Source organism: Pelodiscus sinensis, chromosome 3 (assembly GCF_049634645.1).
Source record: "Pelodiscus sinensis isolate JC-2024 chromosome 3, ASM4963464v1, whole genome shotgun sequence".
Lineage (NCBI taxonomy): Eukaryota > Metazoa > Chordata > Testudines > Trionychidae > Pelodiscus > Pelodiscus sinensis.
Window position 1 is genome coordinate 28,861,824 of NC_134713.1, and position 72,089 is coordinate 28,933,912.

General features: G+C 43.9%; 1 long non-coding RNA gene across 1 annotated transcript; it reads left to right on the forward strand.

The window, feature by feature from the left end:
- The first annotated feature begins 271 nt into the window (after nucleotides 1-271).
- Nucleotides 272-41,700, forward strand: LOC112545883 (uncharacterized). The gene is made up of 4 exons (XR_003089457.2): nucleotides 272-402; nucleotides 811-975; nucleotides 30,549-30,699; nucleotides 41,588-41,700. It is a non-coding gene; the product is annotated as an uncharacterized LOC112545883 (long non-coding RNA).
- The last annotated feature ends 30,389 nt before the right edge of the window (nucleotides 41,701-72,089 follow it).

The following is a 72,089-nucleotide window of genomic DNA, read 5'->3' on the forward strand; positions in this document are numbered from 1 at the left end:
TAGGGAGACACAAGCACAGGGCTGTACCTAGGGCAGTGCAGGGTCTGGGGCAAGCCCCTTTTACTCCAAGCCCTGCCCCCATCCTGTGTCTGCCTGTGGCAGCAGGAAGCAGAGCAACTTGGTAGGGTGAGGGCAGTGGAGCAGAGCAGGTTGCTGAGTCATTAGTCTTCCTGCAGCTGCTGTTGCCATGGTGAGTGCAGGGAGGCCTGACTCCTGCTGCTTCTAGGTGCCATGCCCCTGAGATAATCCCAGAGGTTGCCCTGGGCTGCATGGACTAACCTTGATATGGGGGGACTGTCTCATCCATAGGGTGATCAGGTGGCTGCCACAAGGCTCCCTAAAGCACGGGGCCTAAGGTTGTTGCCCCAAACCATCCTGTGGACGGGATAGCTCTGCACAAGCGTGAGTACAGACTGTTATATTGGTGTTAACGTTTGTTTCTCCTTAAATTATTTGGTTCTAAATAAACAATACTTTGCTTTAAGAAGGCTGTTTGGTCAGTATATTAACCACTGGTCATTGCTATGGGAAGGGACCTGAATTAGTGTCTAACCCTAAATCAGGCCTGCTGAGGCAATCTTGGTCTATACCAGGGGACAGCAGTCCTGCTCTGGGAATATGAGAACCACAGGATTCCCTCCTGAGACAGGTGACAGCAAGGGTTGCCAACTTTCCATTCACAAAACCAAACACCTTAGCCCTGCTCTTTTCCTGAGGCCCCGCCCTCCACTCACTACATTTTCCCCCTCTCTCAGTGGCTCACTTTCGCTCACCGGACATTTATATTTTCTCAATTTGTTTCCCGAACAGAAAGCTCAAATACTGGACTGTCCAGTTCAAAACTGGACACCTGGCAACCCTAGCCCCCACCCTGCTTCTTCCAGCAGCAGGAAAAGAAGTGACCTGGCTGGGTGAGAGCAGTGGAGAAGAGCAGGTTGCTGAGTCACTCTGCTTCCCGCAGCTCCTGCTGCCATGGTGAGTTCGGGGAGCGGGAGAGGGGAGTTGACTCCTGTTGCTGCCCCATGCCAGGCCCTCCAAATAATCCTAGAGGTGTCCCTAGGCCACAAGAGAGAGCTTCAGGCTGGGGCTGATGGTCTTGCAGTGAGGGAGGGGGTTGAGCTGTGGGAGGAGGAATGGTCTCTGATTTGGGAGTACATGCTCTGGGGAAGTGTCAGGGCTGGGACAGAGGGTTGAGACGCAGATTTATCTTGGGTGGCTCCCGGTTAGTGGTGCAGCTAAGGCAGACTCCCTGCCTGTCCTGGGTCTGTGCTGCACCCTGGAAGCAGTCAGTAGATCTGACTCCTAGATGGGGACTGGGGAAGAAGGCACTGTGCAATGCTGTCACCCACAGGCACCACCCCTGCAGTACCCAGGAAAACGAAGTGTGAAGCCAGAACTGGCCAGGGGCAGTGCGTGGAGTCCTCTGGTTCCCCGTCCCAGTCTAGGAGCCAGTCCTGTTGGCTGATGCCAAGGCGCAGCATGGAACCAGGATAGGTAGGGACTAGCTCCACCATCAACAAGACTTAACAGCTCAGTTGATGGTGCTGACCGGAGTCATGAGCATCCCTTTCTGACAGGACATTCCAGTCAAAATCTGGATGCCTGGCAACCCTAGTGACAGCTCAAGGCCTGAAGGGGGGATGCAGTTTGTGACACCAGAAAGAGTCTGAAGTCCAGTTAGTTCAGTAACTGTGGTAGGCTGCACCAGGATTTCCATTTTAACAGAAGTGAAAAACATGGGTGGTGGATGAGCGCACAGCTGGGGAAAGAAAGGCCTAGCTTTGCCCCTTCCACAACCTCCCCTCCCATGGAGCCAAGCCTAGCCCCTACCCCAAGTTACTACCCCCAGATCCTAAACATCCCCATACACCTTAATCTCACCCATCCCAGTGAGTAGCAAGGCCCCAACCATCCCAGCTGGCAAGAATCCCTGGAGGTTGGAGACCTAGGCAGCCACACTGTGACTCCAGCCCTCCCAGGCAGACAGAGCATGAGCATTTTTGGGAAGGCAATGTCTTCCCTTGCCTACATTACTCACCACTCATGGGTGAAAAAGTCTCTTTTCCTACTTAGAGCATTGTTGTAAAATGCCCAGTGTAACTGAGGCATGCTTGACTTTTCTATAGCAGTTTGTGGTGAAAACAATATTGTCTGAAACTTGCTGTGACTGTTTACAAAGATATTATGTAATAATTATATATTCTAATAGTACCCAAATGCCCACTTAAGATTAGAAACTCATTATGCTAGGCATTGGACACATGTGTACAAAGATGAGGTATTTGTCCCAAGGAGTTCATAATCTAAGTGATATTAAATATATATAACATTTGGGAAATGTATAGAGATTTTTGTTGTTGTTCCAGCATACTCAAGTAAGAATGAAAGCTCAGATACAATATGGTCATCCTGGTGGTGAGTCACATCTCACTCCTTTGCTATGAAGGAGATCTGGGGTTTGAAATAAACCCAGAACTCCTGCTGATTAGATAGGAGGAGACACATTGTACTGTAAAGGGAACACGTTTAATTTCTTGAGGATAGTAATAGTTGCACTGCCATTCGTATTCACTGCTGATAGATTCTTGAGGGGGCAGGAAGAAAAATCTTGGAGGAAGCCATATATTCCATTGAAAGGTTAACACTGCTGGGTATTAGTGATCTGTATCACATAGACTCCTAATAATAAGGACTTGAAACCTGAACAAATTTGTATGGTTTCTGATGAAACACTTAATATTGCTGGTTTTGCTATAGCAGTTGCTATATTAGGGCCCAGTTCTGCTTCCATTGAGGTCAATGGCAAAATTTCTTTTGAAGACCACATTGGGACTACAATTAGGCCCGTACACAGTATAGCTCTGTCTTTGCAGAATGTATCCTTCATTAATAATTGAAATTGTTCTTCTCTTTTTCATGTTACCAGGCTTCAGAAACTTTAAAGCTAGGACAGGGTCAAGTTCCCCAGATCAATATTGTGTGACTCAGCAGTTGTAATTTTAATGAGCAGGTAAAACAATTACACCATGGGCCATGCTCAGTTTTGAGTAATCTAATCAAGCTACATCTGTCAACTGCACATTGATTTTTTTCATATAAACAAGAAACATTATCTTCAAACTCATCCTGATTTTTATAAAAATGAAAACATTAAAACTATGCTGGTTAACCCTACTTTGTGACCAGTACACAACCAGTCACATATGTAACCATCTGTAAATTATTGTTGTTTCTCTAAATCATGTGATATTTGCACAACTAGAATATCTTTGAGAATGAATTTTAATTTTGAAATAAAAACCTGCCACATATGATCATACTAAAACAGTGTGAGTTTATAAAAATAAACTCACCCATATCTATACTTTTCATATTAAACCAGTTCACATTAAATATAGTCCAAAGCTATATATCAGTAGCTAGCAAAATAGTAGAAAATTCATAAGGGAAGCTATGGCCTACAAGAACTCCATAGCCAGTAGAGCTAAGGACAATGAAGAGTTATTAAAATATGTTAAGAACAAAAGGAATCCCAACAATGGAACTGGTAAATGGAAAAGGTAAAATTATCAATAATAACGCAGAAAAGGTAAAAGTTTACCCGTAAGAAATTTAAGTATGGTGGTGGAGGAGGGCTCAGGGCGGGGAGTTGGAAGGTGGGAAGGGTGTAGGAGACAGGGCAGGGCCTTGAGGTTTGGATGCTCAGGGCAGGGGGCTGTGTGTGTGGGGATGCAGGAATTAGGGATGAAGGTGTGAGGAGGGACTCAGGACAGAGGGTTTGGGTGCAGGAGTCAGGGTTGGGGGTTGGTATAAGGATTGGTTTAGGGCATGGGGCTATGTGTGTGTGCTCAGGCGTTAGTGTAGGGGACGTGAGGAGGTGCTCAGGGCAGGTGGCTGGAGTATGTGTGTGCGGGCAATGCAAGGGGGCAAAGGTAATATTTAGGGAAGACAGGGGGTCCAAAGCCTCTTGAGATTCATACCAGAACATTGCTTGCTGTTCCCCTTTGTCTGTCTCAGGGAGCAAGAGGAAAGCGCACAGCGTAGAATACATGCACACTATGTGCTTTGCTCTCACTCCCTGAGAGTAACAGGAAAGGGAAGAGCAAGTAACGTCCCGGTATGAATAGTAGGGATGTTAGATACCATGTAATTGAATAGTGGTGTGTGTCACTGCATCAAATTTACATGACTATTCAATATTCCCCAGCGGTGGGGCCAGCAGCCAGTGCGCTCCCAGCCCCACTCCTGGGAAAATCCCTGCCACTCTGCGCTGCTGCCTCTGTATCAGAGGTAGTAGTCGAGGGTGGGGGCCGGAGGGAGGTGGGAGCTGGTCCACCAGGAGAGCCAGTTTAAAAACCAGCTTCCTTTGCAGACCACAGCTCCCACCTGACACGGAGGCAGCAGAAGCCCTTGTCCACAGGCAGCTCGAGTTCCCTGCAAACAGAGGCTGTACGCCAGCATCCTACAGAGACTGCTCTGTGGCAGCCTCCCCTGTTCCCACCTTCGGCCGCCCTGCGCTGCTGCTTCTAACAGAGGCAGCAGTGCGGGGATGGGGGAAGGCAGAACCAGTGCTTGAAGGGAACCGGCTTTTAAGCCAGCTCTCCGCAAGCACTGGCTCTGCTTGCCCCTCCCCACTGCCTCTGTGGGAGACAGCAAAGGGGGAGAGAGGCAGGCAGCTCTGTGGAGCTAGCATGCATGGAGAGCTGGCTTGAAAGCCAAATCCCCAGGAGTATCAGCTCCTGCCTGACCCCCTGCTGCTGTCTGTTATAGAGAGGCAGCAGTGGGGTGAGGGAGAGAGGGAGGCAGCTCTGCAGAAGCTGATACATGTGCAGGAGCTCTGCAGGAGCTGATACATGTGCCGACTTCCTATGTGTACTGGCTCCCACCTGCCTCCCTCACCCTCTCTGCAGTGCTGCCTCTCTATTAGAAGCAGTAGCGTGGGCGGGAGGCAGGGACAGACAGCTCCACAGAGTCCAGTGCTCGTGGGGAGCTGGCATAAAAGCTGGCAGACATTGGCTCCCACCTTTCCCCCCTTGCTGCCTCTGATACAGAGGCAATAAGGAGTGGGGAGTGTGTGTAGTCAACAGGATTAACAGATAAACCCAGGCTTTTGGGTTAATCAAGTAGTTGACTACATATTGATATCCCTAATGAATAGTTGTGGAGGGAGGCATTAGCACCCTGCCTAAATGGTGCCTAGGGGGTTTTGGGCCAGGGTAATCCTGGAGTGGTGTGAGTCATATCCCTAGCCAGCCCCTTTAACCTGCCTGCTGCTTAGCACAGCAGTTTGCTGGAGAGCCCCAGAAGCCTAGCCAAGAGAGCACTGCCTCCTGCAGCAGCTTGCCCCAGTGAGCCAATGCTTTCCTACCAGAGCAGTGTGCCAAGTCATACCTGCTTCCTTTCACCTCTGCATTTTACATTGTTATTAACAATCTGGAAGAAAACAAAATAATCCCTGACAGATTTTGCAGAAGACACACAAATTAGGGGAGTGGTAAATACTGAAAGGGACAGGTCACTGAGGAACTGAGCTGGATCTATTAGTAATCTGGACTCAATCAATGTGCATTTTAGTGTGGCTAAATGTAAATGTGTACATTTAGCTCCAAAGAATCAAGGCCACATTTACAAGATGGGGGACACTGTCCAGGGAGGCAGTGACTTAAAAAAAGTTTTGGGGTATCATGGATCATATTCAACTGAACATAAACTACCAGTGTGGTTTGTGGCCAAAAGACCTAATGCCATCCTAGCAGCTATAAGCAGGGCAATTGTAAGTTGGAATAAAGAGTTATTTTACCTCTGTATTTGGCACTGGTATGACAGCTGCTGAAACACTATTTCCGGTTCTGATGTCAGCAGTTCGAGAGTGATGTTGATAAATTGCAGAGGGTTCAGAGCAGACCCACATCAATAATCAGAGGATTAGAGAAACATGCCTTTTGGTGATAAACTGAAAGAGCTCAACATGTTTAGCTGACTAAAGAGAAAGTTAAGGGGTGCCTTGATTACAGTGTGTTAGTATCTATATGGCAAACACCTACTTAAGAATTTGTGCTTCCGTTTAGCAGAGAAAGGCATAACGTGATCTAGTCGCTGCAAATTGAAGTTAGACAAATGGAAACTGGTGTAAAATTTTTGGCAACAAAGGTGATTAACTATTGGAAAACATACCAAGGGTCATGGTGAATTCTTCATCACTGACAATTTTTAATTCCGGACTGGATATTTTCCTAAAAGATCTACTCTAGGAATTATTTGGGGCATTCTGTGGCCTGCGTGAGGAGGTCAGAGTAGATGGTCAAAATGGTATCTGTTGGCCTTGGAATCTGAGACTGATGAACACTTGGCAGGTGTTAGAACATAGTTGCCATTAGCAAAATCTATTTTGGGGGGGAAGGGAGAAGGGACAAACAAGTTGTTCAGTGGCCTGTGATTTTTGTTGGTAAACACTTTAACATAATTACATCATTTTATAGCATTGTCAGTAAATAGCAGAACTGAAATACATTGTGTTGTGCATCTAGAAGACATCACGATTTGGAGGTACGTAAGTAAAATAATTGCATCTTTTTCTAAAATGCAACAGAAAAACAACAGTGTATTCTAGATCGGGAAGCCTGCAAGTTTATTTTGTCTTCCTGGTTCTGCAAAGATCCTATTAACTAGTAGACATGGTCAAGTAATAAAACATGCCAGACACAAAAAGGCAAAATCCTAGTTCACAGATGTTGTAAGGTTATGAGATAATTTTAGGGAGTGAATGGGGTGAAAAGGCTAGATTTATTAGAGAGGGGGATACCTATGGAGGCCTTTTCTGTGAGCAATACCATGACTTCATTACCATGTCAATTCTGGGAAAGGGCTCTGATTTAACACAGCAGTTGGCTGGATCCATATGGAGCTGATGAACCTCTGAATGAATAGTGAATGGAAAAACTGCTGGAATCTGCCTTTAGCTTTGTTCCCAGGATGACCAATGTAAAAGGCCTAAAAGCAATACTGCACAGATGGTGTAAAGAGGTAAAAATCTGCAGGGTTTACTTTTTTTTAATCAGATCCTGCACATTTATGTGTGTGTGTTAAATCCATATTTCAATTTCCCCAATTCCATTTCTTTCAATGTCTTTATTCACAACATTTTTTTACAAAATCAGCTTCTGGGAAGTAGAAATTAAATAAAAAAACATATGTAGCAGTAAACATTTACATAAAAATACAATTTTAAATACCCAGTTTTGTATGGTATAGAAATAATTGAAAACATAATTATGAAATCATGAAAGAGAATAGTAAAAAGTCTGAAGTTTGTAATTACTTCCTCAATTTACCCTATGTTGTGAGAATATGCAGATGTTCACATTTACACAGTCATGTATGTCCACTATGGTTACATGCTTTTATAGTCTGAAGCATCATCACAAGTGCCAATACAGTAAATCAAAAGACTCTTTGGCATTATCTAGTTTTCTTTCTGGCCTTAAAAGTTAGAACAGATGTCACAAGAGAGGACAAAATGGATTTTACTCACCAAGAAGAGCTTTTCTTGCCATCATTAATAGGAAGCTCCTTGAAATGCTAATGTACACAGTTTGTGTTGCCGGGTTTGCATAGAGATGGTGGGAAACAGCTCTGATCCCAACAAAACCTTTTGTTATTAATCAAGAAAAATCTGCTCTTCTGAAACAGCAAAGCGCTTGAAATGGTGTGGCCACTTGCAATGAAGAGATCTCTATAGCAATGTCAATGAACAAAAATTTAATAACTGTTGAACAGTTCTACAGGATATGGCAGAAACAGCAATTTATTTGCAGTGATTTTGCATACACCTCTTATTTTCCTTTGTGAATACAGCCTAGCTATTTACAGTGAAAAGAACACCGGATTCGCTATTCAGTTTAGTTCTTCAGAACTGTCATTCATCAGAATCTTGTTTCATTTTTGGCAAATCTCAAGAAATAAGATTGGAAACTCGCTTTGAAAGGGAAAGCATTTTAATTGAAGAAATGAAGCAGGGAGCAGAAGTTTGTCTGATTTAATGATAATACTCATTTAAGATATTTTGCTTGGTTAGTATATAGGATTATGGGATTTTATGGGGATTATTGTGATTTAATTTCTATTGTACTTTTTAACGATGGTGCTAAAAAGAAAGACATAGTATCTGTTTCTTTTTTATTATTATTACTATACTACATGCAAGATGTTTGATTTATTCTGTTGTGTACAGAAGGTACAATATTTGCAGACCATTCACATTTTTAGAAACTGTCTGGTGATTGGATGAAAGAAGATCCAGGGGAAGGGTGTATGGAAAGAGGATTGTGGGGAATTATGTGGAGTAAAACAGAGAGAAGGATTGGAGTAGGGAGACTTAAAGGGAAGAAATCAATGGAAAAGGAGAAAGAATAGTGTTGGGAGGAGAAGAGATGAAAAAGGAGGCGTTTGGAAGTGCAAGGTAGGAAAACCTTTTCCCTCTCATTTCACTTAAAAGAAGCAAAATATATTCTATTATAAATAAAATAAACAGGATTTCTAACTTTTTAATTGCACAAAACTCACCACTCTTCCTCACCTCTTTTCCGAGCTCTGTCCCTGCTCATTCCATCTTCCCTTCCCTCTGCTGCTTGCTCCTCCCCACCCTCCTTCACTTGCTCATTTTCACCAGGCTGAGCAGGCTGTTGGGGTGTAGGAAGGGGTGAGGGCTCTGCCTGGAGTGTGGGCTTTGGGTTGGGGCTAAAAGTGAGGGGTTCAAGGTGTAGAAGGGGGCTTCAGGCTCTGGGTTGGGACCAGGGGTGAGGGGTTTGGGATGCAGGAGGCAGTTTCAGGTTTGGGGAGTGGAGCTGAGGGGTTTGGAATATATGAAGGAGATCTGGGCTTAGGCAGAAGGTTGGGATGTAAGGGGGGGATGGGCTCTGGTCTGGTGTGGGACTAGAAACAAGGGGCTTAGAGAGCAGGAGGGGACGGGGTTGGAGGGTGGTGGGGTGCAGAGTGTGGGCTCTAGGTGGGAGTTTGGGTATAGGAGGGGACTTGGGTCTGGGATGGGGATTGGGGTATGGGAGGGGGTGTGGACTCTGGGAAGGAGCTTGGTTGCAGGAGGGGGCTCAGAACTGAGGCAGGGTGGGGGGTGGGGGGGGGGGGATGGAGAGGGATCTGGCTGGTGCTTACCTGGGGAGTGACTCCCCAGGAGTGACAACATGTAGATAGCCCCTCTTGGCTCCTTGGTGGAGGTGCAGCCAGGCAGCTTATATTGGTTTCAACTAGGGATGTGAACAACTAGTCGACTAATCGCTTCCTCCACACCGCCTTGCTACCTCTATCAGAAAGAGGCAGCAAGAGGATAGGTTTGTATTGGGTGGGGGAGAGGCAGAGGTGCTTCAAAGCGGCAGTGCTGCATGGAGCCTGGGGCTAGACCCTGGGCTCCTCCTGGAAAGGTATTATGTTCTTTATATCCCTCTGCTGGAAAGGTATTAAGTTTGCAGATGATACCAAACTGGGTGGGGTTGCAACTTCTTTGGAGGATAGGGACATAATTCAAAATGACCTTAGAAAGATAGAGAAATGGTCAGAGATAAACAGGATGAGGTTTAATAAAGAGAAATGCAAAGTGCTCCACTTAGGAAGGAACAATCAGTTCCATACATACAAGATGGGAAGCGACTGTCTAGGAAGGAGCATGGCGGAAAGGGATCTAGGGGTCATAGTGGACCACAAGTTGAATATGAGTCAACAGTGTGATGCTGTTGCAAAAAAAGCAAATATGATTCTAGGTTGTATCAACAGGTGTATTGTAAGCAAAACTCGTGAAGTCATTCTGCCGCTCTACTCTGCACTAGTTAGGCCTCAGCTGGAGTACTGTGTCCAGTTCTGGGCGCCACATTTCAAGAAAGATGTGGAGAAATTGGAAAGGGTACAGAGAAGAGCGACAAGAATGATTAAAGGTTTAGAGAACATGACCTATGAAGCCAGGCTTCATGAACTGGGCTTGTTTAGTTTGGAAAAAAGAAGATTAAGGGGGGACATGATAGCGGTTTTCAAATATCTAAAAGGGTGTCACAAGGAGGAAGGAGAAAATTTGTTCCTCTTGGTTTCTGAGGACAGGACAAGGAGTAATGGGCTTAAAGTGCAGCAGGGGAGGTTTAGATTGGACATTAGGAAAAAATTCCTAACTGTCAGGGTGGTCAAATATTGGAATAAATTGCCAAGGGAGGTGGTGGAATCTCCCTCTCTGGAGATATTTAAGAACAGGTTAGATAGACATCTGTCAGGGATGGTGTAGACCGAGCTTGGTCCTGCCTTGAGGGCGGGGGGCTGGACTCGATGACCTCTTGAGGTCCCTTCCAGTCCTATGATTCTATGATTCTTTCTCTCTGTGTATGGATAGGTTTGTATTAGGGCTCTGAAAAGTAAACATTTACTACCATGCATAGTGCTTCCACAGTCCCACTGTGTTCAAGGGGTCTGATTCTCTGCTACCTGGCTCCCTGTATTGTTTTTTATACATGTGGAAAAGGAATCTAAATTTATACTAAACCAGAATTCTCCATTTCCCTGCTGTACTGGTACAATACACGAGGTACAAGAAATCAGGCCCACTTAACTAGCACTCACTGCTTTCAGCACTTTTCTCCTGATGGGAGGTCTATATAAGATCAAGTCCCTGATTTGTGCATTAAAATAATAGTTTTAAAAAAAGAAAGAACATGTGTAAATTATGTAGGGCCCAATCCTTACTTCACTGGGACTTCTCATTGGAGTATACTTAATCAAGTGTTCACAAGGGTCTGTTGAAAATTGTATATATGCAAAAAGTGGAAAAAGGGCAATCTTTTAATACATTTAGGTCAAACTTGAACAAACTTTGAGTCTTGTTATCACTTCTCCACTCCTTGTTTTTTGTTCTTCAAACTTCCACAGTCAGGTAGCACCCTGCAAGCTGCTATGACTCCAACACCTAAGATGGCCTCATAAACCCTGCGGACATTAAACTACTGGAAAACAGATTGAGTTGGTAAAAATAAGTGTGCATGTTCTCACAGAACCTGAGAAAATCACACCTTCACTTTGTTAAAAAAATCTGTTTGTGCCACTCCAGCAATCACTTCATAACTGGTGGGATAGCAGAACATATGTCTCAGAAGTGACAGAATATAAAAGACTCTACCTCTTCTCCTATTTTTTAGGAGAAAAAAAATACCTTTTCAGTGTGTCATCTCGAAAATCATTGCCAAGGATTTTCTGCTTAAAAATTACAAATTAAATGTAAATTGCCCATGAAAGCTAAATGAAACTTTTTAGGAAGTGTATAATGTAGCAAAGTCAAGTACTAAAATACTTACTGGAACAAAGATTATAAACAGTGGGCCCAATCCTCTACTTCTTATTCAGGCAAAACTTGCGTTGGGAAGTGAGTCTGCTCTTGCAAATTACTGAGGTGCTGTTGTAATATACTCATTTCTCATAGCAGGCAATGGGACTTTAGGGCACGCAGCACCTCTTAGTCCCAAAGTTTGTAAATTTAAAAAATCCAACTCATTTTTTTCAAATAGGCTTCTTTGTTTGGGTGTATAGATGTATTCTGGCCTAGATGATACAGTTATTCCTAACTTGTTTTGCTAGAAATAGTTTTGAAAAATTAACAAGGTCAGCATAGACGAGCTTTATTTTGTAAGGATCTTTATACTTTATAAAGTGAAACATAGCTCTGTCTGGTCAAAAACAACGCATTGAAAACAACACATTGAAAAGTTTAAAATAATTTCTAAATATTTCTGCAAATTTAGAAAATTCATAGATTTTGCTCAGCCAGTTTTAATAATTACCAGTGTTGGAAATTAGCCAGGACACTGGGCTTAGAGAACAATAATTCTGCAAGAACAGTTATGGGATTTTTGTGATGAGAGGTGGCTTGGAAGACAAACTGCAGATAGAGGGCCAACAGCATGCAGAACCATGATTTCATTATGTTAGGAAATGGAAGAAGTATTTTTAACTGCAAATTGGTGTACCTATGTTCAAAGAATAAACTTCAAGAGATTAATTTACAAAAAACTAAGGTAATTCCTACTCAGTTTTGAATTTCCTCTACATACTGACAAATTTACACCATTAATATTTTCAACTGACATTCATAAGAAAAAGCAATTGCTTTGACCTCCAAAAAACTATTCAGTCATTAAAACCCTGGCCTTATTGAAATCAGCTGGAGTAGGAGTATGGAGTATTTAATTCAGTCTACTGGAAAACTGAAAGAATAATGAAAATAAAATAAATTAACTAATGATTGCTCAAAATAAATTACAGGTTGGTCCTCCCTAGTTCGACCCTTGGGACCTGACCAGTACCAGATGAGGGATTTTTCTGAACGAGAGAAAGTCATTTCTGAACCCCATGCTGCTGGCACTGACCCCTGACCCGTTAGCCTACTGGTCAGCTCCTCACCGTCTGCTGGCCCCGCTGAACCACTGGGCAGCCATCACTGCCCAGGCTCTTAGACCCACAGGGAAGATGAGCATGCCACGCTGGGGCTCCAGGTCCCACCGGGCAGCTGTACGCGCTGCATGGGGGATCTGGGACCCACAGGGCAGCTGCACACCGTGGCTTCCTGCCCCACCAAACTACCGCAGCTCCCAACCCTGCCAGGCAACCATGCACATGTCTCCCAAACCCTCTGGGCCAACTTGTTGCCACGTGCTGGTGGCAAGCTCACTGCGGGCAGCCCACTACCCTGCTAGCCCAGCAGGGATCCTTGCCACTGGTCCTCCACTGGGACTCTCTGGTCCTGCAACATTCATGCCAGACCATGGATGGTGCTGGACCAGAGAATCCTGGTTAAGAGAGTTTCAGAACATAAGAACATAAGAACGGCCGTACTGGGTAAGACCAAAGGTCCATCTAGCCCAATAGCCTGTCTGCTGACAGTGGCCAGCACTAGGTGCCCCAGAGAGAGTGGACCAAAGACAATGATCAAGCAATTTATCTCCTGCCATCCTTCTCCAGCCTCTGACAAACAGAGGCCAGGGACACCAATTCTATCCCTTGGCTAACAGCCTTTTATGGACCTAACCTCCATGAAATTATCTAGCTTCTCTTTAAACTCTGTTATAGTCCTAGCCTGCACAGCCTCCTCTGGCAAGGAGTTCCACAGGTTGAATACATGCTGTGTGAAGAAGAACTTTCTTTTATTAGTTTTAAACCTGCTACCCATTAATTTCATTTGGTGTCTTCTAGTTCGTCTATTATGGGAACTAATAAATAACTTTTCTTTATCTGCCCTCTCCACACCACTCATGATTTTATATACCTCTATCATATCCCCCCTCAGTCTCTTCTTTTCTAAACTGAAAAGCCCCAGTTGCTTTAACCTCTCTTCATATGGGACCCATTCCAAACCCCTAATCATTTTAGTTGCCCTTTTCTGAACCCTTTCTAAGGCCAAAATATCTTTTTTGAGGTGAGGAGACCATATCTGTACACAGTATTCAAGATGTGGGCATACCATAGTTTTATACAGGGGCAGTAAGATATTCTGTGTCTTATTTTCTATCCCTTTCTTAATAATTCCTACTATCCTAGTTGCCTTTTTGACCGCCGCTGTACACTGTATGGAAGTTTTCAGAGAACTATCCACGATAACTCCAAGATCTCTTTCCTGATTTGTCATAGCCGAATTAGCCCCCATCATACTGTTCCTATAGTTGGGGTTATTTTTCCCAATGTGCATTACTTTACACTTAGCCACATTAAATTTCATTTGCCATTTTGTTGCCCAATCACTCAGTTTGGTGAGATCTTTTTGGAGTCCCTCACAGTCTGTTTCTGTCTTGCCTATCCTAAACAGTTTGGTATCATCCACAAACTTTACCACCTCACTGCTTCCCCCTTTCTCCAGGTCATTTATGAATAAGTTGAAAAGGACTGGTCCCAGGACTGACCCTTGGGGGACACCACTAGTTACCCCTCTCTTTTTTGAAAATTTACCATTTATTCCTACCTTTTTTTTCCTGTCTTTTAACCAGTTCTCAATCCAAGAAAGGACCTTCCCTCTTATCCCATGGCAATGTTCAGCCTGTAATCATTTATTTAAATAGTATTCAGGCATATACAATATTGGTCAAAGAGGGGACAATGTATTTGTGACAAATTTATCTATCACTTGATGCAAAAACTATTCATAAATACTATTTAACTAGCTCTAGACTACAATTGGCTGGTGAAAGTGATATCCTACTATCAATTTGCATGAGTTTCACACTGTATCCAACATAACAGAGCCTTCTCATCTTTCAATGACTTGATACAATTATTTTTTATATAATTTTAGCTACAACGATTTCAGTGAAATTTAAAGACACAGCTCAACTTTATCTACTGCTTATAAAAGTTTAGTGAACTTTACCAATGGATTGGAAACCTTTAAGATAAAGCAAAAATGAACCACCAGTGTCATGGCTATAAAAAGAGGAGCGAGAGGGAAAACAGCAGTACACAGCCATGCAGATAGACACAATGAACTAATCTTTCCATATGTTAAGGGGTGAAGAAATGAGTGACTTATTTCATAAACTGAAAGTAAGAAAAAAGGAAATTAAAGTGGAAAGGCAGAAAAGAGTAAAACAGAATAGAACTTTGTTTCTAATAGATTTTCATAACTACTGTAATGCAGATTGCAAGAGCATAGTTCTATTATTTTTCATCTGAGCCTGTTTCAAACTTATGACACATGCAGGGTACATCTACACTACAACATTAATTTGAACTAACTTAGTTCAAATTAGTTAATTCGAACTAAGCTAATTCGAACTAACAGATCCAGACTAAAAAACTAGTTCGAATTAGCATTTGGCTAATTCTAACTAGCATGTCCACATTAAGTGGACCCTGAACTGGGCTTAAGGATGGCCAGAAGCAGTGCTGGCAGGGCATCAGAGGAGGACTTAGAGCGTGGAGATGCTGTCTCAGGCTAGCCGAGGTCTGTGCTTAAAGGGACCCGACCCCCACCCCGGACAGACAGTTCTCAGGGGTGCCCCGCTTGCAAAGCAGTTCTGGCTTGGAGTGCCCGGAGTGCCCACACTCGGCACATCACAGCACTCGGACATCTGCCCGGCTGCACTTGCCACAGGCTGCCATCTGGGGAGAGGGGGCAATCGGGGGGCTGCAGGAGAGCTTCCACCCCGAGGAGCCTGCAGAGCCATTCTAGTCCTCCCCATCGGGGGCTCATACCCCATTCCACCCTCACCTCCTTCCACTTACCCTTCCCTAGCCCCCCTTCCTGATGTACAAAATAAAGGACACATGTGGTCAAAAATAGAAACTCTCTTTACTGAACAAAACTGGGGGAAACTGGGAAAAGGAGGTGGGAGAGGGGAAGGGAGAGGCTGGGAGAGGGGAAGGGGAAAACTGGGAGGAGGGAGCTGGAAGGGGGAAGCAAGGGAAAGGAGGGGGTGGGGAAACTCAAGGATCAGGGGTCGGGGTCTCGCCGGGCCAACCGCCTCCCAGTACGGCGAGGGAGGGGGCCTCGGCGTCCCCGGGGGGATGGGGTGGAGGGTGCGGAGGTTGAGGTGGGGGGTGTGGACATTGAGGAAGAGGGTGTGGGGGTTGAGGAGGAAGAGGTGGGAGGTGGGAGGTGTGGGAGGAGGGACAGCAGTTGGGGGGGAAGCAGGCGCAGGACCAGCACGGGGCACCATGCTCTGCAGCGGGAGCTGCAGGTTTGTGCTCAGCCCTTGGACCTCAGCCAGCAGCTCGTGGCGAAGCTGCAGGTCTTCCCGCATCCAGGCCTGCAGTGTGCGGTGCACGGCTCGCAGGGCCCCCAGGTGCTGGTCCCAATACTCCTGCTCCGTGGTGGTGGTCCAGAGCAGGCCACGGGTGCGGGAGCATGTCCCGGGCGGGGTGGTGTGCCCTGCACGAGAAGCTAGTGTGGCTGTAGAGAAAGAAGAGAAGTGGTCTGTTCTCCCTGGGGACGCAGAGGATGATGCCCATCCCTCTCCCCCACCCCGCAACGTGAGGGTGACCATGTACAGAGGCCATGGTCAGGATGTCTGGCTCTCCCCAGGACTGGGAGCTGCCCCAAGACCACACCCATGTCCCTGTGCCATGTATAGTGTGGCCGGGGCGGCGGGGGGGAGGGGGACATCTCCCCGCCTCTGTGTAGAGGGGACATGTGAAGGGAAAGCATCCTGCTGGGTCCCGCCCCGGGGTCGGGAGCATTTCAGGTCTCTTTGCACAAGCATGTGCTTATTGGGCCATGGCCCCTGGGTGTCACGCAGCTGGAGCCACCTGCCCAAGGGTGGCATGGCACGTGCTCGCACGTGCACAGGTGTCTGCGTGATCCGTGGAAGGCATGGCCCACGTGTGTGGTCTCTGGTCTCCCTCCCGCCTCCCCCCCGAACTACTTAATTCGAACTACTTACCCGGTACGGTCTCCCTGGACGCTGGGACATCCTGCGGTGGCCCCTCCGGTGTGCCCGGGTCAGGGCCCTCTGGTCCCGGCTCGCTGCCTCCTGGGCTGGTGCGGACCGCCCTGCCCCCCAAGAGTTGGTGGAAGGCGGGGAAGTAGGGGCAGGTGTCATCCCCTACAGCGGCGCCGCCCCTGGTGGCCCTGGCGTACCCCTGCCGCAGCTGCTTAACGTTAATGCGCACCTGCTCCCGGGAGCACCTGTGTCCCTTGCGGGCCATGGCAGTCGCTATGCGGCCGTAGACGGCTGCGTTCCTCCTCCTAGTGCGGAGATCTTGGAGATTGGGGGCCTGCCTCCCAAATCCCAATGAGGTCCATGACCTCCGCACTAGTCCAGGGGGCCGCGCACCATCTACGGCCACTGGCTGGCCCCTGGGTGCTCGGGGACTGGGCAGGGGACGGCTCGCTGCTACTGGCTGCCTGGCTCATGGTGGGGCCACTCGGTCAGGGGCAGACACTGCTGGCAGGGCTGTCTGTCTCCAGTGCCTTCTGGCCAGAGTCTACCCCTTTAAGGGCCCGGGGCTGGAGGAGAGGAGAATAGTTTTCCTGGTTGTGCCCAGAGAGGCCACCAGGGGGAACCTGGGAAGGGCTAGCCTCCCACTAGTTCGAATTAAGGGTCTACACAGCCCTTAATTCGAACTAGTAAATTCGAACTAGGCTTAATCCTCGTGGAATGAGGATTACCTAGTTTGAACTAAGCGCTCCGTTAGTTCGAATTAAATTCGAACTAATGGAGCGCTAGTGTAGCGCCTATGAAAGTTAGTTCAAACTAACGTCCTTTAGTTCGAACTAACTTTGTAGTGTAGACATACCCAAAATGGGGTGCAATATTTTCTTATTTTAGGATTTTCATATTCTATCTACAATCTAAACTGACATCTAGAGCATGAAGTCACTGCAAGCATTTAAATGTTATAGTACTCATGACTATATCCAGCGCTACTCTATTGCAACTATTTTAGGCTGATTCTTATAAACCATCAAGTCATAAAGAATTTTTATTAACAAAGACTAACCATAACTGATTGCTACTTAGGAAAACCTTGTTTGTGTGAATTAACATGCAGTACCCCAGGCAAGAAACTTGTGGGTATCCTAAATTATTAATGTTCTCTCACTACTATGAAACACAAAATTGTACAACAGACTATATATATATGCCATCAAGGAAGCATTGGCTACATAGCAATAGAGAGTAATATATTAAAACATCTGTTTTTAAGTATTAAAGATGTGAATATTCATAAGACTTCAGCCTATTTGCTACCCTGTGATCTCAGGGCACAATAGCTAAACAAGGTCAGGAGATGGAAAGTCTAAAAGGCAAAACCAAAGTGTTCCAGTTTATGATGTGGTTGACTTTCTTGGTGGCACATATCCTGCTGAGTCAGAACTGCACTAAGAACCAAGGTGCTGCTTTCTGGATGAAATATCTAAGCAAGATGTTGACCTATATGAAACCCATTGAATGATCAGGTCATATCTCACCATCAGAGCCAGCAGCTCAGAGAGCCCACAACTCACAGAAAACCCCACACTTAATGCAAGACTCTCAAGATATGCAATGGTCTGAGCACATTGATTGACATTTCACTAGTGAGTGGGGGGGGGGGGGGGGAAGAACAGGTGGATGGGACCTGTGAGAAAGGTAAAAAAGAAACTGAACAGATTACAGCCCTGTGAAAACAACTTTGCTGGAACTTCCCCACTTCTAAAGTTAGCATTGTCTGTGCTTATGCCATAGACACCATGGGCCAATATTATCCTGGTATCAGTGTTCACTGTAAGCTCTGTGATTGTATGGCTACTCAGGAGAAATCTGAATGCTACCCATCAGATTAGCAGAGCTGTCTAGCTAGGTTATGTTTCTATTGGTGGTGCACATTCACACATGCCTTGGTGCACATAAAAACATACTCTGCACATAGATGGAAAAAATCCGTACCTGGATGGAAAACATCAGCGTGAACATTGCCTGGTTTCACATTGATTTCGTTGGATGTATACTAAATAGAAAATAGTCTCTCTTTTTCCTCCCCTCTTCAATCCCTCAGCATAAGATTAGGATTTTGTTTCTTTGCTTCTATCAGAGGGCAATTTTGATGCATTTAGAGTGTCTTAGCTACTAACTACTTAACCATCCTAAATTCCTTTTTTTAAAAAAAGCACTTTCCCCTCTTCCCTGTGGATCAATGTTTAAGTCCTACCTGCTATCCATTCTAACCCTCCTTCTGTAAATTTTCCATTACCTAATATTTACTATCTGGGCTCAGAGTCCAATACGTATGTTAAAAAGAAGCGCTTCTAGTCATCACGGGGATTCTGGAACAGTAGAAGTGATTCTGGAACAGTAGCACATTGAAAACTTTGACTATAGCAGGATGACAAAAGCCATTCACAACATTCTTGTTGACACTGCTGTACTTCTACCATCTCAGAAGTGGCTAGTAAAACTCCTAAAGAATTATCCATGGAGTTTCACAGAAGTCCAGACAGTATGTTTTATAGCCCTAGTCCAAGTGCTCTGATGCAGTCATTGAGTATTTTGAACACACATAGATTACTGCTAGGAAGAAAGAAAAAAGAAAGCTACAACAACTGAAATTCAAGCTCCAAATCCTTTGATACAGGGCGTCCCCACTATAAGTTGCCCCAGTATACATCTATTCTGCACTAAAGTTGTTGACGCTTGTAAGAACTGATTTGTTATAAATCCTCCTGTTCCACACTCTTAAGTTGCACAAGAAAACCCCCAATTTGCACAATGGAAGTCAGCCATGGGAAAAAAAATTTCCCGCTTTAAGGTGTTTCGCTATAAGTCCAAATTTTTTGGAATTTATCTTGGGCTTATAGCGAGAGTGGCCTGTACCAAAATTACATAGAAGCAAAACAAAATAAAAATCTTTAGGTTGAATAAATCATCTCACATTACCACAAGGCCAAATATGCTGGGCAAAGGAGGATCGTCACAAAGCCACTAACTGAGAAAGATGGTAAGGTAGGGAAATATTTAGAAAATTATTTTAAACTTTTCAATGTGTTGTTTTCAACCAACATAAAAAAGAATTGAAATTTTGAAAAATTAAAAAAAAAAAAAAACCCATTATAAATTATCCTATGAAAATTTCATTGCATTTTTCAATTTGTTTTGCTAATTATAATCTACCCGCCTACGTTCCACCTGGGAATATGACATGTTTCTCCACTTCCTGTCCTAAACCTGTGTCATATAAAACTATATGCAATTAAAGAGCTGCTGGCATTGGGCCATAGCTGACTGCATTTAGGTGGTGGGCGAAGTGATTCCTATATAAATACTTTAGCTTGTACAGTTAATTGGCAAATGATGTAAAGTGCTTTGGGATCCATCTGGATGAAAGTCACTACATATGTGTAAAATCATCATTTTTATCATGTTATCACTGCATTTGGTATATACATGGACTAAACTGAGCTCCTGCAGTGTGCTTTGCACTGTATAAAGATATATGGACACAGGGTTCCTTCCCCAGGTTCTTACTGTGTAGGTCAGCCAAAGACAATAGTCATTGGGCATATGAGATGCATAGGTTAAATGTCCAAACTTTAAATGGTGGAGTTTGTTTTTTTTATTTAATCTCTACTTATTGTGATAGTGGCTGGAACAATTTGTGAAAGAAGTGTGTAGTAAGGAAGAATTTTAATGAAGACAAAGTTTCTTTGGTGCGAGAGGAGAAGGGGGATTTCAAACCCCAAAGGAACAAAAAAGAGTGGGAGGAAGATACAAATGGGACATTTAAGAATACAGTTTGGGAGGAACATAGTGACTAGGAGGAGAACTGGGGGCATAAATGCATGTGTAGAGTAGGGGAGGATGGGAACCTTAAATGTGATACAGTTTGAAAGGTGTGAGGGAGACTGTGAAAGGAGGTGTGAAGGGAGTTATGTAGTCAGAACAGAAGGAGAAAATGAGGGTTTTAAACACCATTGTTTATACTGAAAGGCTCTAGATGAGGAGAACAGGATTGAGAAGGTTGAAGCAGCTGATGAATTAGATGACCATCACCAACTAGGCAAGGAATTTTAGCAGAAGATATGAAGAGGGACATACATATTGTAGAGAGATTATTGAGCAACAGAAACAATGATGTTTGCCAAAAGACAGATTTGTGTCAAATATGGTTCCAAGATTACAAGTCTCTGTGATGGGCGAGATGGTCATATTCCCATTTGTGATGAAGGGAAAAGATGTTGTAACCAAGGAAGCTCACACTTTGAGATAAGATTGGGCTGTCCAGCCAGTGCAGAGGTGTGTGATTTTTGTGTATACTCTGAGATAAAGAGCTAGATTGGAGAAGTGGTAACTGAAATGGTGGGAACAACCGCAAGTACTATCAATTCATCAACATTCAGTAGCACTAAAATCAAACAGATCTTTTTATAAAAGCTAAAAAATTCAGGTAGGACAAGTTTTTAGAACAATAGTTCAAAGACCATTTTTAGCAGCATTTTTGTTTATCTAGCAGGGGTAAGGAACCTTACTCCTGGCCCTCCAGGCTCATGTCCTGCCTCAGCATTGGAGAGCCCACATTGGTGCTCAAGTCCCTCCCCCCCCCCCCCCCGCCCGCTGCCCAACCAGAGGGCTCAAGAACACAAAATCTACTAGTCTGGGTCCCCCTAGATTCTAGTGTGTGAGGGGAATGTGGGTAGTGTCCTTCTCCTCAGTTGGGGGTCACGTCAGTGAGGGTTTGGTTTTTGTTTTTGCCCCTCACTTGTGTGTGGCCCCCAGCCCAAAAAATGCTTTCCCATCTCTGTTATACAGTAAAAGCTGTGTTAGCCAGCATTTTATCAAATGAAAAGCTCTATTAACTGGCATTTCTGATATCTCCCAATACAAACTTCAATCTAGTAACCAGGACTAATGTATGGTTATGAAATAGCACATTCTGCACTCTACTTTTATGTAAAGAAATCAGAAGACAAGTAAATAAGCTGATATCCAAGATTTAGTAAAAAAAAGCATAGTGTCCTTATAGAGTCAGATCAATTTCCAACACTTTTTATCTCTGCAATGATAATTTATGTTGATAATGAAAGATCCAGGCTATGTCTACACTACAAAGTTTTCCCGGGATGCCAGGGAACGCATCTGCTTTTTTGGAACAGTTTCCAAAAAAGTTGGGGTGTTCTTTTGGAAGCTCTGTATTCTTCATTTTATGAGGAATAAGGGCTCTTCCAAAAGAGGAGGTTTTCCCCACATTTGGCCTCTTCCGAAAAAAGATAGCAGTGTAGACATAGCCCCAGTTTATATTCAGTGTAGTTTTAGTGTTAAGTGTATTATTGGTGATATGGGTGCACCGTGTGCTGCCCTTGGTTATACATAATGTCATAAGATAATCCAATGTACAGAAACTTTACCTGACTGCAATTCACCTAAGTGCTTCTAAAAACCGAACACTGTGCAGTGCAGTCTACTACTGGATTGATGAGTATCTCTATATGATTTTATACTTTATTCATTTTATTGTATTCTGATTCTTTGACAATTGATAAAATATAACTCTTACTTAACCAGAATTTTTGATTCACTAGCACCTCAGTCTGCCAACATGCCGGATAACAGAGCTTTTACAGTAATATGTGTCCAAAAAGACTGAAAAGAAAAACTCTGAACTTCATTGTTCAAAGCTGTTGCTAAAATGAAAGGCCATTATTAAGGAGCCTTGCTAGGGTTCTGTGTTTCAGAATGGCATAATGAAGGATGGTTTTGTTGTTAAGGCACTACAGAAACTCAGGAGCTATGGGTCCAAATCTCTATAAGTACAAGAAACCTTCTTTGTAATTTTGGGTGTTATTTAATCTCTCTGTACCTCAGTTCATCTGTAAAATGGGAACAACTGTTCTTTCCTTGCAATCTAAGGCTACGTCTAAACAGCAGCATTATTTCAGGCTACCAGAAGTATCCCAAAATAGCTATTCCATGTCTTTAAATGCACTCATTATTTTGAAATATATGAAATATACTTTGAAGTAATGGGTGTCCCTGTAACTCCTGTTCCATGAAGGTTAAGGAACTTGTCAGAATAGCACTTTATTTTGAAATTTGGCACTATGTAGACAGTGCCAAATTTGGAAATAAGCTATTTTGAAATTACCTTGAAATAAGCTATGCAATTTGCATAGCACAAATTGTGTAGCTTATTTTGAGGTAAGGGTTCAGTGTAAACACACCCTAATAGACAACCCAGAGAAAGGATGAAAGCAGTTGGGGCCATGAGCTGTTTTTTACTATGTGTTTGTACAGTGCAAAGTACCGTGAAGTATTGATCCTGGAGTGCTGTAGCATCACTCTAATACAACATTAATATTAAATTGAACAATGATTACTATTAGTCAACATTTACCAGACAGAGATATCTAAAAAAATTGTTTCTATGAGAACAATTTATCGCTTTGGCAGTTTTGTGTTACCAGTTGTCAAAAGACTTTTTGACTGTGAGACTATATATATATATATATACACACACACACACACACACACACACACACACACACACACACACACACACACACACACACTTTTTCTGGCTCTAAGCACCTATGTTTGTGGGGTTTTGTACCGATTTCTCTTTTTTAAAATATAAAAGCCCCGATCTACTAATCTTAAACTGTGGGATGTGTAAATGAGCTGTACAGGATTGAAAATGAAGCCTTCAACAAACTTACAAAATTAGGTGTTTATAATGTACAATTGAGCCCACTAAATATCATCTTTATTAATGACAGTTTTCCTATGCACCAAACCATTTTGCACTAATTCAGTGCAGTTTTGTTGGTTTAATAACAATTGACAGTAAATTACTTCTCGCTTAAATATAAATTGAAAATCAGTGATTTCCTGCTCTGAACTGCACTTAGTGTCAATCATTGCACATGACTCCATGTTGCACACTGATTTTTTTTTCATTAGCCACATTGTGCTGTTTTGTTTTGTTTTAGTTGAGTTGTGTAGGGCTGGATTCTGCTGTTTTACTCAGGTTGAGTGGTAGATATGCCTCAAGGAGCAACAGTGGGACTGTTCATGACATAAAGATAGTGTGGATAAGGTATCAGGATTTGACCCATTGTTGTATGTACAGTTGTGACAATTCAGTGACCTGGGTAGTCTGAAAGCATTATTTCAATCTTTAGCATCAAAGAGCTGGAATAAAAAAAACACTTTGATTTCACTTGGAGTTTGAGTAAGATCAAATATACTGAAAAAGCCAGGTGTTAAAAAAAAAAAAAAAAAAAGATATTACCATGAAGCAGGCTTGGAGTTTTTTAACCCACTGCACTTTTTCTTGTGTCGTCATATTTTATAATTTTTCCTGTGAATGTCTTTCTGTGAGAAATGAACCAAAATGGCCAACTAGTCAGCCACATAAGGAAAGGGTGAGGTGGCATTCTTAGCTAGAGAGCCATCTTTCATTATTCCCAGTGCATCATTCTTCCTTCCATATGTCTTTGCTTGCTTGTGACGATGAGTAGGCATTAGAAGTGGGAGGCACTACCTGAATCATCTGTGGAAAAAGGAGATATCATTTGTAGACAATCACCCCAGAGTCACAGCTAAAGAAGAAACAGACACCCCAATTTGAAGGTCTCACTATTTGAGGTTGCTTTATACATAATTATCTTGTTTTTATTTTTGTTTCCTTCTCTGCCCCCCAATATCTCTTCTAAACCATTATTCTTTTTCCTCTTGGTAGTTACCTTCGTTTGTCTCAAGCAAAGCAAATGCTTTCACTTAAACTACTATTAATGCTGCTTTATGGAATGATAAACAGGTGAATTTATAGTTTCAGAGGGGTAGCTGTGTTAGTCTGTAACTAAAGGTGGTAGGTTTAGAAGATAAAATAAAAAAAGAACAAGTTAAAAATCACTTAGAAAAGTTAGATGCCTGCAAGTCACCAGGGCCTGATGAAATGCAGCCTAGCATACTCAAGGAGCTGATAGAGAAGGTATCTGAGACTCTAGCTATCATCTTTGGAAAAATCATGGGAGACAGGAGAGATTCCAGAAGACTGGAAAAGGGCAAATAAATAAAAAGGGCTCATTTATAAAAAGAGAAATAAGAACAACCCAGGAAACTACAGACCAGTTAGTTTAACTTCTGTGCCAGGGAAGATAATGGAGCAAGTAATTAAGGAAATCATCAGTAAACACTTGGAAGGTGGCAAGGCGATAGGAAACAGCCAGCATGGATTTGTAAAGAACAAATCATGTCAAACCAATCTGATAGCTTTCTTTGATAGGATAACGAGTCTTGTGGATAAGGGAGAAGCGGTGGATGTGGTATACCTAGACTTTAGTAAGGCATTTGATATGGTCTCGCATGATATTCTTATCTATAAACTAGGCAAATACAACTTAAATGGGGCTACTATAAAGTGGGTGCATAACTGGCTGGATAACTGTACTCAGAGACTAGTTATTAATGGTTCACAATCCTGTTGGAAAGGTACAACAAGTGGGGTTTTGCAGGGGTCTGTTTTGGAACCAGCTCTGTTCAATATCTTCATCAACGATTTAGATATTGGTATAGAAAGCACACTTATGAAGTTTGTAGATGATACCAAGCTGGGAGGGGTTGTGACTAATCTGGAGGATAGGGTCATAATTCAAAATGATCTGGACAAATTGGAGAAATGGTCTGAGGTAAACAGGATGAAGTTTAATAAAGACAAATGCAAAGTGCTCCACTTAGGAAGGAACAATGAATTTCACACATACAGACTGTCTAGGAAGGAGTACAGCAGAAAGAGATCTAGGGGTTGTAGTAGACCACAAGCTGAATATGAGTCAGCAATGTGATGCTGTTGTAAAAAAAGCAAACATGATTCTGGGATGCATTAACGGGTGTGTTGTGAGCAAGACATGAGAAGTCATTCTTACGCTCTCCTCTGTGCTAGTTAGGCCTCAGTTGGAGTATTGTGTCCAATTCTGGGCACCCCATTTCAAGAAGGATGTAGAGAAATTGGAGAGGGTCCAGAGAAGAGCAACAAGAATGATTAAAGGTCTAGAGAACATGACCGATGAAGGAAGACTGAAACAATTGGGTTTGTTTAGTTTAGAAAAGAGAAGATTGAGGGGGGACATGATAGCAGTTTTTAGGTATTTAAAAGGGTGTCATAAGGAGGAGGGAGAAAACTTGTTCATCTTGACTTCTGAGGATAGAACAAGAAGCAATGGGCTTAAACTGCAGTAAGGGAGGATTAGGAAAAAGTTCCTAATTGTCAGGGTATTCAAACATTGGAATAATTTGCCCAGGGAAGTTGTGGAATCTCCATCTGTGGAGGTATTTAAGAGTAGGTTAGATAAATGTATCAGGGTTGGTCTAGACAGTATTTGGTCCTGCCATGAGGGCAGGGGACTGGACTCGATGACCTCTTGAGGTCCCTTCCAGTCTTAGTATTCTATGATTCTATGAAAAGAAACTTAAAAAAGCAATGGTCCTGTAGCACCTTGGAGTGTGTCTAGACTACAGGGTTTTTTCGAAAAAAGTGGCCTTTTTTTCGAAAAAACTTCCCCTGCATCTGGACTGCTGCTGTGTTCTTTCAAAAGTAAATCAAAAGAATGCGGCATTTTTTTCGACCATGGAAAACCTCAATTTATGAGGAATAATGCCTTTTTTCGAAAGTGCTCTTTCAAAAAAAGACGCTATGTAATACAAACTGTGCTTTTTGAAAGAGAGCATCCAGACTGCCTGGGTGCTCTCTTTCAAAAAAATGGCTCGCTTTTTCGAAAGTACTGGCTGTAGTCTAGACGATCTCTTTCGAAAGAGGCTTGTAGTCTAAACGTACCCTTCAAGACTAACCAAAAAATATTGATAGTATCATGAGCTTCTGTGGGCACAACTCACTTCTCCAGATGACAAATATGGAGCAAGAGGCACAGAGTTTGAATAATAAAGCAGAAAAAGAGGGGAGGAAGAGGAGGAAAAAACCTGTCAATTAAAATGTCCGTGTTAATTTAGCCTGTCAATTAAAATGTCCATGCTAATTTAATATGGACACTTTAATTGATAGGGTTTTTTTCCCTCCTCCCCCTCTTCCCTCTTTTTCTGCTTTATAATTCATCTTCTGTGTTTCTTGCTCCATATTTGTCATCTGAAGAAGTGGTTTGTGCCCCCGAAAGCTCATGATACTAACTATCTATTTTTTGGATATTCTCTAAGGTGCTACAGGATTATTATTGATTTTTAGGTGAATTTATAGTGAGATTGTAGACATTCTCAGCAATCACCAAAGTTGTGTGTTTAACTTTCCAGTATGTTCCATCTATGGGAGCGAATGTAGGCTTTCAGAATGACATTTCAGTCTGAAACAATATACACCACAATACAGATATGCCTCTAGGTCTCAATAGTGTTTTTAATTACTAAACTAAATGTTCCATTTTAACAGAAGGCCTTTTCTATTGTTTAGAATATCTATACTTCATCTTAATGACGATGATGATGACATTATATCTTATTTAGCACCTTTCATACCAAAAGATAGTAAACAGTTTTGTAAATTCCATATGCAAGGAACCCTTCATCTACAATGGAAATACAACCATCTTGGGTAACATGCTGAGACTGTAGGTAGAGAGAATGTAATTAGCCATGTTGGAATTTGGCCAGTACATTGAGATTAAAACCCTAATCTTACAAAGAGTGCCTTGGGATCTTTAATGATCACAAATGGTCAGACCACTACTTTGTCTCATCCTATAATGCTTTGCAACTGAAAATACCTTATTGTTGTAAAGAGCAGTCGTTATAATAAAACAATCAGTTTAATCTCAGTTTAGTTTCCAGTAAGGTTACAAACATATGACTGAAGTGTATGAGCATAAAAGTATGATACCTGGTTTGGTCAAAAAATTGATAGGCCATATTCTGCTTCCTTGGAATTGAGTCTTTCCATGTAAAACTAGAGGGCCTCCTTTGAATCCAATTGAATTCCTCTGGATTTACAACAGTGTGAGTGAAAGCAGACTTTTTCTCACTGAGCATGTTTGTATATACACATAAAGCAGATATATTTGAAAAGTTAAATATGTATGTGCTATCTAAATATGGGAGATTCTCTTTTTCTTTTTAAACTATAAAATTGAAAACAGACCCATAAAACTAATACTATGGCTCTATGTCTCTTTGTTAACCTTTACCACAAAAAATTGATCTATGGGAATTTCTCACAGTGTAACATGCTGTATCCAATTCCATAGTTATTACTGTAAACCTATTAGTGCCACCTGGGTTTGCATATCCGCAGTGCTGTCCAAGGGAAGACAGATTAGCTCTATCACATGTTATGCCAAAGGGACAGCCTCATGAGGAGTCTGCCCTCTGGGAGAGAAAAAGGCTCAGACCTTTAATGAGAATACAGTGCTTTATAATAGCATTTGGTGGCCTAGAGATTTTCTGTCAAGTCATTTCAAATTAAATTGGCAGCTTGCAGTGTTGAACCTATATGAGTTTTTGTGGTATGTATATTTTTAATGTTAAACCAATTCTCACATAATATCAGCAGAATGTATAGAGGCACTGTTTGCACCATTGTCATTTTTTTCTCTATAAACCACTGAAAAATGCTGTTTATAGGTTGACTCTAAAATTTTACTTAGAGCTGAATATTTCCAGGTGAAAATTCAGACATGGTAATTTCTTTGCAAATGTAATCAATGTCTTATACTATTTAAAATCATTATTTGTGCAAATACAAGTGGGCCAAATTTGGCTTTATATCAGTGTAACTCAATATTAGCGGATTGACTCCAGATAGACACTCTCATAAATAAGTATAGAATTTGGCCTATAGAACAAGATTTGTTTCAGATGCTCTTTTGAAGGTTTTGCTTTTATTTTTCAAAGTTAGTCAGGGTGACTTAGTCTTTCTTGTGTTTGGACATTAAAAAAAAACCCAAGCAGGGTGATTAATGTTTGAAAATAGTTTACTGCAGCGGTGGGCAAATACCAGCCTGCAGAGTGGAAATGGTGCACCAGGGTTAACCCCTGCTGGGCCCAAACCAATGTACAGTATTTACCTGCATCTCTGCAGGTATGGTCAACCGTGACTTCCATTGACAGTGGATCACCATTCCCGGTCAATGGAAGCTGCATGAATTGGTGTTTTGGTCTGCGCCACTTCTGACAGCTCCCATTGGCCAGGAACGACCAATCTGCAATCAATGGGAGTTGCAATTGCCTGTACCTGTGGCTATGCAGGTAAATATAGTGATGATGGCTAGCCAGGCATTAACCCTGGAAAACCACCATGGTTTTATTGCCAGCTGCTTGTTTGCTGTCACTGAGCAGAACTCTTTCAATAATGCATAACAGTACTCATGATTTTTTAGGGTTCACACTTGCCAACACCATGAGTAATCTTGCTCCAGTGCACATTGGCAGTCCCATGAAAGTAAAAAGTTCTACTCAGGTGAGTAAAGTTACATCTGCAAGTATTTACAGGTCTAGGTGCACAATGACTATAAATAGGATGAATATCATGGAATATAAAATAGCTTCAGTTGGCTGCAGTCAGCACCAGTGAACATGTTCTTGGTGGTCTTTGATGCAACCTAGATTATGCAGGGTCTGTTCCTCTCTTTTTTGTTCAGGACCAAGTGTCAAATCCTGCAGTACACTGTGTATCCCTTAGGGTGTGTCTAAACTACACCCCTCTGTCGGCAGAGGGGTGTAAATTAGACATATTGAAAGTGCAAGTGAAGCAGGGATTTAAATATCCTGTACTTCATTTGCATACTGGCAGCTGCCGCTTTTTTCGAAACGGGGCTTTTTGAAAAAAAAAGGCAGTTTAGATGGGGCATTTTCGACAGAAATGCCCCATTTCAAAAGATCCTATACTCCTCATTTTTTAATCTGTGGAATAAAAAGTTTATTCCCTTTACTTTTCTTTCTTGAGATTTTTATATATAACTATCTTGTCAATCATCCATCTTCCCTACCATACATGTTTATATTAATGGATTCAACCTAGATGTTTAGTTCTTTGACTGCATGTGACTTGAGATATGAGGATGTCTTGTAGAACAACACTGGCATAAGTAGACAACAGTAATGATGTCAGAAAGGTAAACTGAAATAGAGTTAAATACAGATTTCTATGCTGAATGTTCCTACTTACAGTGGGCACTATGCACACGAAATTAGCTTTTTAACTAATATTTATCGCCCTGAGAAATCCTTTCAGTACTTCTTAGGGTCATTGAAAATATCCTACTGTGCATCACTCTGTGACTTTACAAATACCACATGGATTGTATGGGTTGCAGTGAAACTTGTGACATTTGCGTTGTCGCATTCTCTGATTTCTTCGGTTAACCAGGAAGATTTTACAAGATGAAAAATAATTTTAAATTTTATTTCTCTGATAAATGGTTTAGTTTAGGACATTCAATAAAAAAAATTGGGCCTTAGCTCAATGCTTATTTTTGCTTTGCCGTGCTCCTTTAAAACTTGTGATAGTCTTTAAACTGTTCTACTTTCAAGAGGAATGTAATTTTACAGAGTGACTAGTCTGGGAATAGAATGAAATGGAACATCTGTCCTTCTGAACTGGCTTACTGTTGGAATTACTTGGCTGTAGCACATACAGATAAAAATGAAGATAAAAATACAAATGAAAAATACTATAGATAGGACTTGTTAATCCTTTCTCTAAAGCATGAAGTAAACGTATACAATTAAATATACATATAGCATTTCCTGTTATTTCATACTATTATTTCCTGCTATATAACTACATTTGTACAGACAGGCTTCATTCATAATAAGTTAGAGTCCAATGCATTTTCTGAACATAAAACTGCATTAATGAAAATAGATGTGAATTTGTTTTCCTGTAGCAGGTGTTTATTGTACCTATCACATTTAGATCTACATCTATATATTGTCAGTATACCCACCAGCTACTATTATTGTTATTTTGTTCTATGTTTACATTTTATAAAACATGTTCAATCATTAAGACCTTGATGAAAAAAATCAAGTAGCATTTTTTTAAAATTGTAGCTAGTAATCTATATTCATGGTGTTCTCTAAACCCTGTTATCATGCCTGCAGATTTCTACACATGACCAGTCTTCTGTAGTGAACAAAAATGGCATCTAAATCCCAAGTGACACTCTTAAGCATTTGGCAGCAGAAGGGCTCGTCTGAGAAAGATTAAGTTAATGGAAGCATTTGGGTAACATCTGCATGACTCTTCATCCTGGTAAGGCCAACTCACACTGCAGCAACACGTGATGGAGGATTTCTCTGATTATCACTTAAGAACAAAACTGGCTAAAGTTTCTTTTCAAGTACTGACCGGTATGTCTGGTGTGTGTGAATATATATATGAATTTTTTAACAGGAACAGTGGTAAGGGTGGATCTATCTAGCTTTGGTAGTACATAAAAAGATTTGGATTGCCTGTTTAATGAAAAGTAAAAGGATGAGAGAAAAGATTTTTGGGGGATGTTCATTTTAAAGACCTTATTTACCACGAAATGTGCTGCCATTTTTAAGAGAGCTTAGCCCAGGGCAACATAGTAGATTAATGCACTAGTCAACTCAATTGACCTGTGTTCAAATCTGTTTTGTGTCACAAGTTAAAAATGTATTGGTTCTACTCTAACCTTGGCTGGTTCTTTTTCCATCTTGTAAAACTACTACACAGTTTGGCATAAGTGCTATTTTCTGTTGTAAAAAGGCCCAAGACTAGAGCAGTGGGGCAGTGGTAGGTCATGATTAAAGAACGTTTGTAGAGCAGAATGGAGAACAAGTGCTACGTCTAGACTGCAGGCTTCTTTCAGAAGAAGCTTTTCCGGAAGAGATCTTCCAGACTGCCAAAGCACATCGAAAATGTGATCTGCATTTTCAAAAGATAGCGTCCACACTGAATGGATGCTATCTCGCATTTAAGCTGTGATTATTATGGATGGAGTGGCCACCAGGACATCTGTGCTTTTTCCTCTTTCCTCTTCTTTCAAAAGAACTCCCTCTTCCCCGTCCACACATGCCTTTTTCTGAAAGAGCTCTATCGGAAAAAGGCTTCTTCCTCTTAGAAAGAGATTTAGCAATATCAGAAAAACTTCTCTTTTTTCAGTTTTTTTTTCAAAAGAGCACATTTGCAGTGTGGACATAAGTGAAGTTTTTTCAGAAAAACATCTGTTTTTCCAAAAAACCCCAAACTCTATAGTGTAGACATACCCAAGATGTGGTCACTGATCATGCATTGTTTATGGTCAGGGAACTGTCATTTGAAGTCTTTGAGACCTTTGGGTGTCCAAATAATACAGCATCAGGGCTTATGACTAGGGATTGTTAAAATTTATGCATTTGATTTTTTTTATTAGTAATTTTTTTAAAATAGGAATTCCATCAAGTATATTTTTTTCTTCATCCCTATAAACTCTTATAATTTGCTATGTTTTAACAAAAAAGAGCTATGGTCGCTTTGGTTTCCAATAACTTTGTTTTTTAGTTTTCAAATCTTAAGCATTCATTTAACTATGCCAAAACAAACCACTGCTTCAGATTTCTCTGTCTTAATTTCTTTTCTGTATGATTTATCGAGAAGTAATCCTATTCAAGGTTCATCCTATTTTTCTGGCTTATCTTGATTCAGTCTCTTTCAACATTCACTAAGTTATAACAATTTTGAGGACTGTACTTGCTTTGGTGACTCTGTCTCTTTTCTGTTTGATTTTATGAGAAACAATCCCATTCCAGGCACATCCAGTTTTCCTGGCACAACCAAACCCTTACCTCGCTATAAGTTATGATAAGAGAAAACTGTATACCAAATTTGGTATACCAAATTACTGTTTAGGAGGAGCTCTTGGTCAAACAGACAAACTTTCATGCTTTGCATCGAAGCTTAGACATTTACTATTTTGTAAAGTGTGGGATTCTAACTACATAAACTAAACAGCATTAACCTTATCAACAACAATACCACACAAAAGCTGTCAAACAATATCTTAAATCCCATGGTGTGTTTCTGTTTCTCACAGTACATGCTTTCTGGGTCAAGTCCACAGCTGATGTAAATCCATGTTGCTCCAAAGAGGCCTTTGTTAGAACATCAAAACTATAGTCTTCACTGCACTACATGGTTGTTTCACATGTAGGTGATTCTATAATGGTGAGCCAAAAATATTATCTTTCCATGGAGTGCTGTCAGAACTCTCCTTTTGTACTTTGATTCATCAGGGCTCTAACTTTTAGACTTGCAAATGTTTAAAAGATGTCAAATATTTCTTATTTTCTCTTAAATGCAGTCTGCTTTGATTATCTAGCCCTGTTTGACTATAGCACACCCGGGGATAATGATAATATTGATTTGCCTACATACAGTGTGTAGTATATCAATGTTATCAGGCATGACTTTATTTTAACAGAAACTTTACAGTACAAATCTAATCTGACAGTTTTATATGATCTCTGGCACTGGATGTTGAAAATATGTTACAGCTTGTGTAGTTTTGGTTTTATTCAACACAGGCATGTGGCTTTTTGAAAGCATTTAAGGGCTCAGTTTTTCTCATGGGTTTGCTTTTGCCCATGAATGGCTATTTCAAAGAGTTAAGTCACAGGAAAGGAATTGAAATGTCTAAGAGAGCCAATGCTTGTGCTTTGATGTGCTTATTTTTGGGGCACATGCTTAGAGACTCAGTGAGTTATATCCTCTCCCGGCATGGGGCCCTGCTCTGAATGTAGAAGGGGAAGAGTACAGTATTCCTGGTCCACTCCCCCACCCCAACAGACATGCCCTGTCTACTGGGGAAAATACAAGGAGACCCTGTTGCCATCCTGATGCTTAGAAGGGTTGGAGTCCTCAGCTGACACTTTGCTCTGGGAAGTACAGGGTTTTCCTTGCCAAAAGCACTCTGTTGGAGCCACAGGGCCCCAATTTCATGGAATGCTTTGGGGTCCTATATTGCCTTAATCTGATCCTACTTTCAATGCCAAGAGCTCCCAGATTCTTGAAGCAGAGAGTCCATGACTCGTTACTCAGCTACTCAGAGGGGAAAACACCATGAGCAGCCAGCACAGGCTCCAAGTGGTGGATAAGCATTAACCATAAAAGATTCATGGGTTGGGGAAGGAATGATAAAATGATAAAGATATTCCTCCATCCCTGCCAAGGTCTGCCCATTCTGCATAATGCAGCTCAAACTCCATGGATACCTCATACAGAAGATTCCATGAGATCAGGTAGTGTCACTCCTTTTGCTGCACCCCATGAGCCAGGATCTGCCAGACCTCTGTTCCTTCTGCCTGCTAGAGCAGGCTCTACAATAGTGTCCATTGGCAGGTAATAGAGACCCCTAATTTTGGTTTTATTAAAGGTTTCACAAACCTTAATGCCAACAGAAATGTTTCCCTCAAATTCTAAAGACCAATGTGAACAGTATTTGGGTGAATTGAACATTTCCCAGCACATCTGTCTAGAAGCCAGTGTAGATGCTGAGCTAGAAATGCAAGCATCAACTTGCACCTCTTTTCTTGCTTCTTCAGTAGTCTGTTGCACAAGACCCAGATGGTGAACTGGATATAAACTATAGTGATTCTCTTCATATTGTACTGGATGAATAAAATAGAGATGTTAAAGAGCAGATGAACATGAAAAGTTTGATCTTGTGGCGAAGGCACTGGATGAGGACTCAGTAAGTTGGGCTGTTCTTAGCCTGGTCTGTGTGATAGTGGTTAATCACTTTTTTTTTAACTCCATGAACAGCTATTTATATTGTAAGGTGTGGAGATTAGTAAGGCCCAGTTGTGCTGTATAACTACTACGGCTTGTTATTGGTTTTATTGTATCCTATTGTTTTGATTGGTCTTTATTTAATTATAGCAGAAGACAGGTCTGATTTGTGGCACAGCATTTTTTATTTGGAAGTACTCTCAGCCTTCTTTCTTGCTCTTAAAGCAGAAAGTAAAAATCATGGTCGGTAGGTAGGTAGGAGATATGTTCATATGAATGAGGTCAGGTCTACACTATGAGGAAAGTTGATCTAAGTTACACAATTATGCAGGGTCTACACCATGTTATGTTGACAAGAGAAACTCTCTGATCCACTCACCTTACTCATCTCATTTTGGTGGAGTAACAAAGTCAAAATCTGAGCTATCAGTGGTTGATTTAGTGGGTCTTCACTAGACTCACTAAATTGACCCCAGTGTCAATTACAGTTGTAGTGGAGACAAGCCTTGAGATGCATACTTTCTATTCTGTTTTAGCTCCTAAATATCAAAATGTTTTCTGTAGATTTGTCTTACTGTTTCCTTGTATTTCTGCATCTGTCTGTCTCCATCTGTCATCTTTCATATAGATTGTAGCTGTTTGGGAGAGAAATAGTCTTTTTGTTCTGTGTTTGTACTAAGGATGTTAAGGACTAGTCGACTATCTGATAAGCAAATGCTTATCGGATAATTAAGTCAACTAGTTGATTCCCCCCCCCTTGCTGCCTCTATCAGACAGAGGTAGCAAAGTGGTGGGGGGAAAAGAGGGTACTTCAAAGCAGCAGCACCTCATGGAGCCCATACATGGACTCCGTGCGGCACTGCCACTTTGATACACCGTGGATTTGAAATGCCTCCCAGTTTTGCCAGCAGTCTCCTGGAATTGGGCTCAATCTCTCAGAGGCTTACAAAGCCAAACCAGGTGATTGGCCACTAAAAGGTGCAGCAGGACTAGGACAGGTTCTTTGCCTGCCTGTCCCCGCACTACTCCCAGAAGTGGCCTGCAAGTCCCTCCCTGTGGCCCCTAGGCCATGCACTGCCCCTACCCCAAGCAACTACTCTGCAGCTCCCATTGACTGGGAACTATCATTAATGGGAGCTATGGGGACAGCACTTGCAGACAGGTGCAGCATGTGGAGCTACCTGCCCTCTCATACCGAGGGGCCCCAGGGAGGCTCTTGTGGGCTGCTTCTGGGAGTGACATGGGGAAAGGGCAGGCAGGGAGCCTGATTTAGTCCTGCTGTACTGCATACCAGGACTCAGAGCTGCTCAAGGTAAGCACCACTTGGCTGGAGTCTGCAGCCCAAGCCTCTGCCCCAGGCCTGAGCCCCCTCCCAGAGCCCACAGACCTTCCTGCACACTGAGTCCCTTCCACACCCAACCCCCCTGAACCAGCCCTGAGTTCCCTCTTGCACCCAAACTCCCACTCAGAACCTGTACCCTGCACTCCCTCCTGAACCCCAACCCTCTGTCCTCAGGGGAAGAGGAAGGTCAAGGGTGTTTGGTTTTGTGGGATTAGATGGCTGGTAATGTTACACTTTTGCACAATAACCTATGCTGGTTACCTTTTGGGGAAGGAAGCCTCAAATCCTTCTACTGACCAAATTCCGTGCTGTTATCTTATTCTTTCTTCCATTCACTTTAATGTCAGATGCCAGCTTCCTTCTTTCTGAGGCACCTATCACCATCTGCTCCATGTGCCTTGGAGCAGCCAGTGGTGTATGCCTCTCTTAAATTGCTAAATCCAGGTTCAGCCATCTTGAACAAAGCAAAACTTGTCCACAAACAACAACAATGTCAAGCAGAATATAAGCACAACTAGACTACATATTGCAAACCATATGGCTAGGTAGGCCTAAGATGAGTTACATGCAGTCTGTCCCTGTCAATGTGTCTCTCTCTTCTCCCACCAACAGACTGTCAAGCAGACTCTTTAAGGTGATTCAAAAACTCCAGGATTCCCCCAGAAGACTGGCAAGGTTAATGGATTTTAAGGCCCCAACCATGAAGAGATAAAAGGGGGTGTATGTTTGTGTGTCTACAGTCATGTCTGGGGACTAATGATAAGAGGATAGACCCCCCATAGAGAATTGGGTGGCTTATGGGAGCATATGGGCTCAGTATGATATTGGAAATTAAATCCAGATAACTATCAGGTGTGACTGGTTCATCTAACTCCTCTTTTGAGGCCCCCAAAAGACTGATGACATGACTACTTTATATCATGTTGTCCTCCATTGCAATATGCAGTGAGACTGTGGGAAGGAGAACAGTCTGCATCTTGTTTTAATGCAGTGTGAGGAGAATCTATTTCAGTGCTTGAGGAAGGAACTGGTTGCAGGTGTTCACTAAAGATGTGTTCCTCTTTGCCACTGGTCTCCTGAAGGGGAATTCAGCAAAAAGGACGTGAGTGTGGAACACAATCCGTTACTTCCTCAATACTGTATACATGCAATATGAAAGCTAAAAGGCTTTTGTGATCGAGTGATTCCTAAATTCTTATCTTCAGCGCTGCAAATCTTTCCTTCCATCTGTAAACATAAACATCATGAAGATTTACACTGGCTAAGGATTTGACCCTTTATCACAGATCTTCATAATCTGATTTACTTAATTTTCAAGAATGAGTAAAATCTATACACCACTGGTACAAAATTTTCACATGGCACTTAGAGACCATAAACTGTGGAATAGTTCAAAAACAAAATAAAGTGGTTTGCAAATAATTATGGCATATTTGCTCCATTTTTATTTGTTGGGGGTCATATAATTAGCAGGTGGTGAGTATTCATGCCATGACTGGTTTATTTGAGGAAATACCAGGATGCCCCAAAATTTTGCAAGTTTTAGCACAATGAATGGGCTTTAAGATAGTTCATGCTGTGTGCGCACACAGTCATTTTTCATTATTCACTATTCACCTTTCGTAAGTATTTTAAAATTTTCTGTCATCTGGTCAAAGAGCAAAATCAATGCTAAGCATAAATAACAAACATTGGTAATAGAGACACTTTGTATGTGTATAGTTTGTGATGTGATTTGTTCACATAAATCTTGATCTAGCAGAGCACTTAGCACATGCATTATGCATAAGTGTAATAATATAGGTAATCTTTTTAAAAATAATATGTTGATTCATATATAAAGTTGCACATATAAGCAATCCAATATGTAGGTATTCATATGCTCAAAAATGTCACTGAATTGTGGCCTAAATTTGCAGTATGATTCTTAACAATTCATTCAGCTTTATAGTAGATGCAGTTATTGCTACATTTGCACTGTGTATGTGTACATACTTATACATGTATACACCATATGGGAATGTGATTGTTATATAACTCAAATATGAAAAGAGAATGACATTTTATTAGTAACAGTAAAAATTTGTTCAAAGAAAAGTGGAGAAGAATATATATGAAAAGAAAAATATGCTTGTATCCAGAGCATTGAAAACAATGCTCAAGGACAGTTTATCCTTGTGGAAAATACCCCCCGTAGAGCTGCTTAATCTGTTTGAAAATCATTTAGGAAAGAGTCCTTGCATTTGCCATTGTAGTTTGTTTTGGCTCTTGGTGTCCAAACTATTTTCCTAGTAAATGGCACGAAGTGCTTATTCCATTATTTCTGTTGTTGTATTTCTCAATACAGTGTGGTTATCTTGAGCTAGTGTCATGCTTTAGTACATTAGCACTAAAATACACTGATGCTCTTGTATAGATGTAAAGAGAGTGGAGGGAGACTGACATTGAACTGATACTTTGTACATTGCATCTACAGATTCCAAAGTCAGATGTTGCATTCAGCTTAAAATGAAGAAAGAATATGTGCATTTTTACAATCTGGTTTACAGTGGTGAAACCATGACCTGTGCTAATTCACATATTTCAAGCAAAGTCTATCCAAAGGCCTTGATTTGCTTCAGCAGCGCTAACTGATACATGGATGAGAGGTGGTTTAATCTGTTCCAGATTTATATCTTGCATGGCTATAACTTTCACACAATAAGCCAGCCTTTCTTCAGGTCCCATTCCATAAGTCTATTATGTGTTTTTTTGTCCATAAATAAAAGAATCAGGGAACAGAAACTTATTTAGACCCAAACATGCTTGAATTTCCTGTTTTTTCTTTTATTAAGATACTTTTTCAACTGAGACCCAACATCACTTGTGTTCTAACCACAATCACAAGGACAAACAGGCTTATTGGCAGGCACTGAAGAAGGGACAGATATGGAAGTGGACTTGGGATCTGTCACATTGCACATGTTGGATGTTGTGAGGATGGTGAAGAAAATACTCGATCATGTCACATAGACTTCAACTTCCTTTGCTCTTTGGATGAGTTAGAAATAAATATTTTTGTGTTCCTATCTGGTGACACTGAAGAGACTGCTGGGCTTAAGAGTTCATAAGGAGATTTTGGATTCTCTTATTTCATTCAGATGCCATCTGTCATTGTATTATATTCCTTCTCCTTACTCTGTGCTTCTATAACACCTACACTTTCCCTTTTCTTCTTGCTCTTTTTTCCCCTCAGCCCTTTTTCTTTTCCACTTCCACTCTCTTGCCATCCTTTCCCCATTTCACTCTGCCCATTCTCCCTTTTCTATGAAACAACTCCCGGAAATTTATATTTTGATTGGAAATTAAAATATAAAATGCTTTGTAAAAGTTAAAAATGTTATGGGTGCTGGGTGCAATACTGAGACCACTGATAATGTGTCTATGACTAATCCATTTGCAGGGGGTGTGTCCTGGATTTTTAATGATGTCTTTGGTCTCTGGCAGAAGTGGAAAGTTGAAATACAGCACCACTGGACCAGCCTGCAGCAACAAACAGAACGTATTGACACTAGAGTGAAAGAGTATTTTTGCTGTGAAATTTGGATGAGTTTTGGGGTCACCTAAAACATTTCACAAGTTTGTGTTGATTTTGGCAGATTGTTTCAGTAAAAAACAAACAAAAAGGAAATATCAAAAAGAACCATTTTAACCCTTCTGAAACAGCATTTTGATTTCTCATTTGATAATTAGTTCACAAAGCAGTGGTGGGCGCTTTCCTGATAAACTAGAGATTAGGAAACTCTAAGGCTCAAGATCTTGTGCCAGAACAGAGATTTGAATCTTTATCTCCCAGAAGAATGAAATAACGAGCAGATTATTGGCTTGTAATGGGGTTGGCACTCACGTCACATGAGCACCCCCATTTGGCCAAGTGTGGGTTCCTGCTCTGCCTCAATTTTTTAAATGCCTTGCAGCTACTCGCTCCTGCAGCTGAGTAACACAGCCTTGTGTGAAATCACAACCCCCTTCTGGGGTATACCTCTAACATATACCCATCCTGGTACCCTCTGTAGAGTGCCTCTCTGAATGCAATCTCTCCTTCTGTTTCCCCACTCATTAGGAGAGTGGTGTTTCCAGGGCTTCTCCTCCTGGAGATAGTATCCTAAACAGCTCCCCACTCTGAGCTGTCCTTGGTTCTGCCAGCCAGCCCCCTTGACCTTCCCCTTTTCAGGTTTGGGTTGCAACTGAGCTGCCTCTAGTCCTGCAGCTCCTCTTATATAGTCCCTCCTGGTTTCTGTTTGGCTGGTTCCTCCATGCCACTGTAGCTGCCTGAAGGACTTCTCTATGGCCCTTCGCTGGCCTTAGGGCCTAGCTCTATTACATGGTTATTCTAAATGGCATCTCTCTTAAGCTTTGCTATTCAAGCTATTCTACTTTGTAGAAACAATTACATGCTAATTGAAGCAGGGTTTAAATTTCTGGTGTCTTCCCGCACCCCTAATATGAGTGCAATTCATTTTCATTCAGAGGCACCATTAATAAGAGGAAGAGCTTTATCAGGAGACCTTGGCTATGTCTAGACTGCAGGGTTTTTTCGAAAAAAGTAGACTTTTTTCGAAAAAACTTCACCTGCGTCTAAACTACAGCCATGTTCTTTCGAAATTAAATTGAAAGGATGCGGCTTTTCTTTCGACGGCGGTACTCCTCATTTCACGAGGAAGAACGCCTTTTTTCGAAAGTGCTCTTTTGAAAAAAGGTGTTCTTGAATGCAAACAGGGCTTTTTTGAAAGAAAGCATACAGACTGTTGGGTGCTCTCTTTCGAAAAAGCGGCTCACTTTTTCGAAAGAAGAAGTTGCAGTCTAGATGCTCTCTTTCAAAAGAAGCTTTTTTGAAAGTATCTTTCGAAAAAGCCTCTTTCGAAAGAGGCTTGCAGTCTAGACGTAGCCCTTGAGCGAGCCTCCTCTGTGAATATCCTAAATGCTGATGGTTAGGGCACTCATGGGATATGAGAGACCTAGGTTTAAATCTCCATGCCACAGTAGAATTATAAACTTGGATCTCCAAGTTTCATATGAATTTCCTAACCACTGGGCTATAGAATAGTGCGGGGCCAGGGAGGGAAGCACATATCTTTTCCCTCAATTTTGTAAAAGGTGTCAAAAAAGGTGTACCTTCATTTCCAACTTTGTTTTTATTGTTTTTACAAATTAAAAACATATGGCTCCTAATCTTGAACTAGAGTCTTCAGGATAGTTTCTGCAGTATCCAAAAAAGTGGTCCTAGTACTTAAGCATTGAATAGACCTGCTAGTTTATTGAATCCACCACTGTAAGAGGAGAATATGATTCCTAAATAAAGGATGTGTTAGATATTCTCCTGTTCGTTATGGCTCTAGTGTGATTAAAGATTAAGGTACCACTCGATGTGAGTAAGAGTGGCCAACTCTGGCCCTTAATGACCTATATCGCTGTTGATCCAACAACGAAGCCCCTATTGATTTCACTGGGAAGGCCCTGGCTATTCATAGATTCAGTGGCCAAAAGGGATCACTGTGATCATCTAGTGTGACTTCCTGAATAATAGAAATCCATCAAAGTAATTCTTAGGGGAGATGGTTTAGAAAAGTATCCAATCTTGATTTTAAAATTGTCCATATTAGAGAATCCACTGTGACCTTTGGTAAATTGCTCTTATGGTTACTTGTTCTCATTCTCAAAAATGCATACCTTATTTTCAGTTTTAATCTGTCTAGCTTCAACTTCCAGCTGTTGGAGTGTGTTATTTCTCCGTTGGAGAACACATTAAACATTTGTTCCCCATGTAGTTATTTGTATTCAGCATTCAATTTACCCCTGAATTTTCTCTTTAACTACATACACTGAGCTTTTTGATATCACTAAGGCATGATGTCTAGTCATTCTTTTGGTTCTTCTGTTAACCCTCTCTAATTTGTCAACATTCTTCTTGAACTGTGTGCCTCAGAACTGGATGCAATATTCCAGCAGCAGTTATGCCAGTACCAAATCAGGGGTAAAATAACTTCTCTGCTTCTATTCAAGATTCTTCTCTTTATCCATCCTCAGATCACATTAGCTGTTTTGGACATCTGTTTTCCAGCATCACATTGGAACTTCCTCTACAGCTGACTGTTCACCTTGACTCCCAAACCTTTATTCAGAGTCATTGCTTCCCAGGATTGAGGCTTCCATCCTGTAAGTATGACCTACATTCTTTGTTTCTAGATGTATACAGGTTCATTCTCTGGAGTGGCTCAGGGCACACAATCAAGAGCAGGGTAGAGACCTCAAATTAGATGTATGTTCTATAATTAGATGTCACCAACCCAGGCCATTTGCAGGAAGATTGATACTGTGGTGGTCGATCTTCCAGCATTCAAAGGACTAGTCACTTACCGCAGGTCAATTTGCACTGTAGATCTCACACCAGTGACAAGGCTCATAGCCAGTCCTATAGCAAACCATCTAAAGATTTATTAACTAAGAAAAGAAATGAGAGTTATTGCAAGGTTAAAGCAGGCAAACATATATACACAGATAAGTTAGTCTATAGTTTTACAAGTTGACAGAGTTCTAGTAATTTGTCAGCTGTGAATGTCTTTTAGCTATAACTCAGGTTGACCCTGAGAATCTTTGCATCAGTTTTATAGTTCTACCTCCCTGTAAGTCCAAATGACGAAAGAGATGAACTTTTCTGTCATCTTTTTAATTTCCTTCTTCCAGAATTCAAGTTGATGGGATGTGTCCTTTTGCATGTAACCTCTTCTTGAGTGTAAGCGGCAATTAACATTAACATTGTGATGTCTCAAAGTGGCCCATTTAGTTTTGATAGCTTTCTTGATGGGCAGGAGATGATCCCCTGACTGAGTTCATAGTTTCAGAGAAAACATTTTTTACAGTTACAGAACAAAAACTTATTTCTTTATCAAATGATAGGTTAAAATGTAAGTGAGATTAATGCATGAAGCAACTTCATAAAGTGTGAACACTAAGCAAATTGGATATTGGATTTATAATATTTTAATCATACTAATAAACCAGTGACCTGGATTGGTTTCTAACAATGAGTTTGTTAGTGTTTGACTGAGGCCTAAAGCCTTGGCAAGAGCTGACACCTGGTCTGCTGTGTGACATATAAATATGCCGACCAAATCTCCTGTCCCAGTGTTCCCATGCAGTAGTGAAATGTCCCAGAAACCTCTGAAGCTTGAAATGCTGCTATCAGAGGCTGTACACTGCTGTTTCCTCTTCCCCAGCTCAGGGAACAGGAGCGCAGGGACAGTACCCGCAGACATTTCCTGCTGCTGTTCCAGAATCCAGCCAATAGGAGCTGCGGGAGGCTGGGAGCTGCGCAAAAGCAAGTTAATGGCTCCCCTTTCCATCACTGCTGCTGGCAGGCTGCCCCAGGCAAAACTGGCTAGGTTGCTTGCTTATCTGCTGCCCTAGCTCCCTAAGCATGGGTGTTGGCTCCTGCAGCAGGGCTCTGTCCCAGCCCCACGCTCCAGGGGCTGCTGCAGGGGCTCTAGCCCTACATTTCTGCAGGCTGCCAGGGCATTCTGGCCCCAACCTGCTGTGGGGCTTCGGTCCCCTGAGGATATGGGCTGCTCAGGGACTCCAGCCCCAGCTCTGTGTTGCTGAAGGCTATCTGGGGCTCCAATCTCAGGCCTTCATTTCCAGAGTCTGCTGTGGGGTCCTGACCCCGTGCTTCTGGGGATTGTAAGGTGTTTCTGTCCCACGCTGCAGTGAGATTGCCCAAGAACTCCAGCCCCAGTGCCACACTGCTGCGGGCTATGGGGGCTCCAGTGCTGCCTGAAGCTGACCCTGTTTTCCCCAGCCGTGGCTGTCCCTCCTGCCCTCAGGCTCCCAAGCTCTATAGTCCAGGAGCATCCATGGTCCTGCCACACCACACGTTGTTGGACCAGAGAATGCCTGTTTTTTAGAGTTACTTGTAACACCTCTCTCTGTTATATCTAGCTAAAGAAAAAAATCATCATAACCAGGGCTCGCCGAACTGCGGTGAGCCCCGCTTACCAGCCGCGCTGTCCGGCGATTTGAGCATGCGCAGATCGTTCTGCGTATGCGCAGATTGCCCGAACTCGGCTCTTCCGGGTTGCAATCCACTCGCCATGGGTGAGTAGATTGCATTATTTGTCGAGCCCTGATCATAACCATAACAAGGGGGGAGGGAAGAAGGCAGAGAGTGAGGGGTGGAGGTGTGGAGCAGCAGTAGAGGCAGCAGCATGAAGAGGAGACCTGGGCTGGGGAGGTAGCATGATGTCCGTGGTGGTGGCCTTCTTGTCCCAGTGTGGCTTGCAGGGGGACCTGCTGGTCACCCAGGACTTTCAGAGGAGACTGCAGGGCTGCAGAAACCTCTAAATGAAGGACCTTCTGGGCCACTTCAGCTGTGTCAGTGCCATTGAATTCTCCAATAATGGTGGCTAATGGTTGATCTCAGGCTAAAAAAAAAAACATCCTCCCAAGTCTTTGCCAGCCCCTCTCTCCCAGCATCTTGCCTCCCTTCCCCATGCTCACCCGGGGAAGGGAGGATCGTGGTGGCATTTCCAGCAAGGGACTAGTGCTCTCTAAGGAAGGATATAAAATGGTTGACAGGTTTGCATCCCATTTTTGTTTTATTTTATTTGGGGGCAGAGTCTGCAGGAAAGTGTTTGGCATGCGGGGTGGGCGGAGGCACAGGGGTACATGTAAATGTGCTTTATTGCATGGTGAAAGCCTTGGGAGCCAGGTGGGCTGAAATTGTCAGGGCCCAGTGACATGCCCCACAAGCATCTGGGGCAGGGGCAAGTATGGGTGGTACTGTGGTACAAGTCACTAAGTGGGTAGTTGGTGGGCAGGCACATGCTGTGGACGCTATAGGCCTGCCCTAGCTGAAGGGTTGCAGTATGGCACCCTGCTGGGGTGGATGGATCTGGGAGGCTTGGGACACTTCTGGGGCCCTGTTTGGGAGGACGGGGCCATTGGCTGGAGCTTTCCCCCGTCAGTGCCCATGCCTGGCTTCATGGAGGCCAGCCGGTAAGTGGGACTGGGGAGCACGTGCTATCAGGTAGCGGGGGAGGCATTGGCTTGATGTTAACTGTCATCTGGGGGGGAAAAAGCCGTGAGGCTCCGCGTGCAGGTATTCCCAGGGCTAGCACAGGTGCTTTTCCCCCCTGCGGTGCTTCAGCCTCTCCCCTTCCACGCAGAGGGTGAGGGAGCAAACTCTAGGCTGGGGCTTTGCTGGGAGCTGCAGGCCTCACTCTCCTGGATGCCTCGTAGCGACAGGCCAGGGAATCGATGGTCTGTTCTGTCCAGGGAAAGGGAGGCTGGGTCAGGTTCCCCAGCATACAGACCCTCCCTGCTGGAGTGGGGGTTGCAGTTCCCCTCCCTAGCCCGAGACTCCTAACCATAGTGGGGAGGGTCACAGCGCCCCTGGGAATGGAGAGGATCTAGTGTCCAGTTGGTGTAAAGAAAGGGCAGGCAGCTCCTCCTTCCCAGCCATGGACCAATGACTAAGGGGTGGATGGGAAGAGGTTATGGCTCCCCACTGAAAGCCAATGTCCTCCAGATTGGAGTGTGTCACAGCCCCCCACCTTTCTCCCTCTGTGTGGATGGGGCCGGGGGTATCACTGTTTTCCTCCTGCTCCAGGCAGCCAACCTTCCCAAAATGGGAACACCAGAGACAGGAGTCACACTTCCTCTTACTGGCAGTCAGGGCCTTCCAAACTATGTGTGCATGTTGCAAAAAGCCGTATACCCTGTGGGGTGCAAAAGGGGATTTGCTCTCCTGTTTCATGAAAGACTATAAAATCATCAGGGCTCTATGGGAAGCCTGCTCCCCACCCCATCTAACTTGGGAAAGTACCTGCACTTTTCCTATTGACCACAGATTGAATGAGGAGAGGTCCATAAGTCTGTCCTCTGTAGTAAGGATCACAAGGATTTGATGCTTCCCCATGGCAGGTGTGTCTGTTGGTGCAGGGTGCATCCAAAGGTGTATGGAGGAGAGAGAGAATGTGTGTGTGTATGTGTATGTGCTAAAGAGCATGTGCGGGCAGTGTGTTATGTTGCAGACCAAAGGCAGCAGACTGCAGTAGTTTGGTGGAGGGCAGGTACATTGTGAGTTAGCTGCATGGGTTCCTGTTCCCTGCATACGCTTCCAGAGGCTGCTGCTCAGCAACCAAGACAGACAGTCCCCTGAGACTCATTTAGAGCCCTGCTGCAGCAGCAGGCTAACTGGACACCTGCAGCCAGTTAGGGCCTGCTGATCCCCTATAAAAGGCTTCCCCTCAGGTAAGGAGAAGGAAGAAGAGGATGTGCAGACTGGAGGAGAACAGAATGTTGCAAGCGGGAGAAGGTACTATGGGAGTGGTTGGGGAAATGGACACAGAGGAGATATTAGAGGGGTCACATGACACGCTTTACTTCTGGTCATGTGTCAATCTTGACCCCCGAAAGTATCACAACCAGGGGCGGAACTTCCTGAGGCAGGTGGGCGTGGTTAATTGGGTCAAGGGGCATGGCTAACAAAACCAAGTGACTAACATTTTATTGATGGTAGGGCCCTTATATCATGTGTCCCCATTTTTGGTTTCGAAGATATGGTAACCGTACATGTAAATCTACATTCAGCTATATTATAATGCATATTGTTTATTTGTGTCTAGTTTACCAAGCGATCCAGATTGCTCTGAGTTAGTGATCTGTCCTTCATTGTTTACTATTCCTCCAATTCTTGTATTAGCTACAAACCTTATCAGTGATGCTTTTATGTTTTCTTCCATATCATTGATTAAAAATGTTTAAGTACTTAGAGCCAATAACTGATCCCTCTGGGACCCACAAAGCTGCTTGATGATGATTTCCCATTTGTAGTTACCATTTGAGACCTATCAGTTAGCCAGTTTTTATTCCATTTAATGTGTGGCATGTTCATTTTATGTTCTAGTTTTTTAATCAAAATGTCTTAAGGTACCAAGTCAAATGTCTTTCCAAAATCTATGTATAGCATGTCAACATTATTACTTTTATAACTCAAATTTGTAATCTCATCAGCTTAGTTTGACAGGATTTGTTTCCCATAAATCTATGTTGATCTGCATTAATTCCACTTCCATCTTTTAATCTCTTAATTGAATCCATGTCAGCCACTCCCTTATTTTGCTTGGAATTCATGTCATGCTGACAGGCCTATATTTATACTTGCCATCCCATTTTCCCTTTTTAAAAATTGGCAAGAGATTAATTTTATTTTAATCCATTAGTATTATCCCATCTCTCCAAGACTTATTAGAAATCAACTTTAGTGGACGAGTTGTGGAACATGGCTGTGAGTTTTCTCTGTGAATAAGGACTCCATGTAGCTGTTCTTCAATTCCTTGCTGAACAATGGAAGTGATACACTTTTACCAGATATAAAGAGGTATCTTTGTGTAGGTGTGGGATGAGCCTGAGGCAAAATCAGGAGTTTGGGATTAAGGTCAGGATTTGACACCTCCAAGTTGAGAATAATTCAGCTTTAGGCTCAAACCCATTGCTGGTTCTAAATAAGAAAAACAAAACTGATATTTTAAATTGTAGTAGTTCTGTCAATAATCAGAAATTATTTAATAGGACTTATGTGGACATTTAGTTCATATGGTAATGTAAATGATCCATCTAGCACTGAAACATAGATCACTGATATTATGCATTCACTCAAATTTATACAGTTTACATGCAGAACATTCTTTGGAGCAACTCACATTCTTAGTGGAGCTAAATATTTATATCTTTTTCAAGCTTCAGTGCTTTGTTAAAGCTCAGAGAGCCTCTTTTTAGCCTCAAATTTTGGTCTAAATTCTATTGTACAATAAGATAACACTGTTACACAAATGGAAAAATATAATTGCTATATTGAATAATCATTTTCTGAAGGCTTTGAATATAACCATTAATTAATATTTCTTTGGTGTCCAGGTTTAGAAGCTTAAATAAAGCCTAATAATACTGCTGTCCTGTTTTGTTAGAGATTTAGTTATGAGACTGCTTGCTTGTTTGCAATAATATCTAAAATATTTTAATTTTAGAAATAAACTTCTTACAAAATTAGGAGGAGCATGACTGTTATATTATTCAGACTACACAACTACACAGTGTATATTTATGCTCTTTGTCTTTTTGGTTACTGTTAACTTTTAACATCTGGTATCATTTTTCTCTTTAAAAACATCAAGATCACAATTTTGCTTTTAAGGTCGGTGTGCTGATTTGACTTATTTCTTAGGAGAGACTTTTCTACATGCATTGTTCTTCCCTTTCTGTCAAATACCCCTCCACCTATTCATCCCTCCTACTTAAGGCCTCTTTGACACTGTTGTAATGACTTCCCTTGGGAGATGTACAATTGGATTTGTAAGTTCCCTTAACAGCTCTTGCTTCTTAATGTCTGCTCCTGAGTCAGCACAGTATGCATGCCTGGCTGGAATAGAGTGAAAATCTGAATAACTTCTTGTCAGTCTTCCCGCTCTCCTCCATTTCCCCCATGTGGGTCAAATCATAATTTGCCACAAGGAAGAAAAGCATCTTAAAAAACTGTCCAGAAAGCCTACCTTATATGTAGACTTGTATTGTGTATCTATGGGTGCTCTGGCCTTTCTATATTTCATTGTAGTGATTAATCATTTTTGTTAGTAGTAAATTAATGGAAATACCTTTGCACCATCTAAACTAGATTAGATTAAAACAGATGATGCTTGTTTCCATCATGTAATGTAGATCCCAAATAGCAGAATTTGCTTTGCTATGTGATGTATTTAGTTATAATGTGTCAGGTTGGTGCTATTCTGTATCTTGTGGAACAGCTGGCCTTCAGAGGTAGGCATCTGAACAAAATTAACCCAGGACAAATTTATTTCTGGTTACAAGTTACTCTAGTGAGGGTTTTTAGCCTATGCTCTAGGAAAAGAAACATTATGCTGGTGAATCTCTGGATTCCAGTGATATCCTTCTGGAATTCAGAGCATAGTACTTGTAAACAGTTTATGATGGTTAATGCTACTTCTGCTTCAAGCAGGCATGTCGCCAGGGCCAGCCTTAGGCCAATTCGGCCGAATCAAGCCCCATGTCTAAGGGGGCCCCGCGCCCCTGAACCCGGAAGTGCCGGCGAGTTACTTTTCAGAGCCGGGGCCCTGCTCCAGCAATATGTGGAGCTGGGTCTCTCCCCCGGCTCTGCCTGGAGCGGGCCCCGGTCCCCCCCCTGTCAGTCCCTCCCGCGTCCTCCCACCCTGCCCCCAGAGTGTCCCCCTCAGCCCCGGACCGTCCCTGCTGTGCGCGGCTCTCTGCATGGCTCCCCCTCGTTGGCTGCTGCTGCCATGCGCAGCGTTGCAGGTGGGTGAGGAGGATGCCTGGGTGTGACATGAGGATACAGCCCGGGATTTGAAAACTCCTGGGAGCCACATTGCGGGGCGTGGCTGGCTCCAGGTTTGGACTCCGGGGCCTGAGTGCAGACTCCGGCCCCACGAAGTGGAAGGCAGAAGGTAGGGAAGGGGCTTGTGCGGAGGGGAAGGGGCTTGTGCGGAGGGGTCTGGGGAGGGGGAAGGGGCTTAGGTGAAGGGGCTGGGAGAAAGGACTCGAGCGGAGGGGGCAGGGCTTTGGTGGAGGGGGCGGGGAAAGTGGGAAGGGCTTGGGCAGAGGGGGTAGGGGAAGGGGCTTGGGCAGGGCCTTGGGCGGAGGGGGAGGTGAAGAGGCTTGGGCGGGGGAGGGGTAAAGGGAAGGGGCTGAGGGGGAGGGGCTTGGGCGGAGAAGGGAAGGGAAGGAGCTTGTGTGGAAGGGGAGGAGTAAGAAAGGGGAAGGCACCAAGAGATAGGGTAGAGGAGAGACAAATGGCAGGGGGCCAAGTGCAGACAATGAGGAAAAGGGCAGGAGGGGAGGTGTCAGTGGGAGGGGGGACAGGGTGATGCTGGGAGAGGAGAAGGGAGGGGAAGGGCATTAGGGGCTAGAGGGAGAGGGGGAGGTACTGGGAGAAGGCTTGAAAGAAGGGGTGTGCATGAGAAAGGTGGGGATGGAGCAAGTCATGTGTGAGGGCACAGAGGGGCAGGAGGGGAATGGGGCAGAGAGTGGCGAGGGGGTGGGCATCAGGGAAAAAAGGGACAGGGCAGTAAGGGAAGGAGGAGGCACCAGAAGGGTGCAGGGCTAAGGGAAGGTGCAGGTGCCGGGGATTCTGGGGTGAAGCAGAAGGGCAGACAGCTGCAGGGGAGGGACCAGCACCAGAGGAGAGAGGCAGGGCAGGTGTGTAGAGAGAGGTGTTAAAAGAGGGGTAGCTCACATGACCAGAGTGGGGCTACTGGAGGAGTGGGCACGGGGAGGAGAGAAAGGCTGGTGGAGGAGGGCTGAGGGCAGTGAGAAGGGCAGGAGTTAGGACTGCAGAGGAGGGTGAGTGTTGGGGGGGCAGCAGGCCCCAAGGGAGATGATGGAGCAAGGAGAGGAAACATGGCAGCAGAGAGAAAAGGTAAAGGTTTAAAAATATTTATTAATAACTTGGTATGCTGTCCATGGCCAGTTTGTTTGCGCCCCGCAGTGCAGTTTGGGTTTATGTGGGGATCAACACGTGGGCGAGTGGGAGCTAAAACAAAACATAGTCAGTGTAATGATCTTCTGTTGATATGTGTTTTAGTAGTTAAATTTTTGGACAGTCGTTGCTCATGAAAAGTGCTGTCACATGGGTAGAAATTGGGTAAATATTGCATTTTATTAATATCAGCAGAACTGACTTAAATGGAGCCGTGTGTTGTGTACAGGCAGTCCCCGGGTTACGTACAAGATAGGGACTGTAGGTTTGTTCTTAAGTTGAATCTGTATGTAAGTCGGAACTGGCATCCAGATTCAGCCGCTGAATCTGGACACCAGTTCTGACTTACATACAGATTCAACTTAAGAACCCCAGGCGTCCCCAAGTCAGCTGCTGCTGAAACTGATCAGCAGCTGATTCCAGGAAGCCTGGGGCAGAGCAACTCTGCCTCGGGCTTCCTGTAGTCAGCCGCTGGTCAGTTTCAGCAGCGGCTAACTTGGGGACGCCTGGGGTAGAGCAGCTCGGGTGCTGCTGGGTTAGTCCAGTAGCACGGCCGCTCCTCGGCGCTACTGGACCAACCCAGCAGCACCCTAGCTGCTCTGCCCCAGGCGTCCTGATTCAGCCACTGCTGAAACTGATCAGCAGCGGCTGAATCAGGACTCCTGGAGCTGAGCAGCTGGGGTGTTGCCAGGTTGGTCCAGTAGCGCCAAGGAGCGGTGCTGCGGGACCAACCGGCAGCGCCCCACCTGCTCTACCACAGGCTTTGCTCCACATCTCCCTGGTCTGTTGGGGGGGGCACTAGCTGCGTCCCCCCCCAGCAGACCAGGGAGACACAGAGCAAAGCCGCGGAGGGCCCGGGCCGGACCGCGGTGCTTCCAGATCAGCGCTGCGGTCCGGCCTGGGTCCTCCGCGGCTTTGCTCAGCGTCTCCCTGGTCTGTAGACCAGGGAGACGCTGAGCAAAGCGGCGCAGGACCCGGCCCGACTCGCGGCGCTTCCAGCTGATCTGGAAGCACCCTGGGTCCGGCCCCGGGTCCTGCGCCGCTTTGCTCTCCGTCTCCCTGGTCTGCTGGCTCCCGCAGCAGACCAGGGAGACGGGGAGCAGCTTTTCTCACCCCGGAGGAGGCGGGCGGCGGCACCAGGCATCCCGCCACTCGAGTCCTCCGGGGCGAGAAAATCCCCGTTCGTAACTGCGGATCCGACCTAAGTCGGATCCGCGTAACTCGGGGACTACCTGTAGTCTTGCCTTAATCTTTGTGTTCATGTCTGTCAGTGAGAGAGAAGCTATTTGTATATATTTGCTTGCATATGCCCGCATGGGGTTCGAACCAGCGGGGTTTTAAAAATGGCGGCGCCCCGCTTATGCAAATGAAGCCCGGGAAATTCAAATCCCGGGCTTCATTTGCAAGTGCGGTATGCCTACATTACCCTCCTAGTTCGAACTAGGAGGGTAATGTAGACATACCCTTAGATACTTGAACACTGCTCTCATGTCCCTTTTCGGTCTTCTCTTTTCCAAGGTAAACAAAGGCAATTTCTTCAGCCTTTTCTCATATCTCATGTTCCCTAGACCTTCCATCATTTGTGTTGATCTTCTCTGGACTTTCTCCAGTTTCTCCACATTTCCTGAAATGTGGCGCCCAGAACTGGACATGATACTGCAGCTGGGGCCTAATGTAGATGGCTCATTCCCTGCCAAGGGACGTGAGACTGGGCGGGTTAATTTCTAATCCTCCTGTTTATTCTTTTCCTAAGCCAGGAGGGCACAGTAGTTCTGATGGGGGCTCTGCAGGAAAGCAGCCCGCACTGCCCCCTGCCTGAAACCTTGTGCAGATGTTAAACAGCTGTTCAGCTCACCCTAGAGGTGACTGCATTTCAGCATGCCTGAAGCAACACAGCACCAGCAATGGACTGGAGAATGGCTCCCGGACATGGCTTGCTCATGACTGCTTCAGTCCCGTTGATGGGCCTAAGCCTCTTTCCTTCTACTTCCCCGTTTTGCAATGGGGCTGTAGACTCTGGGGGGGGGGGGGGGGGGGGGGGGGGGGGGGGTGGAGGCAGGCAGAGGTGTCTCCCTGCAGCAGATGTAGACATGTCTCTGTATTAATCATTCTCTCATTGAAGTTTTTAGCTTAGTAGTGAGTCCTTTTACATGGAAACTTTGTATTATGTCTTGGTAGAATAGTCCCTAGGACAAGTGAGGCAGAGACTGTTCCTTTGGGATGAATGAGGTGGGAATGTAAAAGGCGGAAGGTGAGCACCTCTGGGCAGTTGCAAAGGTTGGAGAGGGGATGGAAGCTAGATCCAAGATCAATGAGCCCTGGGAAGTGGGCCCATTGAAAGGAGACTGGACCTGTGGATGCCTTGGGGGTCTGCAGCAAGGGCCTGGTTTGGGAAGCCCTCTCTTTGGAGGTGAATGTGGCAGCACTGAGACACCACCCAGAAGCAGGTGCCACAGACACTAACTGCAGATTCATGGGATGGCTGTCACAGATCTTGCATATGCATAAGATGATAGTTCTGCAGGAGGGGGGGCAGTGTCTTAGTGAAAGGGCCGGAGGGGTCAGTTACCCCTGGGAGAAAAATAATATAAAATTTAGTTAAAAATAGATGTCACACATTTTTAAAAGAAATGCCATATCTTCTGCCTTTTGTCTATTTTTGTCTCTCTAGGCTCCCAATTAAAATTTTCAAAAGCACTTGAGTGACTAAAGTCATTTTTGAAAATTGGACTTGGAAATCTAAGCTCAGATTTTCAAAGGTAATTAAGCTCCGAAAGAGACAGTTGCCAACTCGGATCTTTAAAGATATCTATCTTTACACACCTTTGAAAATCTGGTCATAAGTGTCCTACTCAGTTCTGAACATGAGATGTAGGAGCCCAGTCCTAATTCCTTCAGGCTTTTTTTTTTTTTAATTTGAACATTTATCTACACTAATTCCTCTCCTTTCTCTTTCACTATCCAATAAATGCATGGATCAAAATGATAGATGCTTTGTGAATATGCTGGCTTGAGAGTGGAAAGATTTCATATTGTCATGTATGATTCCTGGTAACCCATCTCAGATATGAAAAACTAGGTTGATACCTGTTCATATCAGGAGCTGTTGAATTCAGTTCACCATTTGCAGTATCTCATTAGGATGTTTAGTGGAGAAGATATTGGGTTTTTTTTATTTATACTGTGTGCAAAGCATGGGCTCACAGGAATTCCTCCATTGTTTTACCATGAGTCTCAAAACGTTTGGTGTTTTTCTAAAGGCCTGGAGTCAATTGATTATGTAGGAATCTCAGCTTTCATTTAAAAAAAGTTCTCTATACTTCTGGGCCTTTCAGCTAAGGAGGAAAGCTTTAAAACATGAACCCTAAATACTCAAGAAACAAAAGGCCAATAAAAATCCAACATGTTTTATTTTTAAAAAATCTTATGATTTGAAGACCATTCTCATAACATTGTTTAGGTGTTCCTTGTGATTTTTGGGTTGGCAATACTGCTCTTTGATTGGTGAATTTAGAGAGGTCTCTTCCTTCAGTTTCCCTTTACCCTCCTTTTTTGTCACAGGTCATCAGAGAATCATAGAGACAATGGAGAGTAGGGTGAATCCATGACTATGGTTAATAACTGGTCAGGGTGACTAACTATTGTCAGCCAGTGGTCTGAATGAGCTTTCTATTGCCATCTGTTAATCAACTGTAGGAAAAGGCTTCCTGAGCAGACCTTATTTATATAGACATACCTGCTTTGCCACAGAGATCAGTAGATTCACTTGCTGTGTCAAGGTGATCAATTTTGGCTCTTTTGGGTTGAAATTCACTAAAGACTTGGAGCTGGGAGAATGAAATGTTATCTATATTGTATGATTAAAAAGTAAAAGACCTCAACTTAATATGACCTGGCTTAGGGTCTACCATAACTTGAACACTAAGCAGAGGATAGTGAGTCACATCTAACTGAAAGTCACAGAAGATGGAAACAGGTTTTATTTCTGGTGGTATAGAGTCTATTTGGGAGCCATCAATTATATCTGACACTTTACATCCAGTGTTTAAAGGCAGAGCTGACTAGAATCAATTGGGAGTCCTTGTCTCGTCTCAGTGATCGCTTGAGCAAAAATCACTGATAAAATCTTGTGTCGACTGACCTTGGACTCAACATGCAGGCAATGTGTTAAAGGGCAGTGCAAAGGAGGCAATGGTGGTGAGGTACGATATTACCTAGAGAAATCATTGGTGCTGAAATCACTAAGGACTGGAATTTGATGACAGAACTGACATTTTGTTAACAAAGACTCCATTTTTGCTATTTAAAAAATAAATCAATGTAACAGAAAACTGAAATGCTTTCTGGTAACTTTTTAAAAATTAAACTTTAAACTTTATTGAAAAGATTGGATAGTTTGCAATTGAAAATATTTGACCTACACTTAAGGCAACTGATTTAATTTTGTGTAAAATTTTGCATAATAAAGGATGGCATTTTTTTTGAAAATGTTCAACTATATTGATATACATTTTGATCCGATCTGATGTGATATTTGTGTGTGGGTTTGTTGTGTGGGTGTCTTTTTTTTTTCCTCCACAAAAAATCCTGAGTGGCGGGGCCCCGCCAAAACTGTTCAAATTGGACTCCGCACTTCCTAAAGCTGGCCCTGCATGTCGCAGTTTGGATACTTAGCCTGAACTAAAGAGGGCTGCCATGGGTTGGTGAATCACATTCTATTGTGCACAATAGTATGTGATGATGCAATCTGTCTGAAGCTGTAAACAATTATTTCTTGTGGTGTGCATGCCTGTATTAATCCAGGTAGCAATTATGCATTCTGAATATTTAGCAACTGATGAGTCATCTCTGTGGCGAAAGCACATGCAAACTTGGCTCTGACCTGATTCCCTATTTAATTTGACTTAATTTAGCAAACAGTGTCAATACCAGAGGGGAACTAATACATTCCTAGGTACCTCTCTACTGAACTACTGGAGTGAAAAATAATCATCCATTTTGCTTTGGTATTTCTTTCATCTGACGCTGGCTACTTCCCATGTGGGTGCAGCTCCTGGCAATGTGCCCTGCAACGTAGGTGGTGTTCTCAGAACAACAGTGTAGAGCTACCAGATGTGGTTTGTCACCTACACTGGGAAGTTTTATCCTTTTTAAAACTCCAAGTGATTTCTTTCCCTGGACAGTCATAAGCTTTGTTGTGTTGTTCTGTTGTAACTATCTCACAACCAGAAGTGATGACCATATGCTATAGCATTGCTTCTGTGTTCAAGAAAGGTGAAATTTAAGTTGTTCATTGGTGCTTTGCAGCAGAGAGAAGGTATGAACAATTGTGGGTGTGGGGAAATAAAAACAAGTGTTCATTACAAGAATGCCCAGCATGAAGTATGTCCTGTGTTCTAGCAGTGTTTTGCGTGGAGGAATCTGTGGCTATGTCTAGACTACATCCCTGTTTCAACATTGCAAATGAAGCGGGGATTTAAATATACCGTGCTTCATTTGCATAATCGCGCCATGGCACTCTTTCAAACAAGCACCATTTCGAAAGTAAAATTGTGGGATCTTGCAGCATCTAGACCGTGGTTTTACTTTCAAAATGGTGCTTGTTCGAAAGAGCACCATGACGCTATTATGCAAATGAAGCTCAGGATATTTAAATCCCTGCTTCGTTTGCAATTTCGAAATGTCTAATTTACATCCCTCTGTCGAAAGTGGGATGTAGTCTAGACACAGCCTGTGTCTCAGCAATAGCTATCCCTGTGTTAAAAGTTTTGGACGAGATTTAGCTACCCTCTCTTAGAAGACAGGAAATAAAGTCAGAGAAGTCCTCTCCCTAAAGCAGGGGTATGGAATCTTTTTTGGGTTGGGAGCTACTGACTCACAGAAAAATCAGTCCAGGACCAGTGGCTGTGGGGAGGTGGCGTGGGGGTGAGGGGCCTGGAGTGCCAGCACAGGCTCCCCAATGCTGGGGGAGGCCCTAGGCCTTGGGGGCCTGATCCAGACAACCCAGGGGCTGCACCTGGCCCCAGGCCTTAGGTTTCCCACCCCTAAAAGGCTTAGATGGTCCTTTTTCTAGTGAATTCAGCGGAAGTTGAATGGGACCCCAAATGTTCAACATGAAGAAGGAGAAGAAATAACATAGTTTTCTATTTCATCCCCTCAGTTTGGAGGGGACGCTTCACCTTCATATTGTCACCAGGAGAGAGGAGTGAATGAAACTTCACCCATGCCATACATTTTTGAAGCATCATGAAACAGCACAAGAAAATCTAGGGTCACAAGAGAAATAGTGGCAGAATTTTGGTTCACAGGAAGAAACAAATTTGAGTCAAAGCAGCAATCTCTTCCTCACCTCCTGCCCCCAATTCTCAAGAAATAAAGGTGTCAGCAGGTTTGTTCATGCTGTTCATGGCAGTTTTTAAAATCGATAGCATACTATCAATACAATCTGAAAGTATATGCTTTTTTTACTTTTAAATTATCATAACGCCTTTTCTCCTGCACTAGGCTGTGGGTCAGTTGATATCAGTACCACAGATCTCTCTCATGCCACACCTAAACTAAATTGTCAACAGAGGGTGTTGCAGCAGATTCATACATCATTCCAGCAACTGTAATATCTGTTGGGAAATGCAAAAACACCAGGTGCATAGCTGCTGGTTAGAGTTTCCATTACTTTACCTGGGGCTTTTTTGTAACATGCAACCATTTACATCACGCATAGAAATGAAAAGTAAGTGGAAAGTTCTTTCCAAATCACATTGACCGAAGGAATGTGTATGTCAGGAAGTTGTTTGCTGGTATGCTCACGCTTTCCATGACTGAAAGGGTTACCTGATTAACGAAATCTTGGTGATGCAGGTGTGTGCACCAGCAGACTCATTCAGGCATTGAAAGAATAGAATGCGCCCTCTGATCTGACATGTACAAACAGTATTTTCTCCATTTGCCTCTTCCAACATTTGCAGTTCATCTGTCTTTGTTCCGCTGTTATTCAGGGTTACACGCAAGTTTTGATGGGAAACAAACAATCTATGAAGACAAATCTTCAGCCATCTCATCTCAGACTGAGAGTGTGACTAGACTACAGAGTTTTGTCAACAAAAGTGGACTTTTGTCGACAAAACTATACCTGCGTCTACACTACCACTGAGTTCTGTGGACATAACGTCGACAGAACTCAGCAGTTTTGTCGATGCTGGTAAACATCATTTTACGAGGCAAAACGTCTTAGTCCACAGAGTTCTGTTGACAAAAAGGGCAGTCTGGATGCGGGGGTTTCTTTTGTCGACAGAAAAAGTCCTCCAGGCAAGCTCCCTTCTTCAGGAAAAACCTCTTCTTGGTCCTGTCTGTAGCCATGTTTTAAAGGCACAGACATTGCTGGCAGGCATTGTGACAGGAAGTTGGCCACAGACAGAGCCTGTCAGCAGAGAGCTCTCCCAGCTTCACCTGCACGTGGCCATGTGTGCAGATCTAGTGCCACGAGGCCCCCAAGAACCTTTGAGGGACACAGCCCTGGTGCCCATAGGCGACAAAAAGAGAGCCCCAGCCTGGTCAGAGACAGAGGTCCTGACCCTGCTTGAACTGTGGGGGGAGGAGGAAGCAGTCCAGGCCCTGCACACCCGGCACAGGAACGCCAGCATCTATGGCCGCATGGCTCAGGGGCTGGCCGATAAAGGGCACCACCCAAGGACACTCCAACAGGTCCGGGCCAAAGTGAAGGAACTTTGCCAGGGATACATGAAGGCCCGAGAGCAGAACTCGGCTTCAGGTGCAGCCCCAGTGCACTGCACCTACTATCAAGAACTGGACCGCATCCTGGGAGGCCAGGAACCTATGTCTGCACCAGTGCTCGTGCAGACAGGGTTGCACACACCAGTGCAGCAGAGCCGGCAGGAGGTCCCCAGGGAAGATGTGGAGGAGGAGGAAGAGGAGCAGACGGAGGACACCCTGACCCTGACTCTGCAGCCTGTCCCAGAGATGCAGGAAGCCTCGCAGGCACCCTCCGACGCAGGAGAAGGAACATCAGGTGAGTGCAGGCAGGGTCACAGACACAGCACAGGGGAGGTGGGAGCAGAGAGGATGCAGAGCAGTGTTCACATCTTGGTCCTCCCTCCTGGACAGCTTGCATTTCTCTGTGCATGTACAAGCAGGCGGGCAGGGGGTGGGTATGTGGGTGGGGGGCATGGGAGACCCAAGGTACAGCAGGCCCCTGTCCTACTGTGGCTGCACACTGATCTGGCCTGGATGGCCACAGTGGAGGGCGGGAGGATCTAGGGGGTGGAGGTGGACATTGTCCTTGCCACAACGGGTCCCCTATGCAGCCGAGGCGGCTGGCAAGGCCAAACGTGGCCTACCAGTAACAACATTCCCATCCCTTGTTGTATGGACTTGTGTGTGAATTGCTAACACTGATCGGTTCTCCCTCTTCTTCTCCACAGCTGGACCTGCTGCTGCTGTCCGCCGAGCAACTCCTGTGCCACCACCCACCCGGTCCCACAGCACCCGCAGGCATTGGAGGACCTACAATGACCTCCTGAGGAGGCATGTGGAGGCCATGGAAAAAATGGAGAGGACCATGGCCAAAATGCAAGAGACCATGGCTGAAAGAGCGAGGGAGGAGGCTTGGTGGCATACTCGCCTGCTGCAGGACTTCCTTCCAGAGTGGAGCACAATGTGTGCCACCGTCCGGGAGTCCCTGGCTGTGCCAGGCCCTCTCCCCCTGGGGACTCCTCCTGCCCATCAAGCTCCAGCCCCCTCTGACCCCCCGTCCTCCCCCTCAGCCCCCTCTGACCCCCCTTCTTCTCCCTCAGCCCCTGCCACCCCTTCCTCTCCCTCAGCCCCTGCCACCCCTCCAGCCCTGCCCCACCCCCCCTGCTAGAGCAGAGTCACTGTCAGCCCCCACTCGAGCCCGAGGACGGCTGGGTCCACGGACCAGGGGTGGCAAAGCCTTGCGGCCCAGGCGAGGCCGCCATTACCCTTAAGTTATCTGCCCTCCCTCCCTCCCTCCATGTTGGAAATCCCTAATCCCTCCCTTCCTCCCTCCCTCCAGGTTGAAATCCCCCCTCCTACCACAGTTATAAACACAGGTTATTAGTTAAAAAAATAACTTTATTTTTCACAGTTGTTGAACAATTCTATTTTGTATAACAGATCTATTCTAACGTTACTCCTTGATAAACATATTTTTAATGTTTAACATGGTGTGTGCGCCTAACTATTCAGAGGCTGATGCAGGGATGGATTGTGGGAGGGAAGGTTTTGGGATGGGGGGAGAAGTCCCACAGACCCCATTGGGGATACCTTGAGGAGTCATAGGCCTCCAGCTTAGAAGCGCTCACGCAGAGCCTCCCGGATGCGAACCCCTGCCTGATGGGCTTGGCACACGGCAGCTGTCCGAGGCTGCGCAAACTGCCTGCCCTCCACTTCAGCCATTGGCCCCCAACCTGGGAGGAAGGCCTCCCCTTTGCTCTCACCAGGTTGTGGAGGATGCAACATGCTGCCACCACCTCTGGGATATTGTGTTCCCCCATGTCAAGGCGAGTTAGCAGACACCTAAACCTTCCCTTCAACCGGCCAAATGCGCATTCCACCTGTAAACGGGCGCGTGTCAGGTGCGCATTAAACACTTCCTTGCTCGGGGTCAGATGCCCTGTGTATGGCTTCATAAGCCAGGGCATGAGGGGGTACACCGCATCGGCCACAATGCAGACCGGCATTTCTACGTCCCCGATAGCAGAGGTTCGCTGGGGGAAGAAGGTTCCTGTCTGCAGCCTTTCGTACAGGTGTGAATTGCGGAAGATCCGAGTATCATGTGCCCGGCCTGACCACCCCACACACAGGTCCGTAAATAGTCCACGGTAGTCCACCAGGGCCTGCAGCACAATGGAAAAGTACCCTTTTCTGTTGATATACCGGGCGGCTTGATGGGGTGGTGCACGGATGGGAATGTGCGTGCCATCGAGCGCTCCTCCACAGTTTGGGAATCCCACCCCTGCAAAACCAGCCATGATCGTGTCTAGGTCTCCGAGGCAGACAATCTGATTCAGCAGCTGTGAGTTGATGGCCCTCACCACCTGCAAAAATAGACACATACAAACAAACACAGATTATGAAGTCAGAGGGCTTGCCCAAGTCCTTTGGCTACCATCCGCCCCCCCAAGAACCCAGAACCCCCCCTCCCCAGTGATTGCTCCCAGTAGTATCATGGTGTAAGACACAGGAGCCCTCCACCACCTCCCCTCCATTGCCCCCACCCACCCTTTTTCGGTTACAGTCCCCTTACGGACTGCCCTCCCCCCATCCCCAAGGGACTTACCTCCATCAACACAGCACCTACAGTAGATCTCCCCACACCAAACTGCTGTCCCACTGACCGGTAGCTATCAGGAGTGGCCAGCTTCCAGAGGGCAATAGCTACCCTTTTCTCCAGCGGGATGGCAGGGCGCAGATGGGTGTCCTGTCGTTGCAGGGTGGGGGCAAGCCAGTTGCAAAGCTCCAGGAAGGTGGACTTCCGCATCCTGAAGTTTTGGAGCCAAGCCTGATCATCCCACTGCTCCATTACGAGCCGGTCCCACCAGTCCGTACTTGTTTCCATCCTCCAAGATCGCCTGTCTGGGAAAAAGTTCGGAGGCAGGAACAGTGCTGCTGCATCCTGAAGGAGGGGCTCCAGTCTGGGCTCAGGTTCTGGACCAGGCATTAACAGCATGATAGTCTCATGCAGTTGCAGCAGAATTTGAAGCACCGTGGAGTGGGGCCAGAGCCTGGCCAGGGGAAGCTCTCGCTCCATGGTAAAGAAAGGTTAGGAAAAACCTTCAAAAAAAAAAAAAAAACCCCACACTGCTGTGCTGTGCTGTGCCAGGAAGCAGGGCACTCCAAACAGGCACTGCAGAACCTTTGCTATCCCTCTAGGCAGCTGTTGCAGCAGAGCAATGGCTAGTGGGGGGGGGGGGGGGGGGGGCGTGGCCCTTTTAGCATGCGTCTCTGCAAAGTGCAGGCAGCAGAACAAGGAAGTACATGCTGCCCCTTTGACCTGGCAAAGCAGTTCCGGGTACTTTCTTCTGTTGACAGAGCGCCCTGCAGTCTGGACGCTCTCTGTCGACAAAGCAAATAGTTTTGTCTATGGCTTGATGTAGTCTAGACATGCTGGGTACGTCTAGACTACAGGCTTCTGTCGACAGAAGTTTTGTCGACAGATACTGTCGACAAAACTTCTGTCGACAAAGAGCGTCTAGACTACATTGAGTTCTGTCGACAAAGCAAGCTGCTTTGTCGACATGGTAGTGTAGACACAAAGGACAGTTTACATGCAATAACACCTTCTGTTGACAGAAACTCTGTCGACAGAAGGCGTTATGCCTCGTAAAATGAGGTTTACCAGCGTCGACAAAACTGCTGAGTTCTGTCGACGTTATGTCGACAGAACTCAGTGGTAGTGTGGACGCAGGTATAGTTTTGTTGACAAAAGTCCACTTTTGTCGACAAAACTCTGTAGTCTAGACAGACCCGCTTTGTCGACAGAAGTTTTGTCGTCAGAATCTGTCGACAAAACTTATGTCGACAAAACCCTGTAGTCTAGACGTACCCTGAGATCATGTCAGCCTGCATGAGCTAAACTGAGACACTGTCTACACTTGCAAGTTATTGTGCTATAACTTTCTTGCTCAGGGGTCTGAACCCCCTTCTCTCTGCCCCCCAGAGTGCAGCAAGTTACAGCGCTGTAAAACACCAGTGTAAACAGGCTTGTGGAGATGGTTTACCTAAAAAGCTGGGAGCTGCAGCTGTGACCACACTGTCACTTGGAAGCGGTGCTGTGTCCCTGTTTTAATGGTCTGACTGTAGAAAAAGCCAAAGTCAGGTCAGTTCAGTACTTGAACAGGAGACCAGGGAGGTGCTACAGGAACGTGAGGGAGTTTTCACTCGGCAATGTGTTTTCATATCAATTCGGGTACTTATTTGGCCCTTCCTACCACATTATTTCAGCTCCTCCTTTTATGTCAGTGTCCCAGCCAATTGGTGGACATTACTGCTGGAAGTTTTTCTACAGTAGTTTTATTTTTGGTAATATGTATTCAGTAAAGCTCAGCTCACATGCAGCATCTGATTTTCAATGAAATTCTAACTTTAAATTGTAATTATTACCAAAGGGGAGTCCTCAAGGCTCTAGAAAGGGTCAGGCTTATAAATATTTCTATTTTGTATCGTTGTTTAATGGCAATTCCCGAAGCACAAGAGGGATTTATTTTCAGTTCTTTCAACCCCCAAGTTATGCTTTGTGGTATGTGACATGAGATTGAACCGCCTGGGTCTAGAACCAGACTGAATCTACACTTAGCTGAGTTCTGTACTAATTCTTTAGAGGATCTTGGTTATGGGGTTTTGAACCTAACTTGTGTTTAAATATTTATAGCACCTCTGGCATACTATTTCAGTGTAACTTCACTAACTCCACTATAAGCTGTGGTCACTGATTCAGAGGATAATGGACCTGAAAACACTAATTTGACTTTAAAATATCATTAGAATCTTGCATGGTGACAAGTATCAGAGGGGTAGCCATGTTAGTCTGAATCTGCATAAACATGCATCTGACGAAGTGGGTCTTTGCCCACCATTGTTTATGCTCCAATAAATCTATTAGTCTATAAGGTGCCACAGGACTTCTTGTTGTTTATTAGAATCTTTGTGGAATATTGCTTAGATTGCAAGCTCTTTGGGGCAGGCACTGAGTTTGTACAGTGCTGCATGCCTAAGATAATGGAACTGGAGACAAGCTACTATTAGGCTTTGTCTGCACTGCAGGGTTTTTACCCCAGAAGCTTTTTGCAGAAGAGATCTTCCGCAAAAGTGCATCCACACCTGAAAAGCACATTGCAAAAATGATGTGCTTTTGTGCAACAGAGCGTCCACACTGCATGGACACCCTTGCGCAAGACAGTTTTGATTGCCATTTACAGAATGGCCATCAGAGCACCTATGCTTTTTCTGATAGGCTCTTTTTGTATAAGAAACCCCTATCGAGCATCCACACACACCTTTTTGTGCAAGAACTCTTGTGCAAAAAGCCCTCTGTTCCTACCCATTCTGGCTAATAGCTATTGATGAACTTAACCTCCATGAATCTATCTAGCTCTTTTTTGAATCCTGTTAAAGTCCTAGCCTTCACCATATCCTCTGGCAAAGAGTTCCAGAGATTGACTGTGCATTGAGTGAAGAAAAACTTCCTTTTGTTTGTTTTAAACCTGCTGCCTGTGAATTTCATTTGGTGACCCCTAGTTCTTATATTGTGGGAATAAGTAAATAGCTTTTCCTTATTCACTTTTTCCACACCAGTCATGATTTTGTAGAGCTCTATCATATCCCCCCTTAGTCTCCTCTTTTCGAAGCTGAAAAGTCCAAGTCTTTTTAAATCTCTCTTTAAATGAGACCTGTTCCAAACCCCTAATAATTTTTGTTGCCGTTTTCTGAACCTTTTCCAATGCCAATAACTCTTTGGTTACTATTGGTGGAGAGACCAGTAACTGTTTTTTCTAACATTTAATATTTCTGAAAGATGTTTGATTGAACACTTCTTGTTTCCACTGCTGTCAATTTGTCCTCAGAACAGGTATAACATAATAGGTGATGGTAATGCAGTGTTTTCCACACTACCAAATGTCTGAATACTGTATTAGAGGGTCTTTTTCTGTCAGAAAATGCTGCAGTTCAGTTTTCATACCAGTCAAATCTCTGGTCTCTTTGTTGAGACTGAGAGCAAGGATGGATCCTTGTTATGTGGTGATTTTGCACTGGTATCTGTCTAAAAGGAACTAGATATCCTCCACTGGGCTCATTTCATATACTGTTTGGCCACTGACTTGCCAGCAGCAGCAGGTGATTTTAGTCCATAGCAATCTGGGAACCATTTGAGCTGCTGATCTTGACTGATGATGTTAAAAGATTGAAAGATGTTTTGTACCATTACTAATCACCCGAGACACTGAAGAGTTTGCTGTTTAATATGTAGGTTAAAGAGAAACTTGCAAAATGTTCGGTATTGTATTTTCTACATCCAACACACTAAAGCTAATAATGAGTAGGGTGAAAACCAGTGAAAGCTCTATGGCAACTCACTGTCATTCTGTTAGAGATTTAGAATCTATTTCCTCTTACTTGATCAGTGAAAGCAGAGGGCTAGATTGTGGCTGTTCCTCCTTAGGTGCACAATGAGAGCAATCCTTACCCCTCTTCCTTATTTATTTGTGCAGGTGGTTACCAGAATTGGAGCAAGAAATGGAAAAGACTGATTATGTCATCCAGTGTGTCTTCCTTGCTAGTTAGTCTAAATTACCTTATACTTCATTTCCTCCTATAATTCATCCCATTTACACTTTCAGGTAACACACTTAGAGCACCTCTACACATCAGGGCAAAAGTCGAATTAAGATATGCAACTTCAGCTATGCAATTGACATCTCTGAAGTCAAAATAGCTTAATTTGACTTTAGGCGCTGTCTACATAGCAGGAAGTTGAAGGAAGAACACTCTTCCTTCAACTTCCCTTACTCCTCGTGAAATGAGGGTTACAAGAGTCAGAGTAAGAAGTCCTCCATCTCAACATTATTTTGAAATAACGACTTGCTGTGTTGACGCACACTTTGTTATTTTTAAATATGAGTTATTCCAAAATAATGCTGCTGTGTAGACATACTCTGTGTTTTCATGCTGCTCCCTGTGTATAACACTCCTCCAATATTCATCATATATATCATTTCCCCCACCTTGTTGTTCTTTAGCCACGCTAAACATATTTAGCTCTTTTTTAAACCCTAGCTCTCTTTGGTTCTTGAGTACACTGTACAGTAGGGAGTCACCCTGTCAGTGTTTCCAAACATCCCAAAGGGAGTGTGGCTCTTATTCGTTCCTCCTAGGTAAGGTGATCATATTTTTCCAAAAGGAAAAAGGGACACTGCGTAGAGCCGGCTTCAGCCTCCCACACTCCCACAGATGCAATTTTGCCAAAATAGTGCTTAAGAAAAGGACTCTGTCAGCCAAAATGGGACATATGGTCACCCTGTTTTTAGGAGTTGGAGGCCTCCGGTTTTATTCCCCCAACACCCTTGGAGGCATTCCACTTTTATCTGACCTATGCATTCAAAATGCCTGTGACAACTCCCACACTTCACCCCTAAGCTGGTTGCAGCTTTAAAGCCTGTCTGTGTGATTTTAGGTTTAGGTATTAGCTATTGCTGTGATAGCTAATCCCAGGTTGCTTTGACAGCCAGAATTACAATTTGCACAGTGCAGTGGCCTGTAACAATTTGGGATGTGGATGCCACATTATTTAACTTTATTTAACACATGTACCATAATCTTTTAAGCTTTGAAACAAAGTAGGGCTTTCAGTTCACTTCACTGTAGCAGGAGTGGCTCTATGACTGAGTGCACTATAGGACGGCTCTGTTGTAGAAATATGAGAGTAGGATACACCTAAGAACCTTTCACATGGTTCAGGGGGAGCAAAGTCAGGACATATTGTTAGACCCAACAGAGACTTGTCAAAATTTACTTTGCCCAAGAGAAGCTCATCTTCCTCTCCCTCATTTAGAGGAATTTACTTGGCTCATTATGTGAGCCTGTTCTTGACATTCCAATGGAGGTAAAATTTCCAATTGACCATACAAAGGTTAGGATTGGAACCACTAGCCCTGCACCAGTGTTATGGTGATACAGAAGAATATTGGCCTTAAGAATTCCCTTCAGAATTATTTCAGCACATTTGTTTCAATAAAAAAAGGAAGAAAAGGGTGGGGAAATGTATCTAGTTTATTGTAGCCCTGTGTAAAAGTTCAGAAGTCAACAGATTATTCAGTAAAACTCTTTTAAATGGTGTTCCATATTTCTAAGATAATGGAAACTACAATGTGATGTGGCAGTTGCCGTGGTAACCTCGTGGCTGTATATTGAAGAGCAGAGTGCAATGCGGTAATTATGTGAAGCCCAGGTAGTTCCTGAATGTTTTAGGTGAGACTACACTAGGTCGACTTAGCATTAGGCATCCTTTCTGCTGTAGTTTGCCTGCTTATGGTCTGTATTATGCAGATCTGACTGTGTCTTTGTAATTCTAGTTACCAAAAGGAGGAAGTTTTGAAAAAACACAATGTTTCTAGCAGCACAGACATTTTCTGCAAGGCTCACTTTTCAGATCTGAAAAATTAGGAGGCCTTTAGGTGAATAGTATCTGTTGCAAAAATTTCTCAGTTCATCCATATGGAGAACTTACTGGAATCCTACAGGGTCTGTTAACTTCAGTGAAAGTTTGGGGCATTCTATGCTTCTGAAAATTAATCTTTGTATAGCTTCAGTGAAAGTTTTGGTGTTGTGTGTGTCTGAAAATTAATTCTTGTACCATTTTTGCTATCTTACCTCCTCATTAATGCTCTTTTCTCTCCACTCTCATCACAAGATACATAAATATTTCATCCTTTCTTGCATCTTCAGTCAGCAGTCCTGTCACCCAGCAATGTAGTAGCTGAGCACTTTCCATGTAAAATCAGTTAGCAACCATATAATCCCCAGTGGGCTCCACAGGGTCTATGGTGCTTCCCTTTCTTGGGGTATACATGCTTTGCTTACATCAGTGTGGTTTTTTGGTTATATGTAGAGCAGGAGTGAAGGGGAAATGGGACAGGAATTAGTGTTATGTCATTCAAATCAGGTTGACTTCTCCCTGGCATGGACATAACTCATGTAGTAGAGTGGAATTTCAGGTGGTTTCAACTCATGAAAAGCTCTGGAATTATTCTGTGGGAGGGAAGTTTCCTTTACTCTGCCTCAAAAAGAATTTTCCATCCCATGACTTGCAAATCTCAGGGGAACCGCTAGCTGTGATAAAGTTTTACACGGTGGTCCCTTACCTCTGTATTGCTGCCCATTTGGTATGTCCAAGTCTATGGTTATAATAAAGTTAGAGGCATCCATATATCATGGACTAGAATCATAAGGGAATGAGTAATCTAATGACATGTGCTGTAATATCTCTGTGAATATTTAACAGGGGATGTGAGTGCAGTTCTATGTCCATGTTTACTAGCTCCTGTCTCCCTTTTCCCCACTTTTGTTTATGAAAATAATGCAACAGGAAAGATTCATTTCAGGGTAATTTAATTTACTTGAACAATTTGAGGTTCATCCCATGCAAGGGTCACTCAATCATATTATTATTCCTGTGAAACTCTGTGTGGGACACAAAGCAGGTAAAAGTAAACTCAGGTGATCTCATTGGGATTAAACATACTAATTAAATCTGGCAGCAAAACTATTTTGTCAGCTTTCTTTAATCCTGTACTTAAATCAGGCTGTATGTATTTTGGCTCCAGATATTATATGCTCATTTTTCTGTGAACTTCCTTTTAACCATATCCTGCCATCAGTACATATGTGGCTGCTTAAACATAAATGCCAGGATATAGACCAATATGATTTAATAAAATATTAGGCTGCATTAGTAGGAGCATTGCCAACAGATTGAGAGAAGTGATTTATTTCTCTCTATTCAGCACTAGTGAGGCCACATCTGAAGTATTTTGTCCAGTTTTAGCCCCACTACAGAAAGGATGTGTACAAATTGGAGAGAGTCCAGCAGAGGACAGCTAAAATGATTAGGGGTCTGAGGCACATGACTTATGAGCATCAGCTGAGGGAACTGGGCTTATTTAGTCTTCAGTAGAGAAGAATGAGGGGGCATTTGATAGCAGCCTTCAAATGCCTGAAGAGATATTCCAAAGAGGATGGAGACAGGTTATTCTCAGTGATTACGGATAACAGAACAAGAAGCAATGGTCTCAAATTGCCGTGGAGGAGATCTAGGTTGGATATAAGGAAAAACTATTTCACCAGGGCTATGTCTACACTACGTGTTTTGTCGGAAGAGACAATGCAAATGAAGCACGGATTAGCATTTTCTCGTGCTTCATTTGCATAATCTATTCTGATCCATTTTTGCACAAAAACATGCAGTGTGGATGTGTCCGTTTTGCGCAAAAAACCCTTTTTGCACAAGATCCTTATCCCTGACTCAGTAGACATAGCCTCGTAGGGTGATGAAGCACTGGAATGGTTTGCCAAGAATCTCCATTTTTAGAGCGTTTAAAGACCAGGCCTGACAAGCCCTGGTTGGAATGATTTAGTTTGGGTTGGTCCTGCTTTGAGCAGGGGGTTGGATTAGATAATCTCCTGAAGTCTCTTTCAATCCTAATCTTCTATCAGTGCCGGACCGAGCCATAGTTGCACCCTGGGCAGCGGGTGGGCAGCACATGCGCAGTCCGGCCCCGGGCACGTGGCTTCACCCCCAGGCGCGCAGCACCCCTTACCACTTCAATCAGGCAGCCCCCATAGGTTGGCACCCCGGGCAGCTACCTGGCTAGTCCCCCCCTTAATCCGGCCCTGTCTTCTATGATTTAGTGATTAAATACAAGATACCAAATTCTGCTCTCAGATTTACCAGGTTCTTTGCAAAATATAGTAGCTATCTTTTTATGGGGTTCAAAACCCAAACTGTTGATCTGAGTACGCTCTACTAGACCCCAAATAGGCATTCACAAAATACAGTGATTAATTACTGTCTCCCGAAGGAAGAGTGGTTTTACCAAAAGTCAGACTATCAATACAGTACATCCAAAGTTATTTGCACACCACTATCCATAGTTGCTAGATATAGGGGTGCTACTGCATGCCCAGTCTTGAAGTGGTTTTCATTTTATACAGGTTCAATAGTTGTCAGCACCCCTACTATGTAAGTTGTTCCAGCACTTACTGCCACCTGATGAATGTGGAGCTGAAGGCAAACTAGTGTGTGTGTGTGTGTGTATGTGTGTGTGTGTGTGTGTGTTGTACTGCTAGACTGAGGTTAGAGCAGGGGGGCCCATCTCCTGCTGCCGACCCACGCCAGGCCCCCAGTAATCTCCGAGGCCACATCTTTCAGGGGAAGGGGTGCAATGGGAGGAACAAGGCAGGCCAGTGGTGGGAAGGGGCAAGGCTTGGGGGATGGTATGGACAAACATCCCCCAGGCCTCAGGGTCTCTTGGGCTGGAGAAAATGCTTGGACTGTATGTGGCGCATGGGCCATGATTTTGAGACCCCTGATGTAAAGGTTATAGTATAGATTGCACCCAGACATTGCATAGGTGAGAAGGCTGAGGGAAAGTTGCAAGAGACTTCTGTTAATGCACGGACATTATGACAGAATGACAGTAGTTAGAGGAGTGCAGCAGTTAGAGGAGTGCAGTTAAATTCCTGGCAATCCCACATGCATGTAACACCACAAAGGATCTGGGGAAAGGCAGGGAAAAGATAAGGCAATAGCCCTACCCTACCAGTGGATCCATCAGTCCAGCTGGGTGGAGAAGGAAGCATGTTTCATCATCCTGTTGCAGCATGAGTTGCATCATGCAACTCCCACCCTGTTGCAGCAGGCTGGGGAGTGCCAGCAAAACTCATGCTTCCTGAGGCATAACACCTCTGGTAGGCATGGCACTTCCACTCAAGTCTGTGTCTTAATATCTCTGTGATGGGAAGATAAGTGGGTTCCATTCTATAGTGCTATCAGAGTTCCTGGAATCTTTTAGGAGTCCTGTTGATGGTGAGTTGTGCTCCCTGTAGGTGTTCCAGACCCTTTGCTCACTCCTCAGCCTCCATTCACCTGAGAAGTGTTAATTCCTTTCCTCTCACCACCTCTTACTCTGTGAGAGGCAGCCAACAGGATGTAACTGGAGACTGAATATTTAAAGCTGTCTCTGCTGCTCAGCAAGTAGAACAGGTGACTCATGAATGAAGAGATTTTTTTTTAAAATTAGTTATTAATTCTCAGTCCCCACACCCCTCAGGCACAGTGATCAGAAAACCGACTCATCAGAAAAGTTCTCCAGTTTCCTCTTTTGCTTTATGTAGAAATGAATGTTCTCCTGCATGAAATATAACAAAGGCCAAATTCTGTTCTTGGAATATCTGAATGCAAAACAGAAAAATCTCTGAAAAGTCAATGGAATTACACTTGTTCACATCTGGCATGGGTGAGAAGAGTCAGCCCTCAGGCATTCCTACACTGCAGAGACTAATAAAGTGTTGCAACCCCTTGCAAATCTTCACAGCAACATTCCTTGTGTCACAAGCTTTTTCACATTTCCCCATTCAGCTGATTGTGGGTGCTGTTCTATTTTAAACCCACATGGAAGTATGTTTTTAGGACCATCTGCTACCAGCCCTAACCCAGATGATACAGTTAGAGCCTACCCACAGCATCCTCTCCTCCTTCAGACAGTTCCAGGAACAAGCAGTGAGTCAGTCACACAGCTGAACTCATATTTAGCTAACCCTGATATCCTGCATATCGGAGAGAAATGCACAACGGCCTCTCCAGGTGTGACACGTTGTTTTACTTACTTAGAAGACCCCGCTTGGAACAGACAGTTTGAGCAAATGTGACATCCATGCACCAACCATACTGGATTACAAGGAATGAGGAGAAGGAAAAATGTTAGCAAGTAATACTCTTTACTCATCTGGACTGCTTTTCACGTTCTGGCTTAACTGCAGTTACTCAGCCTAACTGCTCTCACTGATTGTCTTTCAGCAAGCGACAGAGATATTGCTAAAGCGATAACCTCACCTTCTTCAGAAATTAACTTGATACCAAGCTGAACGTGGCTATTTTTTGCTTTGGAAGTGTGGGAGCTCATAAATCCCCTCACTCTATAGTGGTCATCAGGCCATTGTTTTTAGTCAGCGTCCCTGACCTCTGCTGTCATGTTAGCATTATTAAACATCAACTACTTACTACTGGATGACTGTAAATCTGGAAGACGCTTTTTTCCCAGTCCTACTCCCTGCTAAGAGCCTCCAATCCTGAAATAAAGTCTCAGCCAATGAACTGTGTGATCAGGAAACAGGGTTTATAAGCCATTAGTCAGGATATTTTAAACATTTTCTTTCTAATCCCTGAATGACCTGGCAGCAGTTTTCAACAGGACCTCTATTCGTTTGGCAAAATTGGCAGAGTCCCCTGGTACCCAGAGCTGCACTATAGCAGCATGTCTCCTGGATATTCTTACTGCTCTGTGTTGTTGTCACCAGTCAGATAATGACTCATAATTATCTTCTGTTCAAAATGAGGGAAGCCCGATATCCCTGTTGTGAATACTGTACTGTCTGTCATAGCAACATATTTCAATTGAAAGCAACACTTGGGAAGAGGGTATGGCTATACCACAGCATACATCTGTGTCTGTGGGACCCAAGCTTGGGGATTTGGTATTTCCAAGCCTGTCCTTGAATGCCCTCACTACGTTATAAACCTGAGTTCACAACTGCTGGGCCTAGCTCTCCTCTGTACTGCACTATACAGACTTCTGACTTGGGTCTGTCACTTGAGCTGGGTTCATGCTGCCAAACAATAGGGCTTGTACCTGCGTCACAGTGGGACTTGGTTGCTGAGTCCTAGGATACAGGTCCTGTGTGCTTGCTGACCCAAACTTTGTGGTTTGTGGTTGGAAGAGGGCCTTGGGATTAAACCTGAGTCAAAGCCTAAACTGAGAGGGTATGTCTACACTACCCTCCTAGTTCGAACTAGGAGGGTAATGTAGGCATACCGCACTTGCAAATGAAGCCCGGGATTTGAATTTCCTGGGCTTCATTTGCATAAGCGGGGAGCCACCATTTTTAAAACCCCGCTGGTTCGAACCCCGTGCAGCACGGCTACACGGGGCACGAACTAGGTAGTTCGAACTAGGAAGCCTAGTTCGAACTAGCGTTACTCCTCATTTCACGAGGAGTAATGGTAGTTCGAACTAGGAAGCCTAGTTCGAACTACCTAGTTCGTGCCCCGTGTAGCCGCGCTGCACGGGGTTCGAACCAGCGGGGTTTTAAAAATGGCGGCTCCCCGCTTATGCAAATGAAGCCCAGGAAATTCAAATCCCGGGCTTCATTTGCAAGTGCGGTATGCCTACATTACCCCGCTAGTTCGAACTAGCGGGGTAGTGTAGACATACCCAGAAT